Source organism: Plecotus auritus (genome assembly GCF_963455305.1).
Source record: "Plecotus auritus genome assembly, chromosome: 9".
In the NCBI taxonomy this organism is placed as follows: Eukaryota; Metazoa; Chordata; class Mammalia; order Chiroptera; family Vespertilionidae; genus Plecotus; species Plecotus auritus.
The window spans coordinates 92535913-92596860 of NC_137783.1; the positions used below are offsets into that span (position 1 = coordinate 92535913).

A 60948-nucleotide genomic window follows, 5' to 3' on the forward strand; every position below is an offset into this window, starting at 1 on the left:
GGCTCTGAATTGTGTTAATTGACCATTGTACGAAGGAGTCCCCCTCTTGAGAGAAGTGGGCAGGCCAATCATGTTTAGCAGCATAGAGTCTGTACTCCTTCCTCTCCAAGCCCAGCCAAACAATCCCCAATCAGAAAGCCTGTGATTTCTGCTTTAGAAATTCCAGAATCCGTGGGCCCTTAAGCCTTTCTTCCTTCCGTTATCACCAGCTGGATTTTAGTAAGTATCACGGAGCCCACTGAATTTTATGCATCCAGCGGAGAAGAAATGAGCCTCAAGACATTTCAGGACTCATCTTCCCTGAAGAGGAGGCAAGGAATATTCAGACATTTTTTATTATTCAGAGAAGTTTTATTTAGGTGGACACAACAGTGCAGAACCAAAACAGCGTTTCACCTTTATCTATGGACACTACAGCCTTGATTTTAGCTTGTCATCCCTCCTTAAAAGAAGTCAGCACGACCAGAAGGAAGACCTGGGACAATTGACACATGTGGGAATGAATAGAAAATACAAGAGTGATAACCACCCAAACACAGAGCTTTCAAGGTGCTCGTACTGGTTTTAAGGATCGTTTTCTAACCCATGATATGTTCTCATTTCTTTGTGGAGTAGAAGCCATCATTCTTTCCAAATGACACAGCAAAAAGAACATACATATTTTCCTTTAAAAGTTTTGAAGAAATTTAGTCATTAAAAAGAATTTAAATTACACCTGGAAGCACCACTTACAGAATACCATTAAATTGTACTTATGATGCTTTTAAAAAGCCACCTTGTTACAGAGGAGCTAATGGCTTCAGTTTTGTAGGGATATTTGTGACACTGTAGAACTCTACAAGATTTTCCTCTGGTGGGCAGCGGGGAAGCACTCAAGGCACCAGCAGCTTTTATAACTTTCAGGAACTTGAATAACAATTACTGATCAAGCCGCATGCTTTAAGTGGCAAAGCATTTTCACTGCTACAAAGAGAACCCAGAACACAAAACCAGTCACAGATGGACACTTATGATATTCCACAAATAACACATTATCATCTTTAAAGGTTTCACTTCACTTGTGAAAAACAGCCAAAAGGCCAATGATTGCCCAGCAGGAGCTAGTTCATCTCAATGCCCCGAGATGAAACCTCAATTACCGACAACTGCACATTTCAATCAACAGTCCTTTTCATGAGGTTCTTCTGGGAAATTACGGAGACCAGGACCTTTAAAATGTCAGTTGCCCTAATCATTGCAGAGCAGCATTGAACTTGTATTGAACTTGGAAAGTGGTCACGACTAACTTCACAATAAAAAGCTAAGAACGGTCACTACTTATCTGTAGAAACCTATTCATCTGCAGAAATAGTTCCCCCTCTACCAAGAAGCTGAGTGAGCTCCCTTCCCCTCTCCTGCATAGAACCATCTGCCTTTTAAAATCAAATCACAGTTGCCAACAAACGAGGAGTTATCACACTGGTGTGTTTATGGATTCAACAAACATTTGAGAATGCCTATTACACGACAATCATTGTTTTAGGAGCTTCGGGTACAGCAGTGGATAAAAACTCCCACCCTTATGGATTTACTATTTACTCTGGACTGACAATAGCAAAATGAACCAAACATGCATGCATTAAAAAAAAAAAGTGTGCACCTGCCTCTAAGAGCTGAACTAATCCTCCCAGGAACGAGGCCCTACTGCCCTGCAGTCCTACCTTGGCTCATTCTTGGAGAGGAGAGGGTACCCCGTCCACAGGTTTCTTCCACAAATGAAACATGAACGTGCCACAAGACCCACCACACAACTGGAAGTTCCCGGCTTCCTCACAGGACCACTACGAAGCAGGACAAAGCATTTTACAAGTGTTAGTCCACCCTCCTCACATTCCAGTGAGGCTGCCTGGGACCATGATTCGGATCTGGAATAAGTAGCCCCTGGTGGCCAGAGAGAGAACAGTGGTCAATGCCAACTGCCTGACCAATCCAGGCTACCCACGCCAATTCTTGTAACTTTTCCATCTGACTTTAGAAAATGAAGTCAGTTACTCAATAGGTACACTTCACTCAAAAGTGAGCCTTCCGCTGAGGCTCACTGTGGAAACACAAGGACAGTGGGGGTCTCCACGCTGCTGTGTGGTGGCCTTCAGCCATTAAAGCACAGCTTAACCCTGGGTGTGTGGGCTGTGACCCCGGAAGGTTTGTTTAGTGTTTGTGCAGATCTGAAAAGAAGGTATATAGCTTTAAACAAATATTTCCAAGGGAGTTTGTAACCTCCCAGAAGTTTAAGAACTTCTGCATTGGAGAGTCTCTGTCTGTTCCTTGGTAAGATTATACACGCAGCTGGTCACTGCATTCAGAATGAAAGGCCCAGTCCCAGCTGCAACATGGGTGCTACAAGCCTGGGTTAGAGGCTGCCTGGTGGTTTACTAGGCAGACCTGGGTCAGAGACAAGGTCAAGTGCTACTTGGGGGTGGAGGTAGGGGGTGAGGAGTTCATTTAGGAAGTTTGTCTCCTTTTATAGAGCAATGAATGTCTCCTCACCCTCAGGAATCTGACTGCTCAAATCAGTTCACTAAGCCAGTAAGCCAGTAACACACAGTGGATAGATGGGTTAACTTTGCTAGTAACACTTTTTTCCAAGCAAAAATGTATGCCATCCACCTCAGCTTCCTGGTGGCATGACTGTTGTTCTCAGGCAACCAGCCCATGGGCTTGTCCTCCCCACCCCATGCCAGGTCAGGTATGAAAGGTGATTGGAGTGACTGGAGCTCTTTACTGTTCAAAATCACCGTCTATGTCATGGTTTTGTCCAGGCTTCCACCTCGGGATGGGGCGGGGGGGCACACGGCTATAGAGCTTCTGGGAAAAATTGTAACTAGACTCTCAAAACCATCAGCCACAGACACTATGAAAAAGATAAAAATGACAGGTGTTTCCCGGGAGCATAGAGCACCGGCTGTGCATTTTCTGGAAGGGCCTTTATTGCAGCTCCTCTTCTTGCATCTGCCTCTGTCTTCACTGCCTTTTACTAGACTCTGCACTCCTCAAAGATGGGGACCTTTTTCATGCCCACCTAGTCGGTGACTAGTGTCACAGACCCTCTCAGAGCTCCAAGAGTGGGAACGGAGACATGAACAGAAGCCAATTATAACCCTGATGGAAGGATGACACATGGTGGGACTTAGAGAGTTCCTGTCTCCTAAATAATGTATCCACTTTACGGCTTCAAAATACACATCAGGGACAGTCTACAGGAAAGATGAGGCTTTTTGAAAGAAAAGCATAGCATAGAAAAATATATATTTTCAAATTATAAAAAGCAATGAATGTAGAACATACTCAGAACAGAGGATCCAAGATGGCGGCGTAGGTAAACACCTAAACTGCTGCCTCGCACAACAATTTTAAAACTACAACTAAAAGACAAAATGTCTATCACCCAGAACCACGGGAAAGCTGGCTGAGTGGAAGTTCTACAACTAGAAGGAAAGAGAAAACAGCATTGAGAGGTGCATAAGCGCTGAAAAGCTGAGGTACGGAGGCGCGCGAATCGGGCTGGCGCAGGCGACTGGGAGCGCTGCTTTTTTCAACCCGAAGGGAGACAAGCTCCCGATTACTCTGAACTCCAGTTTCTGGGGAGATGCGAGGGACCCAAACTCCTACGGGGAGAAGCTGGTCTGTCTTCCATCGGGTCGGAAAGTGAGGGAGGCTTGCTTACAGGGCTGTGCACAGGAATAATTGTTTACTGAGCTGGAGCGTGGGACGTGGGGACGCGGTCGGAGACGCAGAGACAGCTAACTGGCAGCCATCACTGTTTGCCACGCCCTAGCCTAGTCATGCCCTGAGACCCCGCCCCGCACAATCTACAAACCCACCCAAGCTCCAAGCAGCGGCTTTAGCATATGAATGGCCTGCCCTATCCCAGCTTAACCTAGCAGACTTGCAGCCTGTCAGACAGCTCCAAAACCTCCAAACCCCAAGCAAAGAGGAGAAAACTGTAGCTCTCACTGTAGCTCCTGCTGGGTGGCCTCAGACAGTAGCTGACCTGCACCCCATTAGAGATCCAGAAGCCAGTGTACCTAGTGGTCAGTGTGAGACACCAGATTTCAACTCCTCACATCCATAAGTGACACATTCAAGAGGCAGACTCAGTGAGCACCAAAGCCCAACAGAAACAAGTCCTGCACCATAAGCGTGTCTCCAGCGCAGCAGTTCTTCCATTATAGACACAGCGGGTCCTCACAGCCAATTGGCCTGGAGGTCATTTCCTCCCAGTGTACCAACAGCAATCAAGGCTTAACTATACCAAGACTTTGCACTCAGCCCACAAAGGGGTGTACAAGAGCGTCCACCTCAGGTGATTGGGGAGGCTGAGCTACTGGCCCCTATAGGTCACCTACCACACAAAGCCACCTCATCAACACAAGGAAGCAGCAAAATGCAAAGACAAAAAAACATGTCACAAAAGAAAGAAATGGAGGAAAGCAAACTACTGGATGACATAGAGTTCAGAACCACATTCATAAGGTTACTCAAGAATCTTCTAAAAACCGCCGAGAAACTTGATGAGACCTCCGAGGAGCTTAGTGAGACCTTCAAGGACCTTAATGAGAATGCCAAAAAAATGGAAAAGGACCAGTCAGAAATTAAGCATACACTGTCTAAAATAAAGAATATACAGAAACTCAACTGTAGATCAACATACCCCAAGAATCAAACCAAAGATCTGAAATAGGAAACAAAAAAACACCCAACCAGAAAAACAAAAAGAAAAAAGAATCCAAAAATATGAAGATAATGTAAGGAGCCTCTGGGACAACTTTAAGCGTACCAACATCCGAATTTTTGGGGTGCCAGAAGAAGAGAGAGAGCAAAATACTGAAAACCTATTAGAAGAAATAATGACAGAAAACTTTCCCCACCTGGTGAAAGAAATAGACTTACAAGTTCAGGAAGCACACAGAACCCCGTACAAGAGGAATCCAAAGAGGACCACACCAAGACACATCATAATTAAAATGCCAAGGGCAAAAGACGAAGAGAGAATCTTGAAAGCAGCAAGAGAAAAATGGTTAGTTACCTACAGGAGAGTACCCATATGACTGTCAGCTGATTTCTCGGCAGAAACTATGCAGGCCAGAAGGGAGTGGCAAGAAATATTCAAAGTGATGAACAGCAAGAACCTACAACCAAGATTACTCTTGATTGATCTACAATCAAGATTACCCAGCAAAGCTATCATTCAGAGTTGAAGGTCAGATAAAGAGCTTCACAGACAAGAAAAAGCTAAAGGAGTTCATCACCACCAAACCAGGATCACATGAAATGCTGAAGGGTATTCTTTAAGAAGAGGAAGAAGAAGAAAAAGGTAAAGATAAAAATTATGAACAACAAAATGACATCAAATACATACCTACCAACAAGTGAATCTAAAAATCAAGTGAATAAAAAATCTGAAGAACAGAATGGACTGGTGAATATAATAAAATCAGGGACATAGAAAGGGAGTGGACTGACAATTCTCAGGGGGAAGGGGGTGTGATGGGTGTGTGAAGAGATTGGACAAAAACCTTACACCTATGGATGAAGACAGTGGCGGGGGGTAAAGGCATGGGGTGGGGTGGGGAATCAGGTGGAGGGGAGCTATGGGGGGAAAAAAAGAGGGACACCTGTAATAATCTGAACAATAAAGATTTATTTAAAAAAAAAAAAAAAAGCAATGAATGTAGAGTATGGTGACCGAACATCTCAGAGACAATAACATGAACATGTAGCAAAATTGGTTACTTAGATTTCTGTCATTTCGACTATAATTTAGTGGTAATAAATATCATATAATAAGAATAATTTAAAGCATTGACTGATTATTTATTATTAGCTCTCCATCTCAGAAACCATCACAGAAGCACAAATGAAACCTGCCTGCCTTTGTGAGTATTCTGAAAGACAAAGAGCAGCTTATATAACTTTTGTTCTTCACAAAACTCTCATTATATCAGGTCAACACTGTCCCCAGAGCCACATGTAAACTTCAAGGTTCCTGAGGATTGCTCACGTTAGCAATGTGTTTACTCTCTAAGAATAAAAATGGGGAGGTCGACAGATGCCATTTTTAAAAAGTTTGTATAAAATGTAAACATAGTTAGGATATCTTTACATGGTCAGAATTGGTTAGAGTTTTTATATATTCTTAGCTTGAAAATGTTTACAAAATAATGCTTGGATTTATAATAGGTACCCTTTTTTCACATTTATTCTATAATTCTCCATCAATGTTAGAATGTTCTTCCCAAATGGCCTCAATTCTGACACCATAGGACACTAAATTAAATGTGTAAAAGATGTGCTTAAATAGAAATAAAATACACCGCTAAGCTGTGCTGGCTTCAGGCACACGGTATGGCAGCTATCTTTTATATGTTCTGATCACAGTAGGTAAAATGCCCCTCATTTTAAACATTCTGTCAGTTAATTTGTTTAAGTAGCACCTGTTTCAAATGCTTCTGCTAACAGGGGCTGCGCTGTGAACGCCCCTTGGACAGTGCCTGAATCAACCTGTGTTGAATGTTCGGATTTCCCCGAGGGCCCTTTCAGAAGCCTTCTTTCAGGTACAGAAGTCACAATTCCAGTACAGAAGTCACAATTCCGTACCCTTTAGACTCTGTCTTATAAACTAATTTGTCAGGCAGAGCAGTGCATGGGCGGGTGCCCTCCATACTAGGCTGCAGCTAATAGTGGTTATGTGGTTAGCCAAGGCTCGCAGGTGGCAGTGCAGAGAGGGCCAGGGTGTGCATTTCTCCCAGTTCAGGGCAAGGCCAAGAGCAGGTCCACCTCTGGGTCCACAGCCAGGGAACGCTTTTCTTGCCCAGCAGTCCTGAGGACACGTAGGAGATTCATACTGAGTTGTATTCTGACATGCTTATTATTATTTCACAAAACAAAACAGTCTCCCGAGGTCCGTGCTTTCCCATAGCTCCGAGTCTCATCGCACCATCTGTACAGAAAGGTGTTGCTTTGAGGCACTAAAAGGGCTACCACTCTTACTCTGATTAGTCTTTCCACTTTTCATCTGAGGAGAGCTCACATACTTGCTGTGGCTTACTCATCTCTGCATTGCTTCTCAAAGGAAGTGCACGAACGGCTCTCCCACAGCATTCAGAGGGCCATCATTTTCATTAGGGACTCCTTAAGTCATGTCCCACCATTACCAAGAGCCATTTACTGCGAACCAGATGAAACCTCACAGAAGCGCTGCAGCCAAAATGAATCCCATGTCACAGAAGTCACGGCTCTGAAGTTCCTGAAAACGATCATCAGCAAGAAGAATCCAGGAGTCTCTGTCGAGCATTCCTCTCCCCATTATTTGCTTTAGTTTCACTGTGTGCATTCAAATCTGTCAAAATGGAAATCATATATCTGTGACAGAAGTCACATAGCACAAATTAACTTCTCTGCTGCTATACATCTATCTCATGTTCTTTGCCTTAGCCAATTTCACTGCACAATGAAGTTAGATCGGGGCAACAATTAAACCAATACACTATCATCCCTCCCCCCCAACTCCCTTTTTTTAAAAAAATATTTTTATTGATTTCAGAGAGCCAGGGAGAGGGAGAGAGAAGCATCAATGATGAGAGAGCATCATTGATCGCCTGCCTCCTGCACACCCCTTACTGGGGATCGAGCCTGAAACCTGGACATGTGTCCTGACCACGACCTTTAGGTCGACGATCAAACAACTAATCCATGCTGGCCAGGTCTTTCATTCCCTTTTGAAAGAGATAGAGAATAAAAGACAAAAGGATCAGAGGTACAGGGAGAAAAGCCAGCAAAACAAGACCAAAAAATAAGCAAGAATGACAGTAAGGGGTGATGCTTGAGCAAGAGGAAGAGTATGGAACAGAGAGAAGGAGGAGAAGGAAGCGAGAACAGTCTAGAAAAAGCACAGAAGCTTTCCTTCATTGGAAATCTGGGGCCGCCCCAATTCTTTCCCTTTCTCTCCTTGTACTGAAGGGTTTCACTTAAGATCACACTAGGAAAATGGTTTAATGCAGAAGGGTGGGGTGGCAAAGACTGTCAATCATTCATAAAAGGGAGCTTCAAAGGCTCTCTGTGGGTTCCCTCAGGTGAAAGCTAACCTTACCTTGGAGCTCTGCCGTCTGGTTTTCCTGCTCCTCTCTCATCATCTCAGACTGCTTGCGATTTTTGCCGTCGACGACATCTATCTTGATCATGCCAAGGTTAGTCAGGAGAACCATTGAGTCGATGCCCTGACAGTTGCTTTTAATATTCTCCAGTACCTTAAGACACTTGTATGACTTGAGTTCACTTATATTCTCCTCCAAGAAAAGGTTGTAGAGGCTCAAGTCGTTGTACCCTTTGGACTTAAAATGCAGAACATCAAAAGTGGGCAGGATTTCATATACTTTGAGAACATCTGTCTTCTGCCGGAATGGAACAAACAGCGTGTAGACAACCACGGGAACCAGCAGAACATAAACCGCAAAGTTAATGAAACTGAGCAACTGGAAGATGCCAACTGCGATGAGTTTGCACTGAATCCGATCGGGAACGGTGCTGTCATTTCTCAGAATCCCTGATTTGATGCTGCAGACAAACTCATCTGAGAGGGAGGAGAGGCTAAAGTAATAGCCCAGGTAGATGCATGCTAACAGTATAATGCTGAGTGTTAGCACCCGGCAGCTGATGTACTTGACAATTAAATTATTACAGTTTTTCTTTGTCTTCAAGTACTGTTCCACAATTGGGTACTTGAAGTGGCTTTCAGGTATCTCCCACAAACTAATAAGAAAATAAAAAGCATTTAAATCCTTACCAAGACCATCAAATAGTAAAGACATAAACACATTTAACAATATCACACTAAAAATCTCAAACACCTTCCTTCCCAAACTCCTCTTATAACTTCACTCGTGTACAAGAGAAACAAATCAAGTTTGGAAAAACAAAGAATGAAAAGCAATAACAAAACACCTTTCCCCTTAATATTTTTAAAAAGGTCTACTTAGTTAAATGAGTTACATTTGTAAAATCTTTGAACACCTGTTACCTAGTGAATGTACATGTTTGTTACATAAATTTGATAGTTCTTATTCCTGCTGCTTTTTTTAAACTATAATTTTCTGCTCACTCATATGTGCAGAATAAGGTAAAGAAGAATATTCTGGCCCAGCTATAACACACGTGCTTCCTGTTGGCAAGGGCGGGAGGCAGACCGCTCAGTGGGTGTGGGCCCAGGCTGTGGGCCAACAGACCTGGCTCAGGCCCCATCTCGCCCACTACAGGACAGTGTTTTTATCTGCAAAGGGGGAAATAAATGCTCTTGATGCTCTGAGGATTAAGCGAGATCATGTACTTAGAGAACTCAACATGATGTCTGGGATAGATTAAGTATTTTTTAAATGAGAGCTATTAATACTATTACTATTGTTAATAACAAGAATCAGAGGAAGAATGTAATAAAGGCAAGGCACCGCCTACTCATTCCCTTCTCTCACACCTGCTTTCTAAGCTCAGTGGTCTCATAATCCTCCGTGCTCCCCCATTAAGGTGTAGGTCAAAGCAAGTGAGCCACACCCAGTGCCCTAACCTGTTACCTCTTCCAGTGAAACAGTGATGGTTCACTCAACAAGGAGAGGACTCTTGATGTGAGGACAGATGCTGGGGCATACAGGTGGGGGTGAGATTTAGGGAGAGCGAGTCTTCCCGGCCCTCCCCCTCCCTACTGGCAATGGGAACCCAAAGCCCAGACGGGCAGAAAAAGGGCAGAGAATGTGTGTACGACAAAACCTGACTTGGTACCTGCAGGGGACTAAGTTACCTTTGTCCTACGTTCTCATTAGAACCGGGAACTGTGCAGGTACCATCTCTCAGGTCGAGGTCACGCATGCTCTTTGCGGCTTTAATGGCGCGGTTGTAAACTTTGTCAAGTTCTTCTATGATGAACTTCAAATCTGAGCAAATATGTGGAGCAGCTGCAAAACGCCAGAACAGGGAGGGCAGGTACAGCAGGATGGCGACCAGCAACAGGATGTAGGGGAAAAACTGAAACACAAGAGCACACCATGGGATCAAAGGTCCTCTGAAGCCACCTCACTGCTCGCGTGGCTTCCTCATTCTGAGACAGATGTGAGCGCCCATGCCGCTTGTGGAAATCAGGCTCATTACCTAATAACTGCTTCTTATGGCTAAATTCACCAGGTAAGCTTTGATATTGGTAATTACCTTTCAATAGACTTTAATTGGAAATAATTGGCCATCACAGGGTGACACACGATGTCTCCTCTCTCTAATCACAGAAACAAAAATAAATAAAGTACTCCCATATCCTTTTGAGTAATCCCTCAACAAAACCCCAATCAAAGAAGAGATCAATGTCACAGTGGCCTCTGCTAGGCTCTATTTTAAAAATTGCTGTAGTTTTAAAAGGTCACTAAGAGAGCTCTGCTTTTTTTTTTTTTTCCCTCTCCTCTGGAATCTGGGAGAATGACACAGAAATGCGTAACTTCACTCACAACAAATGAGAAAAATTTTGGCTTCAGTGATTTAGGAGTCATCCCACCAAACCACTGAAACAAGCAGCTAACCATCAGGAAATGAGAAGAAATCTTCCACACCGGGATAGACCTGAGCTCAACCCAACACCCGCAATTTCCAGCTGGACAATCTCAAGTCGGGAGAAGCCGACCACACGGGCAGTAGTGTCAGGAGGAGAAGGGCATCTGGATGGAGATGGTTTTGCAAAACAAACAAGAGGGGGTTCAGAAGTCGGAGACGGCAAAGAGTACCCTGCAACCAGGTCTGTCGGGTGGTCAGGGAAGGCTTAGCCTCAAGAGAAGACGCAGGACGTCCATGAACTACAGTCAGCACCGATCTGAATTTCAGCTCAGCCAGTGGCCTTGGGCAGTGAGGTCATTGAGCCTCTGACCCTGTTTCCACAGCTATAAAATGGTCATGTAATACAGATATTAGGAGAATTAAATAATTTATGAAAAATGCTTAGCATGGCATGTAACAGGCACTAAAACACACCAGCTAAAAGCAACGAAGGGCTCCCTGCTGGGCATGTTATCTTTAGTCCTCACGATGACCCTGGCGAGGCCTTGGTGATGGCTGTGTGCTGCAAGCGGGGAGAGAAGTCCACAGCCGTTTCCTGGCTGCAGAGCACAAGGCTGGTGACAGAGACAGAACATGAAGCCTGGCTTCTGACCCCAAAGGCATGCCTGTCCCACCATAATACACTGCAAATTAGTTTGTTTCTATGGAAAACCTCTTCCTGCTTTTGGATTGCTCCCTTCCCATAGTTCCTCGGAGTCAGATCAGGAAGAGGCCCGAGCTGACACAAAACCTCCACTCTACACCTCTCTGGGAGCAGCATTAGCAAGGGTACAAAGAGTTCTCGAATAGCCTCTGTTACCATCTATGTTTCCATGGTACACCTGTCAAGACTAAGAAACCGTCATTGGCACATTACTAGGAACTAAATTACAGATTTTACTTAAATTACTCCAGTGTTCTCATGACTGTCTTCTTTTTGTTCCCAGAGCCATTTTGGGGCATCCATTACATCGAGTTGTCACGTCTCCCTAGTCGTCTTGGTTCCGTGACAACTCCTGAATCTTTCCTTGTTTTCCATGGAGAATAATATTTATAAGTGCATAAAATACTTCAAACAATTTTGCATGTGCTTCTTTTTTATTGATTTTAGAGAGGGAGAGGGAGAGGGAGAGAGATAGAAACATCAATGATGAGAGAGAAACATCAATTGGCTGCCTCCCGCATGCCCCCTACTGGGGATCAAGCCTGTGATCAAGGCATATGTCCTGACTAGAAATGGAACAGAGACCTCCTGGTTTATGGGTCAACACTCAACCACTGAGCCACACCGGCCAGGCTTGCATGTGATTCTTTATTAACACATTCACAGAATCTAACAGATGGTCTCACAGCAGTAACTCTAAGTCATGAGGGGGAGACAGTGTTCCTAGTTATCTGTCATTTCTGTGGGTGAAAAGTCCTGAGTACCACTCATACCACTATGGATTGTGGCACGCACACTTTAATGTTGTTAGAAGTCCATAAAAAATAAAGCTGGCGTGTGTTTCCTATCCCAGTTACAAACTCCCTGATGCCATCACAGACCCCAGGTTAGGGATCCCTGCCACAGAGGAAAGAGAGAAATCGCACGAATGGCTCTGAGCTTTGCCAAGCCCTCTCACCAACACAGCCGCTTCGTCTAGGGCCGTGGTCGGCAAACTGCGGCTCGCGAGCCACATGCGGCTCGCGAGCCCCTTGAGTGTGGCTTTTCCACAAAATACCACGGCCTGGGCAAGTCTATTTTGAAGAAGTGGCGTTAGAAGAAGTTTAAAAAATTTGGCTCTCAAAAGAAATTTCAATCATTGTACTGTTGATATTTGGCTCTGTTGACTAATGAGTTTGCTGACCACTGGCCTAGGGGGTTCTGGCCTGGGACGGGCCTTCTCAAGATTATTAACCCAATTTGCACAGGGCTGCTGCACACTGACACCACAGGCAGTGGTTAGCTGAACTGGGGCTGCATAATTCGGGGTTGGCTGCATTGAGAAAGCAGCAGTGTTCCTTCAATCCTTGCCCACTCTGAAGGGTGCCAATTAGCATAAAAAATGTAACTGTGCAACAGTTTGTGGTATTTCCACAACCAGGCATTCTTCTTCTTCTTCTTTTTTTATAATATATTTTATTGATTTTTTACAGAGCGGAAGGGAGAGGAATAGAGAGGTAGAAACATTGATGAGAAACATTGATCAGCTGCCCCCTGCACACCTCCTACTGGGGATGTGCCCGCAACCAAGGTACATGCCCTTGACCAGAATCGAACCTGGGACCTTTCAGTCTGCAGGCCAATGTTCTATCCACTGAGCCAAACTGGTCAGGGCCAGGCATTCTTCTTGAGACTCACAGAGGGAACTATTTCTAACTCAGGGATGTGAAATCTTTTTATAGAACACTTTTCCTGTCAAAGCTATGTGAATAATAGCATTTTACCTCAAACTGTTCTGAATTAAAAAGTGACTGTTTTACATGCTGTTGCAATTTTTCTAACATGTCCACTTGGTGTAATAATTAGTACCAATTCGCCATTCGGCCTGGCTTATTATCATTAGGAAAATGAATGTTTAAAGGTATTATGTGCTGGGTGTTTGATTTCTCCCCAAAATATCCTTGTACCTTGACCACCCCTTAGAAACGTGGTTGAATGCCATCATTCCTTGGTGTTCTCCAGTTAAATCTTATTTCCCACCATCAAAAATAAAAAGGCAACTTTCAGTGAATCTGTAACAAAGTGGTATTAAACTCAATTCAACTATAATACAAATTGAAAAAAGCATTCACTTACAGCCTTGGTTCTCGAACATCTCCCACCTTGAACAATTTGGCTCTCACCTTGACAAGCCTTTCATGCTGACACCTGTATGATCAGTCGTGTCTCTCAGGTGACAAACAAAGGAGCGAATGTGCGAGTATGAGTCAGTTTACTGCTAAACCTCACGTTGTTAACATCTCGGGAAATTGTTCTGTGAATATTTTTGTGATTTTTTTTGCTTTTGTTGCTGTTTATTATTATTTTCAATTTTTACTGTACATTTCATTTTTTTTGTTAAATTTTCATTTAGATTTCATGTCCTTTTTGTTTTTAAAGTATTTATTTATTTTTAAAAATAATTCTTTATTGTTGAAAGTATTACATATGTCTCCTTTTTTCCCCCATTGGCCCCTTCCAGACTGCCCCATCCCCGCCCCAAGACCATACTGCCCCATTGTCTGTGTCCATGGGCCATGCATAAGTGCATACACAGTCCTTGGTTGATTACCTCCCACCCGCTCACCTTCCCCCATCTCCCATCCAAGATTCCACATTCTGTTCCATGCTTCGAGTCTCTGGATCCACTCCCTTCATCAGTTTATTTTGTTACTTAGATTCCACATATGAATGAGATCATGTGATAGTTGTCTTTCTCTGACTTATTTCACTTAGCATGATACTCTCCAGGTCCCTCCATCCTGTCTCAAAGGGTAAGAGATTCTTATTTATGACTGCTGCAGAGTATTCCATGGTTTAAATGTACCACAGCTTTTTTATCCACTCATCTACTGATGGGCACTTAGGCTGTTTTCAGATCTTAGCTATTGTAAATTATGCTGCTATGAACATAAAGGTGCATACATTCTTTCTGATTTGTATTTCAGCTTTCTTATGATATATTCCTAGAAGTGGGATCACTGGGTCAAATGGCAGTTCCATATTTAATTTTTTGAGGAAACTCCATACTGTTTTCCACAATGGCTGCACCAGTCTGCATTCCCACCAGCAGTGTACGAGGGTTCCCTTTTTCGAATGTCCTTGCCAGCACTTGCCATTTCTTGATTTGTTGATGGTAGCCACTCTGACAGGTGTGAGGTGATACCTCACTGTCATTTTAATTTGCATCTCTCTGCTGATCAGTGACTTTGAGCATTTTTTCACATGTCTCTTGGTCATCTGTTAAAGTGTTTATTTATAAACAGTATATTAGACATGTACTGTATATAAGAAAGGTTAAAACAGGGAGTCATTGGGGGTCTGGAACAGATTTATTAAATTTATGTTACTTCTAATGGGAGAAAATGATTTGGTTTTCAAACAGTCTTCTGGAACAAATTAAGTTCAAGAACCGAGGTTCCACTAGATAGTCTTTACAATCCTTTCACCCAAATAAGGAGCACGGGAAACTGCTGAGTTTTATGACTGCATCTGCTGGACGGGAACAGCTCTGTCCACAGCACCGTCTCCACCCAATTAGGTCTGAGATGCTCAGCACCTCTCACAGCTGTGAAGGCAGTGTTTCTGCACTATGTCCAAGGGGCACCGAGTTCTTCCAATGATGATAAAGCTTCTCAAAGCAGCCCAGGAACAAGTAGTTGGCACACTTTTCAGTCTACCTGCCTTGAAAAATTGTGTTTTGCCCAGCCAGCGTGGTTCAGTGTTTGAGTGTCGACCTATGAATCAGGAGGTCAGGGTTCGATTCTCGGTCAGGAATTGCAGGCTCGATCCCGTGTGGGGCATGTAGAAGGCAGCCGATCAATGATTCTTTCTCATCACTGATGTTTCCATCGCTCTCTCTCCATCTCCCTTCCTCTCTAAAATCAATAAAAACATTAAAAAATTGTGGTTTTTTCCTATAAGGGGCTATCATGAGACCAACAGAACCTCCAGGTAGGAGGAGGCATGGAGGGATCCAGTATAACCTCGCTCCACGTTCAGATCCCCTCCGCCTCATAAGGCGAAGAACTGTCCAGTTAGGACTGAACAACTCCTCCCTGAAACGTATGTGATCATGTCTATGGGATTAAATCAGATGGGAAAATTCATTCAAAAACATCTCCTGGGCACCTGCCAGGGGCTAGGCAGTGGGCTGAAAATGTACAACAAGTATGTCAAACTCGCAGCCGGCACGCCTCGGTTTATTTAACCAATCAAAACATAAAAGCGATGGCCGCAAGATATGTAGGTACTAAGTACTGAGGGAACAGAAATGTTCTTGGGGAGGTCAAGGAAGGCTCTGTAAAGGAGGTAACACCTGAGCTATGCTTTAAAGCAGCGGTTGCCAACCTTTCGGACCTCACGGACCACCAGTGGTCCACGGACCACTGGTTGGCGACCGCTGCTTTAAAATACAGTGAGGCAAATACAAACAAACAAACAAAAACAACCCCCATCCCCCCTCCCTCCACACACACAAAAGATAAAGCATTACTATATTATATTAAGACTCGGCTCGCCCTAACCGGTTTGGCTCAGTGGATAGAGTGTTGGCCTGTGGACTGAAGGGTCCCGGATTTGATTCCAGTCAAGGGCATGTGCCTTGGTTGCAGGCACATCCCCAGTGGGGAGTGTGCAGGAGTCAGCTGATCGATGTTTCTAACTCTCTATCCCTCTCCCTTATGAAATATATTAAAAAAAATAAGACTCAGCTCAAATTTCACCTTCTCTGTGGCCCTTCAGACATCCTCTTTCCTCTATTGGAATCCTTTCTCCCTGCCTGCTTGGTGAATTCTCTCCCATCCCAGGCACCAAATGTAGTGAGTGAGCCCACACTGAGGAGCTGTCAGAGCTGAGGCTGGAAGTGTATACTAGGTCGAATGGCATTCTCCAAAACTCATGTCCACCTGGAACCTCAGAATGTGACACTGTCTGGAAATACAGTCTTTGCAGAGGTAATTAGTTAAGCTGAGGGCATAATTAATTAGGGTGGGCCCTAACCTGGTGACTGGTGGCCCTCTAAGAAGGCCACATGAAGACTGACACACCGGGAGAAGCTATGTGAGGACGGGGGCAGAGATTGGAGTGATGGTGCAACTCTGAGCCACGGCGGACTGCTGACAACCACTAGAAACTAGAAGCGAGGCACAGATTTTTCCCTGTGAGCCCTCAAGAAGGAACCAACCCTGCTGACACTGATAAGGGCAGAAGTAGAATGTTAGGGAACTAGCTAGAATTGTAAGAAATATTAATCACGCTCTGTTAACCATGATTGTTTTATTCTGATTAAAGAAGGCACATTCTAACCTGGCTGGCAGCCGCACTCTGGACCTGGGAGCTGACCTGGAAATGCAGCCCTTCATCCCCTTTTGGAGCTGCCTATTATCATGGAAAGATGAACAACTTGGCTGCAGAAACCAGAATTACCAGCCCTTTGAAGACCCCAGGCTTTGCATATCACTAAGCCCTTTGAAGACCCCAGTCCTTTTGCATGTCTGTAAACTGCCCATTTGCCCACTTCCTTTTGTACTTCTATCAATATAAGCAGCCGGCTTATGGTGGGGTGCAGAGCAGATTTTTTGTGGATGACCTGCTGCTCTCCCACGCTGCCGGCAGTATTGGGATAAATGCTCATATAGGATTCAACCCTGTCTCGGCTTAATTGGCTCAAGTAACAGGCAGCACAGACCCTTTGTTTGTCTGGTTATAACACCTTGATTTCTAACTTCTGGCCTCCAGAGCTATGAGAGAAGAAATTTCTGAAGCTACCACATTTGTGCTAATCTTTTATGGCAGTCTTTAGGAACTCACAAAAGGGTAGGCAGGGAATGAATTATGAAGCCCTCGGCTTCCTCCCATACACACAATGGGAAATCACCGGTGGATGGCGTGATAAAAATTGATTGTAGAAAGACTATTCCAGCCAGCAGTGGAGACTGGAGAGCACTGGAGAGGAGAGAGACACGGCAGGAGGTTCCTGCAGCGGAGGAGGAGATTGATAAGCGCTGAGAGTGATAAGCACTGAACTGAGGCTGAGGCAGCAGCAGTGGGGAGAAGGGAAGGTGGGTCTAAGAGCTACATGCAGGGGGAAACATACATTTCAGTGCCCACTTGGTGGTGAGGGATGAAAAGGGGAAGAAGTGAGGCTAATTCTGGGTTTCTAGCTTATCCAAGGGCGTGGTGGGGGTACCATTAGTTAAAATGGAGAAACAAGAAGGAACAGATTCACAGTAGAAAAGGGTGAGAAGGGAAGCAGACCCTACGATAAGAAGTTCTGAATGTGAGATACCTGTAGTCAGGAACATCCTGTTAGACACACATCGTAGATAACTGAAAATAAAAGGAGAAGGTCTGGCTGGCCTTCTGACTCGGGACTTTGTAGCATGTAGATGGTTGAAGCCAAGAGCTTGGCTGAGATCATCCGAGGAGAATGTGTAGGAGGAGGAGGAGATAAGAGGAGGACCAGGGAGAGATGCGAGGGCCTGCCATTTAAGGGTCGAGAAACAAGAGAATTGAAGAGATGTGAAGGAATTGTCAGAAAGCAGGAAGCAGATAAACCAAGAACAAATTGTACTGAGGAGGTGAAATAAAAAGATGTGCAAAAGACATTTGTTTTTGATGTTTAGACAGTACCCCACTTAAAAGAAATCCCAAATATGGATGTCAAGAGTGAGGGGTCACCCAAAAAGGCTAGTGCATTCCATGAGCAGCTGACAGAGGACAGAGAAGAAGGTGGTAGGGCATTCCACTCTGCAATCAAGGGAAGACACCCAAGGCTCTGTGCTGGGTGTGAGGACCTAACATAAGGAGAAACATGGAAGAGAGATGGTAAGCACAGCATTGGTGTGTGGAAGAAGGAAAAGACTCCTGTCAACAGGATTAGAACCCAGTTAATGGAAGCAAGGAAAAACCTTCCTTAAGCACTGTATGAAAATGGAATGGCCCTGGCTGGGTGGCTCAGTTGGTTGGAATATTGTCTCATACACCAAAAGGTTGCAGGTTTGATTCCCGGTCAGAGCACATACAGAGGTTGTGGGTTCGGGCTCTGTTTGAGGTGCCTACAGTAGGCAACAGATCAATGTTTCTCACATGGATGTTTCTGTCTCTTTCTCTCTCCCTTCCTCTCTCTCTGAAGTTAGTGAAAACATATCCTCACCCGTGGATTAAAAAAAAGAAAATGAAACAAATTGTCCTGTGAAGCAGGGAGTTCCCTTTCCACGGATCCACTGGATGGGCTTTAAGCTCTAGATCAGGGGTGGACAAACTTTTTCCTGCAAAGGGCCAGACAGTAAATGTTTGTGAGCCATACAGCTTCTGTGGCAACTATTCAACTCTGTCACAGTGTGAAAGCTGACACAGGCAATGAGCAATTGAATGAACATGACTGTGTCCCAATAAAACTATGTGTAGAAACAGGTGATGGGTTGCATGTGGCTGGAGCATGGATGTGATCATTTGCCAAGTCCTGCTCTGTCTGCATACTTGCTTCCCGAGAGTGATCCCCAGACCAGCAATCTCAATATTGCCTGGGAACTTGTTAGAAATGCAGAATGTAGGCCCCATCAGACCTACTGAATGTGAGTCTATATTTCATCGAAGACCTCCATTTATAGGCCTATGCACAGAGAGGTGATTCACATGCACACAGAGTTTGGGAAACATGGGTGTAGATGAGTGGTATCTACATTGGAATCCAAGCTGGGCCAACAGCACCAGGAATCTCCCCAAAATGGATAAAAACCATACTCTTGGCCTTGACCCCTCCCTCGCCCTCCAGGTTCCAATCCAGTGGTCTGGATGGGGCTCAGGAGCCTATATTTTCACACAGATAATGCTAAGGTTTGAAACCTCTGGTCTGGCAGCCTCAGAGGACCCCTCTAAGGTTCTGTAAAGCCACTTAAGAGAACTAAAAAGAGCCCTAACCGGTTTGGCTCAGTGGACAGAGCATCGGCCTGCGGACTGAAGGATCCCAGGTTCGATTCCGGTCAAGGGCATGTACCTTGGTTGCAGGCACATCCCCAGTAGGGGGCGTGCAGGAGGCAGCTGATCGATGTTTCTCTCTCATTGATGTTTCTAACTCTCTATCCCTCTCCCTTCTTCTCTGTAAAAAATCAATAAAATATATTTTTTAAAAAAGAGAACTAAAAAGATTTGATAAATCTGTTAATTTTACTTTCTTGTTCTTGTTTTCCCTTCTATTTTTCAGTTAAAAAAAAAAATCCCTGCTTTCCTGTTTCAGAAAGAAATCTTGCCTAACAGTTGCCTAGGTTATGAACTTGATAAAGAACGCAACACCCCAAAAAGCCAGTTATCAAAAAGTCCTCCGGCGCCACCTGCTGGTGTCCTTGAGTGCACGCACATTTGCACAAGACTTCCCTCAGGGAGTACCCGAGGCCACCAGCAAGAGATGGGAGAGAAAGGGAGAAGGGAAAGGAAAGGAGAAATGAAAGAAGCAGGTGGGGGAGAATTACAGTATTAATTATTCCACTGCCATAAACTCTACGCTGATAATAAGCACATTGAAATATTACATGGAGTAACTTCTTTGGGGGGAGTTTGGGTCTCCTGGTTTTAACCCTGGCATCAGAACTGAACTGAGAAGTGTCCACATCAACTCTGTGCCTCTCACCCAGTCAGATGCTCCTAGAGAGCTACGCCTGCTTCTGAACAGGACGTACGAGCTCCCCATTCCTCTCCTTCCTCCGTGTGTCCTTCCCTCCATGGATGTGTGCTGCACACCCACCATGAGTTACACTGTCCTAGCTGTACACCAACGAACAAGACCCGAGCATGGTATCTGCTTGTATGGAACCGAGTCCTAGAAATAAACCATCACTTAAGTAGAATTAAGTAACTGCCATATCCCAGGGTGATCCCAGGGAATGTACAACCAGGCAACACAAACCACAATGGGGTACAGCTGGTGTTCTGCTTAGCCAGCACCCCATTCTTAGGCTCTGTGTCTTAAGCAGGGTATGTGGCATTTCCTGGAGGCTTCACATTGACCCCGCTGGCTCTGGAAGCGGTTTGAATTGGCAACAACCCTCAGTCTAGGGGTTCAGAGGAAGCTTCTAGGTGGAAATGACATTGAAGCCACGACCAGAACAATACATTAGGAGTTCGCCAGATCTGGGGGCGGGGGAGGGTGGCCAGGGGAAGAGTCTTCGAGCAGGCTGTGTCTGAACAGAAACCAGGGACCTGAGGGAAGTCAGGTTCCCTGGAGCACACGGGGCGGTGAGGCTGCATCGAGAAGTGAGGCTGGGTGGTTCACAGGGACCAGAGGGAGAATGAACACAGACAAAATGGTTTGCTTTTTCAAAGTGATAGAGACATTTCGTAGGGACTTGAAGGGCTGTTATTGTTGTTATTTTTAGGGAGATGACAGACAGGCAAAAAAAGAGCACCCGTGATTATGTGGAAATGGCGGGAATGAATGCAGCAAGGTGAGGGATGACGGCCGGCCACCCTAGAGAGGTGGACGGAGGGATGAAGGACTTAAGGACTATAGAAAGCAGAACTGATGGGACTCGGGGACTGACAGGATGTGGGCGGGAGTAAAAAGAGTCAAAATGGCTCTCAGATTTCCGGCTGAGGTCACAGGGTGGGTGGTGTGACCATAACTAAACTACAGGTCCAGTGGGGACAGGAGGGAAGGTGAGTTCAGCCTTGAACTAGTGTTGGAGGCACATGCCAGACCTTCAAGTGTTCAAGTTCAGGACACACTGGGAGTGTGGACTGGAGCTGAGGAGAGCAGGCTGGTCAGAGATAAAGACCTGGTGTTGGTGGCATATGGAAATTGAAACAAAGGAGATGATGTGATCCAGGGAAAGGGTGAAGTGGGAGAAAAGAAAGTATCCTAGGACAGAGCCCAGAGGAACCCCAACTTCTCAGGGATGGGCAAAAGAGAAAGAGTCTGCCAGGGAGACTCTGCCCTAAGGCTCAAGTATGGTCCACAGAATTGGATGCCAGAGCGAAGCCAAGGAGGATGAACCCTTATGAGTGAGAATTAATTTAGCAACAGGGAGGTCATTGGTGATCTGGGCAAGATCAGTTTGGTGGAAAGAAATGTGCTGAAGTGTTGATGGGAAGAGAACATGCAGAAAAAAAGAGAAAAATGGGGGCTGAGTTCCTTCAAACAGAGATTGGGGAGATCCAAAACACAAGTGGGGCACAAAGGGGTTCGGCCTTTGGTCAGGAGAAGGGGCCCCTTCCATTTATCAAAAGGGAAGGAAAAGGCTGGTGCTGCCACCGGGACACCTGGTAGGTCTGATGGCAGAAGCTGAGCATGTTTTCATGTCTGAGCTTCCATTTTCTTTGAAAGTGGTGGGGGAGGAGAGGGGGATGATGTAGCTGGGTGTCAAGTACATCTTGGGAGCCAGGATTCTACATGAAGGAAGTGCGGCAAGGGTAAGGAGGAAAAATATGGGAAGAGGACACACAGCTTCGTGCCCAGTCTGAACTAAGGATCTCCCAGTCAACAATGGGCTCTGCTGCTGGACAGCATTCTGCAGGAAAGACTCTCTTTGTGTCCAGCTGGGAACTTCCACCCACAGGTTAGAGTGCAGACTTCTGAAGCCACACACGTGTGAGAAACATCTGAAATCTGAAGGAGGCCATGGGACCTTGCTCTCCCACTATCTGGCCATGGGACCTTGGACAAGTCATCAACTGCCATGGTCCTCTGGGTCCCCTCTGTGAAGTGAGAGCCTGGATGAGGTGACCCCAGTCATCCTCACAGACACGAGTTCATTGAATGTGGGCAGGGCTAAATAAAACCAATGGGAAAAGTTTTCTGAGCTTGAAAAAGAAGCCAGCAATCCCACGTCTAGGTATCTACTCAAAAGAACTGAAAGTAGGGACAACATACCGATAAAGGCCTTCTTACAGGACATCAGTCTTTCATTTGCACAACACACTCTTCTCATTTTCCCCATGATCCCCAGCTCTCTCCCTCCTACCAACGCCTCCTACTCCACCACCTCCAAAGCTGGAGCACCCCTCAGACCTCTTCCCTGTTACACTCACTCCCTAGCCAACCCCATCCAGTCCCACAGCTTTAAATCCCATCTATCCTCTGACAACTGCTATACAGGGTGGGGCAAAGGTAGGTTCACAGTTGTGAGCACATGAAACAGTTTATTCTTGTATTATCATTTTTTAACTAGAGGCCCGATGCATGAATATTCGTGCAAGAATAGGCCTTCCTTCCCCTGGCTGCTGGCACCGGTTTCCCTCAGGCACCCAGGACCTGGGCTGCTTTGCTCCGGCTGCTGCCAGGCACCCGGGACCCAGGCTGCTTTGCTGCAGCCACTGCTGCCACCCACTGAGGGCGTGCTCCGAGCCATGCTGAGCCACTCAGAGTATGTCTCCACCCCTGGTGTGTGTGTGTCCCTGGGGTGGGGGCGTCCACTGGGGTGGGGGCGTGCCCAGGGGCGTGCTCTGAGCTGCGCCCCAGGGCCCAGCTCGGAGCACGCCCCCCACCCCTGGTGTGTGCATGTCTGCTGGGGTTGGGGCAGCACACAGTCCCCTCCCACCCATCTGCATGTGCAGCTCCTCCTGAGTGGTCATGATGCCTGGCTAATTTGCATATTACCTGTTTAGATAGATAGATAGATAGATAGATAGATAGATAGATAGATAGATTATTGTATTAGTTTCCAAACAAACAAGTGTAAACCTACTACCTTTGCCCCACCCTATATTTATGCCTCCACCCACCTCTGGATCTCCAGAACCACAGCCCACCACATACCTGGGCCATCGAGGATCTGTGATTTCAGGCCATCGAGGATCTGTGATTTCATGTGTTCAAGCAGAATTATTTGGTTTTCCTTCTAAACCTTCTCCTTCCTCAGACTTCTTCAGTGTAGCAAATGGTCACCTTTACCCAGAACCTAACACCTTGGTCATGTCATGTCCTTGACTCTAATCTTCCCTTCTTCTTCCCAGTCCAATCAGGACATCTTGTTGGCTCCACCTTCTGTGATGCCCCAGCTCTGTCTTCTTCCCACCAGCCCTGCTGCTATCAACCACCTGAGCCCAGGGGACAAGCTCCGCTGCCCGTGAGCCAGATCCAGCCACAACCAATCATGCACATGTCATCCACCTTGGCAGAGCCAAGTAACTGCAATAGTGACCACACCTGGCAATGATGAAAAAATGTGCCCTCTGACCCTTCAGGGCAAAGTTTGCTTACCCCTAGTCTAAGCATCTGATCACCGTTGACAATCCTTCAGTGTAATCCTCTAACTGGCAATAAAACACCACCTGCTGCTCTTTGAGTGTTTGTTCTTTGCCTTCTCAGAAATAATGACGTCCCTTCCTCTCCATTTTCTGAACAAAACCCTGTGCCTACCAAATGGCGCTCTCCCTGCCTCTATTCTCTCCAGCAAACCTTCACTGAGGATTAACTCCTGGAAACACCATGCTCACCCTGCTCAAGGACCTGCAATGGCTCCCATTGTCCCCCACCATGTAGTCTGTACACGTATGTAGTTTTCAAAGATTCTCTATAACCCAGCCTGACCCTCCAAAGTTGATCAAGGCCCCACTGCTCCCCAATAGAATAAACCAATGCCTTCCCCTCTCCCAGAAGGTGCCATGTGCCTTCTCCAGGCAGTGCCTGCCATCCTTTTCTTTCTCTGCCTTCTTATTTCTATCATCATTTTATTAAGTTCAAACTCTCTCACACTGAAATAAAACAAAACTTCCTAGACCCCAAACCCTCTATTTACCATCGCGTTTGTTGCTTTCCTTTCTAGGACAGAGATTTTTCTAAAAATAAAAACAGATCTGAAGAAACTGTCTATTACTGTCATCTTTCCTCACCTCCCATTCACCCACTGCCATCCGGTGCCCACTTCTCCACTAAAATCACTCCTGTTGGGATGACTAATAATTTCACCAAATCCAGTAAATTCTGTTCCACCTTTAGTGCACTGTTCTCTCAGCAGCATTCAACCACACTCTCCTTTTTTCATCTAGCTTTCTGTTTATTCCTTCTCAGTATCTTCTTCACATGTTTGTTTTCCCCACTAAACAGCGAGTTCCTAGAGGAAGGGACCATGTCATGTGTGGTTCTCTGATAGCAAATATACTAGAATGTATATGGCAGGCCCTCAACCAATGTTAGCAAACATCAACTCCCTGCCACTTACTGTTTTCAGTTTGAGAACTTCCATTTCCCTGGGAAATTCTCCATATTATCTTGATTCTTTAAACATTATATTAATGATTATTTTTAAGTGTGTGTCTGATAACTACTATTATCTGGAACTCCTGAGGGTCTGTTTCTAGTTCTGGTTTTTCTCTTGACTTTCTTACACCCTGCTTATTTTTAATTGAGTGTTGAACATTACATGTGAAAAACTGGTGCAAGAATCTGAGGCTCTGGATGAAGGGACCCCTCCTCCAGAGAGATTGTTTTATTTCTGCTTCTGGTTGGCAGGTAGGCTGGAGAGACACTGACAATCCCGTATCTCACTCATTCCACTGGTATTGAAATGATTCACACCAGGGCTCTAGTCCCTCTGAGGGCTGGTTTAATTTTGGATTATCACTTCTCTTCAGCAATGGCCTTTCAAGCCTTGGGTGTTGAACAGTGTCCTTCCAACTAAGGCAGGTCCCAATTTCAATTTTTGTCTCCAGCTCTATGAACCTGGCAAGAGCCCTGCTCAGATCCCAAGCCAAACTTCCATCCAAACAATCTAGACCGCCACTGCCAGAAGAGAGCTCCTTAATCCTCACTCATACTCAAAACCTAAGGCTTGCCTACCACACTGCTCTGTAAGATCTCCCCTCCTACCTGCAGGAGCAATGGGAGCCCAGAGACCTGATTCTAATCTCAGCCAGCAACTCATCCTGTGACTCCTAGGCTTGACCTTTCCAGGGGCCCTTATCCTTCTGTGTAAAATGCAGTTGGATTAAAATCTTTGGCTTTCTTCCTGCTCTAAAAGTTTTGCAATCTCTAACCTATCTGACATAAGGACAATCCCAGGCTATACATTCCTCTTCTGCGGATCCATCATTGCCCAGCTCAGTAACTGATTACAACTTTCTATTCTCATAAGAGCATTATAACAAATGGATAAAACTACAACAGCAAGGATTTAGATTTGCAAGCAAAGTTGTTCAATTTCTGGAACTGTGCCCTTTCATACTGAAGAGCCTTATTATTTCTTGCCCTGGCTATAAAGTCATGCAAAATGGATGAGAACCCAACGAACGCTAAGGCTGAAAAGTCAAAGAGAAAAGCCCAACCCCAAAGAAGAGAGTCACTGTAGGGCGTCACTGTGCCTAACGGCACGCAATCAATAAACATGAGGGGAACAGGCCTGAGTCATAGCCAAGGACTTCAATTACTCTTTTTATACAAGAAGGACGCTGATTGTGTTTAGCAACAGGCCAAGGCGGGAAAGAGTCAAACAAACTTCATCCTTTGCCTTTTCAGAAGCTAACCTACCACACTTTCCTCAGTGGAGGAAAAGACACACAAACATTCTTTCTGTGTTCACCCTGGACAAAAGAACCAGTGGTTGAAGATAATGACAGGCTGAAACAAAGCCCTACTTACATAAATGCAGAGAAGACCTACTGGGGCCTCTTCACTCTGCCCAGCCTCTTTGCTCTCCCCCTCCCCCACCTCTACCACAGAGCACCTGGCCTGTACCTCTTCCTTATAGAACACAGGCATCTCCTATGCAGTGTCTCCCCTTCCTTGCAGTGTCTGCGTCCATCAGAAAGCAAAGGAATCTACTCCAAAAGCTGTGCTGCAGCCCAAACGCCCAGAGTCTCAGTGCTCATTCACGTGCTGGTTAGAAGCAAATGAACTCTCTGCTGGTCCCACAGCTATGTTTGGGTCCTCTCTGCCACTATCTAACAATGCTCATTCAGGCATTCAAAATGTACTGAGAGCCCACTACGGGCCAGACACTCAGGTGGGCATTAAGAATAGAAAGGTGATGAGCATACATGAGGTGCCTGCCGTTATGGAGCTAAAATGCAAAAAGTGCCTCAGTTTCCCCATCTGCTAAATGAAGGTGCTGGACCAAGTTCCTCTGAGGCTCCTTTTGATTTTAAGTGCTACAGTTGTACAATTGGAGTTAAGCCCTGGTTGGCCGTATGTATCTGTGTGGCAAGGGATGGCACAGTTCTGGGCCTCAGTTTCCACATCTCTAAAGCAAACAGGTGACATGTGAAAAAGTCCCCATTACCTTGTGCAGGCACAGTGAGAGGTTTCCAGAGTCGCCCTGCAAGGAGTCCATCTGCTGAAGGGCAGCCCAACAGTAAGAATCCACGAAGGCAGCCTGACGCCAGGAGAAAGAACTTGGGGAGAAACAGCTTATCTGTGTACCTAAGAAACAAAATCAGATCATTCCAGGTGAATGGAGGTGCAGGGTCTGGACCCCTCCCACCCTGCCCACCTCTCCCTCCTGCCTCCGGTTTTCCAGTGTGAGCTAAGTCGGAGAGCACCATGCAGGTGTAAGGGCAGAGCTGAACCAAATGTCCACGTGTGTGGTAAAGCTGAGTATTTGAGAGTTTTGTGGGCCAACACTGGTCATGACAGCAGCTTGCGCTCAGGTGGGGAAAAACTCTTGAAAGAAGTAAAACCACCATAAAAAGAAAAAGCGAACAGGAAAAGAACCAGAGCCAAAAATGTTCGGAGGAAACCTGCATAGAGTTGGTTCCCTTTGGGGTGAGGAATGAGAGAAAGGAGGGGGAGTATAGGGTGGAGGTGGGGCAGGGAGGAGGAAAGTCAGTGCAGACAAGTAGACTAGAAAGGAAGGCCTCTTGGAACAAAGAAACAAAGAACTTTTAGCCTGAGGAAGGAAAGGCTGATGGAACATTTGGCAATATTTTGCCTGATGACAAATCAGCAGTTTTCCATCTCCTCTAACAAAACAGGCGCAGGCTGAAACTGCAGCCCAAGTGTTTACATTTGGAAGGCAGATGCTCTGGAAGGCAAGCCTCCAGGCAGGGAGATGGGTGCTGGATGGGGAATCTGGAGAGCTGGGTCCTGCTTGCTGTTACCTTGCTTTTCTGGGAGCTCGGAACTCAGTCTTCTCTGCAAACTGGGACTACATCACTCTGCAAATGCTACCACTACTTACTACCTGAAGATGCTTCATGCTCCCCGAGGGCCCCTGACTCACACAGGCCATGTGGGAAATTGGCCGAGACTTTTGGGGTGTAGGGCTGAGGTTGTGTCCCCCCTTCTTGACTGCAGGCAGAGCACCTGGCACTGAGCCTCTCCTGGCAGTGCCTAGCCCAGCCATGCTTCCCCGTCCCATCAGCACATGTAGGAGCCTGGGTGTGTCACAGGCACAGGGACCAGTTGCTGAGGCCAAGAGCAGGCACACTTTCCGTCCATGTCCTGTGTATCATGAGAGGAAGTGTTAGACGCGTGGGCTCTGATGTTAGCTGAACTGAAACCTAACTCTGCCACTCACAGCTGCGTGACCTCGGGTCACCTAACCTCCCAAAGCCAAGGATCTCCAAAAGGACGATGGCATTAATGTCTACCTTTTTAGTATAGTGCCTGGTTCCCAGCAGTTGCTTAATAAGCATTATACTCTTCTATACGAAGTAACTAGTATATTCTGTTACAGTTTTAAACGTGGGGGCATGCCCACCTTTCTCTCTTCCCTCCCTACAGAGAGGGGACAGGGATGGTAATGATAACGAATTTTTGGACTGGATCCCGGATTCTTTGTCCGCCAGAATCAAAGAATGAATCCACGGACAGAAAGTGGTATCGCAAAGGTGGAGATTTATTGAAGAATAAGTACAGACTCCCACATGGGGAGAGGGAAAGAGTTCCACAGAATGGACTCCCAAGTAGGGAGGGGGAAAAGGGTCCCACTGTGTTCCTTTTCCCTATGGCTTATAAAGGCTGCAGATCCTGGTGCCTTGATATCCCCTCTGATTGGTCACTATTCCCTTGGACTGGTTACTATAGTAACTCCTGGGCTCAAAGGTCAAACCTCACATGGAACATGTGAGGTTCTCCCCAACATCCTTCCTTATTGTTTTCCTATTCCCTTCGGGCTTTCTTCCTCTCCTTCTGGATGAAGGGCTTCCTTCTCTTTATTTTGTAAATATAGACCTTTTGCTGTTCCCAGCTCCCTCATTCTATGGAAATGTACCTTCTGCTGCTCTACAGCCCTATGCTTCCTCCATGGTCCCCTTAATTTCCAAAATTTCTAAAATTTCCTAAACCTGTCCTATTTCACCCCTAAAATTCCTGTTTCAGTAAGAAGACACTAAACTGAATTTCCCTACTCCCCAGGACACAAAAAGCCTCGAGGGGTCACCTTTCCCTGGGGAGAGGGTGGCCTTTATAGCTGTGACAGGAGAGGGCAGTGATGGGGATGTTGTCCAGAGAGTAGATTCTTGTGGTGGCGGAAGGCGCAATGGGCAAGGTCCTGACATCCCTTCTTCATTGGTGCCTTTATGTCCACAGGCATCTAGAAAGGACCTCTCAGGAAGAGCCCCTGGAGATCATTGTGGAAAGTCAGTTGCCACTAGAACATGCATATAATACCTGCTAGGAATGGCTTACATATGAGTTGGGGGTAGGTAAGGTATTTCAAGGTCCCTTCCAATGCTCTCATCCCATTAAACTTGAGTTCTTACATTTTACAGTAACAGAGCAGTCAGAACAGCACAGGACCTTGGGGCTAACATCACACTGCTCTCCCATCAGCAGGACTTTGTCAAATGCTTCCCATGTGGTCCCACCCACCAAGACATCCTGAGCATGATGACAGAGGCATAGAGGGATAGGCAGGCTCAGGTTACACATGGGTGGGTCCTGGCAAGTCGCCTGCTTGGCAACATATGTCCAAATATTTTTTCATGAAAATGGACAATGCTGTTAGGATTTCATGAGAACCTGTCTGGCCCATGTGTTCCTTAGGTATTGTGCTCTTAGTACATGTAGCCAACATGTAGTAATATTCTTTCTATTGGAAAATGTGCTTCAAGTTCTATCTTGGGACCTCAGGGGCCTACCACCAAGGCAGTGGTATAAACTGCTGGAGCATAAATAACTAAACTTTTTATTTCAAAGCTTTTACAAAAGAGCAAGAAAGGAAATATAACTGAGTCACAAGAGACAGAGATGAGGATGTGCTGGGCTCACAAGTAAATGTCCTTCATCTGGAATAGAAGGTCAGAGGAAAAGATAGCGAGCAACCAATATTCATAGGACACCAAGCAGCTCTTAAATCATTACCTCATTTAAACCTCACAACCAAGTTGAAAAAGGGAGAAAGAGGGAGATGGATAAAGAGATAGAGATAAAGAGATCCATGTTATTTTCATTTTATCCTGGAGGAAACCAAAACTCAAAGTAGTTGAGTAATCCCCACCCAAGCTAGAAAATGGTAGCACCAGAATTTGAAACTGTGTCCAACTCGCATTCTCTTAGAACACTCCAATAAGGCCATGCTGAAGGAGGTCCTAGGAGCCAGGGCTCAGCTGGAGTTGGGATGGTTTGAACAAATAGTTCCCCCAAGTGACCAGAACAGGCAGAGCTTCCTGGGAAGGGTCGAGGACAAACCTGGGGAACCAGACCAAGCCCCAGGTATTGGGTATTCCCAGGCCAGAAATGGGAAACAAAGGAAGTCAAGAGCCAGGCAGTTGCAGAAGCCAAACTGGGAGTGAAGAACAGGAGTCAAGGAAGGGGCAAACAAGAGGGTGTGGGGGAACGAGCATGTGCTGAGTGCTGCAGCCCCATACCTTCACCCAGGGCATGACAGCTCAGCCTGGCTTAAAGGCACCCATGTCAGGGTGCTCAGCTGTTGCCATGGGGCTAGGATGCTTGGGTCCTGGACCATCCTGATCCATCTCCAAATGTACTCCCACATCCTTTATCCCACTTTTCAAAATAATATCGAAAGGTGCACAGGTGTTTTATATTTTGCCTAGTAACCTTCCCATAAGGAAAGCTTCCAGTTTCCCCCTGGATTATTCATCCTAAAGCTCAGTTCTAATCCTGACATTCCCTTGGCTAAACTTTTTTCACAGGTTCTCCTTTGCAAAGCGTATAAATCCAAAGGAATGCTCCAATCCAACCCAATTATTGCTGCAGCTTGCACAGGCCTCATTCATTCCTAACTCTGAGCCTTTCCTCACAGTATTCCCTCTGCCTGGGGCCCTCTCTCCAATACTTGTTTGTTAAGTCAATGCCCCTCCACATCCACCTCCATGGCTCATCTTTCAAAACCCACCTCAGATGGTCACCTTCACCATGAAGCTTCTTCCCCAATGAGTTCCCAAAGCTCTTTAAAGCCATTAGAGACATGCAGATAATCACCTTCAACCATGCTGTATAAACATGCAGTTATGTGTCATCTCTTCTAGTAAGATCTCAACTCTTGGCTGGTAGGGTTGACAGAGAATCTCTCTCCCCCCCCCCCCCCCCCCCGCTCCCCCTTATCATATAAACAACACCTATCTGGTATTTTAAACATTTTAAAGTACTAATATAAAGACTGTCTCAATGTTCAAGTATCCCTGTTTGATAGCCAAGAAAACAGCTCCCTGACCCACAGTGATCCGAGGGCCCAAAGGCCCGAGCCCCACACTCTGCCTCCACCCTGCTGTGTGTTGGCTGAATGAGCACTGATTCCTAGCGGGGAGCTTTAGTGAGATATGCACTGCCCTCACAACTGTAGAGAAAGCATGCAGCGAGTCTCAGGTTTATACTGGGAACAGAGAACACCACTTTCCCCTGGCTGAGAGTGCAGAGGGAGCTGTGGGCTTTACCCTCATGTGTCTGGCCAGATATTATGAAAGACCACAAGGAGGAAACATGTGTTCATGGGCACTGTGGAAGCAGCGACAACAGCTGCTAAGTAAGTAACCCAGCCACAGACATCCTCCCTGCCCCTCTTCTTGGACTCGGCTTGGAGCCCAGGGCGCCCAGGCGAGCGAGGGTCACACCTTCTCCCTGAGTGGCAGCCCAGGCAGCTTACACCTGTAGCAGCTGGTGGAGAACCCGTGGGTGCACAGGACCAGAGCCAGAAAGGGCAAGCCTGTCCAGTGGTTTCTCAATGGCACTCACACAGCTTGTGCAAGGCCCTCTCTGTTCCCAGTCCAACCTCGAAAAGAGGGACTTTGGCCTAGTTAGCTATGGTCCCGCTCTCTTGAACAGGCTTTCATTTCACTCTTACGCATCACTAACCCCTATCTGAGGGGCTGTAAGTTCTGAGCAAGCCCCCTGTGTCCCCTGACAAACACCCACTCCCAGGGTGTTGAGAATGTTCCCGGTATTTGCTTCTGCATTTATATGCTACATACAACTGTGAGGTGGCACAGGACTCAGGCCTCTTGAAGAATTAAGAAAACTCATCAAAACCACAAGTTTAACAAAAAATAAAAACACGAATAGAAGGATCTAGTTAACTGGCTGGGAGAACTTTAGAGGACCTTTCAAATAGAAGAGATTTGAAGCTGAAATAACCGATACATTGGAAAGAGTGAAGAGGCAGTAGAAGGCAAGCACAGGGAACTATCCCTTGTGTGTACTTTTAGCCCCATTTTAAAGATGAGAAAAGTGAGACACTAAGATCACATGGCTAGTAGGTTGTAGAGCTGGTTATCAACCTGGGTGTCTGTCTTCACCTTCCAGACACAAGAAAGAGGAGACATAGAGCACAGGTTGTTGACAAAGGTTGAGTCAGAGATGGTAGAAAGAGAAAGGAGGAGACAGGAGAGTTTCTTTGAAGGGGACAATAGATCCTGGGGTTGCTGTTCTGAGGTACAAAGTAAAAATAGAGTATAATAATGTGATATCAATTATAATCATTACTATCTATATAACTTCTTAAAATGTACAAAATATTTTTATTTCGCAAAACAAAAATTCGTTTTAAATTCAAAGTAATATAAATTATATTTACACACCACACACACACACACACACACACACACACACACATATATTTATTTATTTAGATCATAATACAACCTAGAAAGAACCGAACTCAAAAATTCTGGCTCATTTTAAGGTTGCCAAAAAAAACCTGAATACTATTACAAACTCTCAAATTCAATGAGAATAATCATGTGAACAGGACCATGAATGTGCAGAACAGAGAAAGAGATGGGTAGTGGTCAGATCTTAAACACAGAACAGTGCACTCCCAGGACAAAACAGGCCTGGATCTGTTTAAAGTACCTTTGACCCCAACATGATAAAACCGGATGACCCAAAGGGTCTGCCCCAAAGGACCCTACCTTGCCAGATACTCCTAGCTTCCAGCTATCATAAACTGCAGCAAAATTCTAAGAATCTCAGAATATCTTCTCTTTCTTAAGAAAGAGCCAAGGCTGCCTAACCAATTTGGCTCAGTGGATAGAGCTTCGGCCTGCGGACTGAAAGGTCCCAGGTTCGATTCCGGTCAAGGGCATGTACCTTAGTTGAGGGCACATCCCCAGTGGGAGGTGTGCAGGAGGCAGCTGATCGATGTTTCTCTCTCATCAGTGTTTCTAACTCTCTATCCCTCTCCCTTCCTCTCTGTAAAAAATCAATAAAATATATATTTTTTAAAAAGCCAAGGAACACCTTTCTATTTACTAGATGGATGCTGTCTGATTCATGAATCGTTCAATAAAGCCAATAAGATCTTTACATTGGAAAGAAAAAAGAGCCAAATTTCTCCCCTTTCACCTCCCCATCATACTTCCACCCAGACCAGCTTTTAAACACAAGCAACTAAATATATTCTGGAAGTTCCAAACTGTCCATCACTGCCTTTGTTTTTGCAGGAACTGACCCCAAGGCACACATGAGTTTTAAACCGGCACAAAAATATAAGTACTCTCTGTAGCCCAAACAAAACTGAATTGAAATGATAGTCTTCTTTTCCTTTAAACCAAAGTGACTCACCAGATCTCTTGTGTCCACATCTAAGCCTGACTTTTAAAGAGAAGCCAACCAGGGCTAACATCTGCTCCTTTGCTAAGATGGACATCTTCAAATGTAAACTTCTAAACAAGTTCCAAGAAGTCCCCAGACACTTCGCTACCCACCCCACATTGTACAGAACAATACACAACTGCTCAGCATTTCAGAACTGTCTTCCCCTCTGGGTCTAACACACTAGATAAAGGCCCCCTCAGTGCACACTGCTCTCACTAATGAGGAGGGAATATTAGCCTGCACTGACCGACCACCTGGTCCAGGATGTGTGACCACAGGGAACATGCAACCAAGCTGGTGAGCCTCAGATGGAACCTACAAGACTCCTTTAATTAAATCAAGAAGGATGGCATAAACAATATAATATTATATAGCTTGCTAAGTGCAAGAGGGGAAAGCGAAAAGGAAGTTGGACTGAGACGACAGCCCCAAGGAACCACGAAGCCGGATTATTCCAAGAAGGAGAGACGAGAGAACTCAGGAGCGGTTTCTTTCCTGTGGTGGAGAGCCCAGTCCCTTAGCATGCCCAGGAGTCTAACCCACACAAAAGAAGAACTTGTATAAACCCAATGTAAAACCTAACCAGTTGCCCAGTGAATAAAATTTTCATAGCTTGGGTACCAGAGGAGGAAAGGCATATAAAACCTCAATGTTCTACTAAACATGCAAAAAATTACTCGGTGAATCTAAATATTATTTTATTTTAAAAAATGTTGTCCTCTGAGATGAACTAACTCAAACATACAGAAAATAATATAACAGATACCTAGGAGTTTAAAACAATATGGACATTTTGCTGTAGTTACCTCATTTCTTTTTTAAAACATGTTATTTGGATTTTTTTCCAACCTACAAAAATGTTACAAGAATACTACAATGCTATGCAACCATAAAAAAGAGGAAATCTGCCATTTGCGTAAACACAGATGGACGAGGAGGGCATTATGGTAAGTGAAACAAGGCAGACAGAGGAAAACTAACAGTGCATGATCTCACTTATATGTTTTAGCTAATAAAACAGAACTCTTAGAAACAGGGAACAGATTGGTGGCTGCCAGAGGTGGGAGGTGGAGGGTGAAGGAATGATTGAAGGTGGTCAAAAGTCACAAACTTCCAGTTCTAAGAAAAGTAAGTCGTGGGGATGTAAGGTACAGCATGGTGACTGTAAGTTAACAACAATAGGTTGTATATTTGAAAGCTACTAAGAGAGTAGATCTTAAAAGTTCTCATCACACACACAAAAATTATAACCATACTAGAGGCCCGGTGCACAAAATTCGGGGGGAGGAGGGGTCCCCTCAGCCCAGCCTGCATCCTCTCCAATCCGGGATTCCTCTCACAATCCTGGACCGCTGGCTCCTAATCACTCACCTGCCTGCCTGCCTGGTCGCCCCTAACTGCCACCCCCTGCCGACCTGATTGCCCCTCACTGCCTCTGCATGCTGGCCTGATTGCCCATAACTGCCCCCCGCCTCCCGCTGGCCTGGTTGCCCCCAACTGCCCCCTCACTGTCAGCCTGGTCGCTCCTAACTGCCCCCCCAGCCTGGTTGCCCCCAACTACCCCCCTCTGAGGCCTGGTCACCCCCAACTGCCACCCCCGCCGGCCTAGTCACCCCTCACTGCCCCCCCTGCCAGCCTAATCGCCCCCAACTGCCCCCCCTGCCGGCCTGGTTGCCCCCAACTGCACCCCCCCAGCCGGCCTGGTCGCCCCCAACTGCCCCCCTGCTGGCCTGGTTGCCCCCAACTGCACCCCCCCACCGGCCTGGTCGCCCCCAATTGCCCCCCTTGCTGGCCTGGTCGCCCCCAACAGCCCCCCCTGCTGGCCTGGTCACCCCCAACTGCCCCCCCCTTTCCAGCCTGGTCGCCCCTCATGGCCCCCCCGCCAATCTGGTCACCCCATGCAGCCTGCTGTTCAGTCGTTTGGTCATCCCTCACTAACGCCCCCTGCCAGCCTGGTCGCCCCAGGCAGCCTGCTGATCAGTCATTTGGTCGTCCCTCACTAACCCTCCTGCTGGCCTGGTCGCCCCACGCAGCCTGCTTGTTCAGTTGTTTGGTTGTCCTTCAGGCTGGTCCTTGCCTGCACCTCGGGCCGGCCCTGTGTGGCTGGGCAGCTGCCATATCCGAGGCTTGCCTGCGCCTTGGGCTGGCCCTGGGCGGCTGGGGGGCTGAGGGGACTGGGGAACTCCGGAGGCAGGCGCGCGGAGAGGCCAGACCCGCCTGGGGGCGGGCCCAGCTGTGTCACACGCCTGCCACCCCAGTGGGGCTGAGGGGACTCGGTGCCACCATCTTTGAGGGCGTGGCAGTCAATCAGCATATTCCTTCCTTATTGGCTGTGGGTGCCGCCATCTTTGTGAGTGCATGACGGTCAATTAGCATATTTCCTCTTTATTAGATAGGATAAGGTGATGGATGTTAACTAAAGTTATAGTGGCAATCATTTCACAATTAATACATATGTCAAATCATTATGCTCTACACCTTAAACTTACACAATGTTATATGTCAATTGTATCTCAATAAAACGGAAAAAATAAATAAAAGTTGTAAACCTGCATAAAACACAGTATCTTTAAAAAAGACTATTTCAATAAAATGCCATACACTCTGGAATTTAGATTCAACCACTATCAACCTTCTGCCACGTGTCCTCTCTCTATGCATATGCGTATGTACTATACGCATTCTTTTCTTTTTATGAACCACTTGAGAGTAAGTTGCAAAGATCATAACCCTTAACTCTCAGAGTGTGTATGTATTTCTAAGAACAAGACATTCTCTTCTATAACCCAATGCAATCACAAAATTAGAGAAATCTGATACAATATTGCAATCTATATTCAGATTTCCCCCACTATCTTTTGAAGCAACTATTTTTCCCCCTTCCAACCAGAATCCAAGCCTGTGCCATCCTCCACAGTTCGGTGCCATGTCTCTTTGGTCCCCTTATTCTGGACGGGTTCCAGCTTTTCTGTCATTCTCCACGGGCCCCATGCTGGTGTCGGTCTGATTGTCTCTCTATGCTCCAGTCCAGGTTCCACACTTCTACAGGAATCCCAGGGGAGGGTGTGGGTCCTCCACAGGACACCTGGAGCCCCCATCGCCAAGACTGGTGATGTCACCTATGATGACCACTTGGTTACGGTGCTGCCTGCCAGGTCTCTGCTGTAAAATGCGCCTTTTCCCTGTGAAATAAGTGGTCTACGGGGAGACCCTCTGAGACTGTGTAACTATTCTGTCCCCCAACAAACTCTCACTCAGCAGGGAATCAAATACTTCAACTGTGGTTACAAAATGAAGATTTTTCCAACTTTATCCTTCCCTCTACATTTATTAGTTGCCATCCTATATAATGAAAGCCTAATATGCAAATCGACCGAACGGCGGAATGACCGGTCGCTATGATGTGCACTGACCACCAGGGGGCAGACACTCAATTCAAGAGCTGCCCCCAAACCACAGGCCCCAGGCCAGCCAAGGCGGGTGCCAGTGGGGGCTCCCTACCCGATTGCCTCACCGGTTACCCCATAGAGGGAGGCAACCAGCAGCAGTGATGGGGAGGCGGGGGGGAGGGGGGGCGGCAAGCAGGCGGTGCTAGGCCGGCCAAGGCCAGTGCCAGTGGGAGTCCCCCAATCACCCCATAGATCGGCCCTGATCACCTGCCAGGCCTAGAGACCCTACCCATGTATGCACCGGGCCTCTAGTCCTATTTAATAAAGAGGGAATATGCTAATAGACCCTCACGCCATCACAAAGTTGGCGGTGCCCACAGCCAAAAAGAAGGGAATATGCTAATTGACTGCCCCGCTCTCAAAGAGGGTGGTGCCCACGGCCACTAAGGAGAGAATATGCTAATTGACTGCCATGCCCTCAAAGATGGTGGTGCCCACAGCAACAAGATGGCAGCGCCCATCCCCTCATCCCTGCCGGGGTGGCAGGCGTGCGGCAAGTCTGGGCCTGCCCCCCGGTGGGCCTGGCCGTTCCGTGTACCTGCCTCCAGAGTCCCCCAGTCCCCTCAGCCCCCCTGCCACAAGGGCCGGCCTGAGGCGGAGGCAAGCCTCGGATGGCGGCTGCCCAGCTGATGCCCAAGGTGCAGGCAAACCTCAGATATCCGCTGCCCAGCTGCCCAGGGCCTAGCCCGAGGTGCAGGCAAGCCTCGGATGGCATTGCCCAGCCGCCCAGGGCCGCCCGAGGCTCAGATAACCAGGGCCGGCCGAGGTGTAATGGGGTGTTGCCTTCCCCTGATCACCAGGTTGCCTCCTGCCCCTAAGGGCTCCCAGACTGTGAGAGGGGGCAGGCCAGGCTGAGGGACCCCCCACCCCCGCCAGTGCATGAATTTTCATGCACCGGGCCTCTAGTTTTACTATAAGGCGAAACTTCCCTTCCCCTGCAATTGTTTTTTAGTATCAATATGGACTCTTGGTCTCTTGTTTATCATTTTCAATATGTTATAATCCATTGCTATTGTGCATCTAGATGCTCATACTGTGTCAAAGTACCTCCTGTGTCCTTCTGATAGGCCCTTCTCATCCATACTTCCTGGCACAAGATGTTCTGGGCTTCTCTTGTAGTCTCCCTGCCCCAGCCCTACCATTCGCCATTTCTCCAAGGAGCCCTCAGTTCCTTTTAGTGGGTAATAAAAGTTTAAAACCAAGATGCTAGATGCACTCATGACTACGGCTCCCAGGCCCTTTTAGAAGACACAGCTAGGAAATCGGTGTATGTGTATGTGTGTTTATACTGAAATTTTAATTCCAATCCAACACTACTGGGTCCTTGCTGTTCCTATTCCATGTTTGTATCATCCTTCTTTTACAGTGAGAACCCCAGCTCCCAACTGTATCATAGTTACTCACTTGCTCAATCCTAAAATCCACACAAAATAATTTCAGAATTTTAAAAGCAAAGACATCTTCTGATTTTCACTTTAAAAGGTTTACATTGGCTTCTTCTCTGAGGAAACAGCAAATGGCAGATAGCACGGTGCTGTGGAAGGGCGCCTGGCCCCTGGTCCCAGAATGGGAGGCCGCAGCAGCTTCCATGGAGAATTTAGCAGCACACAGGGCTGAAGTCGAGGCTGGGGTTGGGGCCAGGGCCGAGGCCGCAGAGCTCGCAGAGGCAAGGTTGAGCTCAAGGAGTGGACCCCTGTCACCAAGCTAGGCTGCCTGGTCAAGGCATGAAGATCGAGTCCCTAGAGGAGATCTACCCCTTCTCCCTGCCCATCAAGGAATCTGAGGTCACTGACCTTTTTCCTGGCACCCCTCAAGGACAAGGTTTTGAAGATTATGCTGGTGCAAAAGCAGACATACGCTGGCAAGAGGGTGCTGGCAAGAGGACCTGGTTCAAGGCATTTGTTACCACTGGATACAATGGACATGTTGTCTGGGTGTTAAGTGCTCAAAGGGAGCAGCCACTGCCATCTGTGGGGCCACCATCCTGGCCAAGCTCTCTACTGTCCTATGCAGCGAGGCTACATAGATCAACAAGATCAACAAGCCCCACACCATCCCTTGCAAGGTGACCAGCTGCTGTGGCTCTGTGCTCGTGCACCTCATCCCCACCATAGGGGACTGGCATCGTCTCAGCCCCTGTGCCCAAGGTGCTGCTGCTGATGGCTGGTATCCAGGACTGCTACACCTGGGCCAGAGGCAATACTGCCACCCTAGGCAACTTTGTCAAGGCCACCTTTGATGCCTTCAAGGCCTCCAGTCATCTCACCTGTGACCTCTGGAAAGAGACCGTGTTCACCAAGTCTCCCTCTCAGGAATTCACTGACCATCTCGTAAAGACCCCACCAGAGGTTCTGCGCAGAGGACCCAGGCTCCGGCTGTGGCCACCACATAATTTTATACCAGAGAAAGAAATAAAGTGGATTTAGCCTGTTAATAAAATAAAATAAATAAGAGGTTCATATTGGATGTTATGTCAATAACCGGCCCTTTGGGTTAAGAATAGAAGCAGAGACCAGTTAGGAACCTTTTGTACTTGTCTAGGTGAGGGATAGTGTGAAGAAACAGTCACAGCACATATCTGTCTGAGGTTTCTTCCATCACCTCTAGGTCCTAGCTGGGTCCAGGCCAAAGACTCTGGTTCCATGAAATGAAGATTAATGCAAAAGGTCAGATGTAAGGTAGAAAGGAAATCAACACAAATTACTATAATGCTATTTATGTGGGTTATTTTTTTTTTATGTAGTGTTCTGGAGAATCACTAAAATTAACAAAATTTATGGATATTATAGGATTAGGGCCTATCACTCAAAATCTCTGAAGATTTTTATTAATTAAAAAATTTTAATGTGGACATTATTACAGGTGTCCCCTCCCCCTTCTGCAGATTTTGAACCTAGAACACTAACCAAACAGCAACAATCCTGATGAAAATATCCTAGTGGGATAAAGGGGTATGGTAAGTTGGAGCTGCTGTGTAAGGCACACAAACAATAAAAAATAAAAAAATGCACAAAGATCAGAGAGCACTTCCGAAACAGGGCACGTGACCAAACAGAGACAAGAGGAAGAGCCTGGGGTGAAGGGGCACTGTGTGCCTGCCACACTCCTCTGCAGCTTGCTTCATCCAGATCCTCTAACTTGGTGACACAAATCATTCACATGCTGGGGGAAAAAAAGGCATACGAGCATCTGTGACTCCCACATTATCCTGGTATTCCCCTATGTCAGGGGTGGAGAACCTCTTTTCTGCCAAGGGCCATTTAGATATTTATAACATAATTTGTGAGCCATACAACATTATCAACTTAAAAATTAGCCTGCTATATTTGGTCAAACATTTAATGAACTCATCCCTAATGCCTTGGCAGGGCCTGACCAAATGATTTCACGGGTCTTATACGGCCCCAGGGCCAGACATTCCCCATCCCTACCCTATGTGCTGATAACAGAAGCTACTTCCCATCACCGAATCACCTGCTGAAGGAGAACACATGTCATTTACTAACTACTAAGACTGGATAGGAATTAGTTAGATGCTTTCACTCAATCCACTAAAAGAACCCGTGCACTAGTCATCATATTTAGCCCCATTTGTCAGATGAGGAAATAGAGGTTCAGAGAGATTAACTTCCAAAGTCGGACAGATAACATTTTGTATAGGTGCGATACAATATCACGAGTGTGGCCCTACTCTTTCCCCAATGTGATGATTCCCTGGGAATGAGTGACCAGTGCATGGGGCAGGGTGGAGTGGAGAAGGACAGGCACTGTGGAATGCAAGGCCTGTCAGTAACACATGAAGCAGCAGGAGAGGACCAGCCTCAATCTCCACAGAAGCCTGGTCCTGAGCTCTAGACCCAAAGTTCACGTTCATACAAGTGTCATCAAAAACCACAGAGCCAACAAGAGCAGCCCCATGTGGTCCATGGCTGGTGTGTGAAGGCCTAACCCAGAGCACCCAGTGCTGCTTTGTGTGGAGGAAGAGAGACTGTTGGCAGGGTGGCCGGGACTGCAGGCATGGAGTTAATTCACCCAGTAGGGGCGGAGGCTGGACCCATGAAGAAAAGGACCAGAAAGAATAAATTACATCATCAAAAATGTCACAGCAGGAATCTGACATGTGAGAGCCGGGAAACAGGTCCTTGTGGCAACTCCAGACTGGTCCCACTTCCACCACTGGTCTTAGTTTCTGCATTGAAAGAGGGCAGGGGGAAGCTGGGCACCATCCCAAAATGAACATGAGATATTGGATGTTGCCCCAGGCAAAGGGGGAGGGAGACAGCTTAAGAAAAAAAAATTAAAGGAACAGATCATCTAATGCCCAGAGGCAACTTAATAGACATGTTTAAGTATAAAAATGCTTAGAAAAAATTACTGTCCAGGTGATCTTCGCTGACACAGAAGCTTAATCTGTGTGAAAAAATATATAAAAATCCAGTTAGATATGGGGAAGGAATTTTAGCCTAATGGAAAAAAATTAGGTAAATCTATAAACAGAGGCTCTGGAATTTTTATTCCTGAATATTGTTTTTAAAAGAACCCATTATAGCCAATAGGCATTGAGTTTTCCCTTTCACTTGCTAGCAAGTTACTTAGCCTCTTTGAACCTAATTTTCTCATTTGTAAAACTTCACAGAATTCCTATAAGGATTAAAAGAAATGTTGGCCACAGTGTCAGCACACAGTAAGAACTCAATCAGAGGGAGGATCCAAGATGGCAGCGTAGGTAAACACCTAAACTGCTGCCTCACACAACAATTTCAAAACTACAACTAAAAGACAAAACATCTATCACCCAGAACCATGGGAAAGCTGGCTGAGTGGAAGTTCTACAACTAGAAGGAAAGAGAAAAGAGCATTGAGACATGCACAAGTGCTGAAAAGCTGAGGTACGGAGGCGCACGATCCGGGCTGGCGGCAGGCGTTGCTTTTTTCAACCCGAAGGGAGACAAGCCCCCGATTACTCTGAACTCTAGTTTCTGGGGAGACGCGGGGGACCCAAACTCCTACGGGGAGAAGCTGGACTGTCTGCCATCGGGTTGGAAAGTGAGGGTGGCTTGCTTGCAGAGCTGCGTGCAGGAATAATTGTTTACTGCGCTGGGGCGTGGGATGTGGTCGGAGATGCAGAGCCGGCTAACTGGTAGCCATCGCTGTTTGCCACACCCTAGCCTAGTGACACCCTGAGACCCCACCCTGCACAACCTACAAACCCGCCCAAGCTCTAAGCAGCAGCTTTAGCATATGAATGGCCTGCCCTATCGCAGCAGCTTAACCTAGCAAACTTGCAGCCCAGGTCAGACAGCTCCAAAACCTCCAAACCCCAAGCAAAGAGGAGAAAACTGTAGTTCTCGCTGTAGCTCCTGCTGGATGGCCTCAGACAGTAGCTGACCTGCACCCCATTGGAGATGAAGCCAGTGTACCTAGTGGTCAGTGTGAGACACCAGATTTCAACTCCTCACATCCATAAGTGACACATTCAAGAGGCAGACTCAGTGAGCACCAAAGCCCCACAGAAACAAGTCCTGCACCATAAGCGTGTCTCCAGCGCAGCAGTTCTTCCATTATAGACACAGCGGGTCCTCACAGCCAATTGGCCTGGAGGTCAATTCCTCCCAGTGCACCAACAGCAATCAAGGCTTAACTACACCAAGACTTTGCACTCAGCCCACAAAGGGGTGTACAAGAGCGTCCACCTCAGGTGATTGGGGAGGCTGAGCTACTGGCCCCTATAGGTCACCTACCACACAAAGCCACTCCATCAACACAGGGAAGCAGCCAAAATGCAGAGACAAAGAAACATGTCACGAATGAAAAAAATGGAGGAAAGCAAACTACTGGATGACATAGAGTTCAGAACCACATTTATAAGGTTACTCAAGAATCTTCTAAAAACCTCTGAGGAACTTAGTGAGACCTTTAAGGATCTGAATGAGAATGCCAAAAAAAAATGGAAAAGGACCAGTCAGAAATTAAGCATACACTGTCTAAAATAAAGAATATACAGAAACTCAACTGTAGATCAACGTACCCCAAGAATCAAACCAAAGATCTGAAATATGAGGAAACAAAAAGCACCCAACCAGAAAAACAAAAAGAAAAAAGAATCCAAAAATATGAAGATAGTGTAAGGAGCCTCTGGGACAACTTTAAGCGTACCAACATCCGAATTTTTGGGGTGCCAGATGAAGAGAGAGAGCAAAATATTGAAAACCTATTAGAAGAAATAATGACAGAAAACTTTCCCTACCTGGTGAAAGAAATAGACTTACAAGTTCAGGAAGCACACAGAACCCCATACAAGAGGAATCCAAAGAGGACCACACCAAGACACATCATAATTAAAATGCCAAGGGCAAAAGACAAAGAGAGAATCTTGAAAGCAGCAAGAGAAAAACGGTTAGTTACCTACAAGGGAGTACCCATATAACTGTCAGCTGATTTCTCGGCAGAAACTATGCAGGCCAGAAGGGAGTGGCAAGAAATATTCAAAGTGATGAACAGCAAGAACCTACAACCAAGATTACTCTACCCAGCAAAGCTATCATTCAGAATTGAAGGTCAGATAAAGAGCTTCACAGACAAGAAAAAGCTAAAGGAGTTCATCACCACCAAACCAGGATCACATGAAATGCTGAAGGGTATTCTTTAAGAAGAGGAAGAAGAAGAAAAAGGTAAAGATAAAAATTATGAACAACAAAATGACATCAAATACATACCTACCAACAAGTGAATCTAAAAACCAATAAAAAATCTGAAGAACAGAATGGACTGGTGAATATAATAGAATCAGGGACATAGAAAGGGGGTGGACTGACAATTCTCAGGGGGAAGGGGGTGTGAGGGGTGCGGGAAGAGATTGGACAAAAATCTTACACCTATGGATGAAGACAGTGGCAGGGGGGTAAGGGCATGGGGTGGGGTGGGGAATCAGGTGGAGGGGAGCTATGGGGGAAAAAAAAAGAGGAACACCTGTAATAATCTGAACAATAAAGATTTATTTTAAAAAAACTCAATCAGTGGTAGCTATTATTTTTTTATTAATTAATGAATTAAAAAACTTTTTTTATTGATTTCAGAGAGGAAGGGAGAGAGAGAGAGGGATAGAAACATCAATGAAGAGAGAGAATCATCGATCGACTGCCTCCTGCATGCCCCCTACTGGGGAACAAGCCTGCAACCGGGGCATGTGCCCTTGACAGGAATCGAACCCGGGACCCTTCAGTCTGCAGGCCAACGCTCTATCCACTGAGCCAAACCAGCGAGGACAGTGGTAGCTATTATTTTTATTTCTATGTGACAGATACCATGATGAGCATTGGAGGTACAAAGATATAGGGTTCCTTTGTCAAATCCTGTATTATTTTCTTTCTTTTTAAAAAATTCTCACCTGATGATATGTTTCCATTGATGTTAGAGAAAGAAGGGAGGGAAAAAGGGAGAGAGGGAGAAAGAGAGAGAGAGAGAGAGAGAAACATCAATGTGAAAAAGAAACATCTACTCGTTGCCGCCCCCACACAACCCAACTGGGAATCAAACCTGCAACTTGGGTATGTACCCTGACTGGGAATTGAACCTATGACCTTTCGGTGTAAGGACGACAATCCAACCAACTGAGCCACATGAGACAGGGCTCCCGTATTATTTTCTTAGTGCACTTATAATTATTCCAATTTCACCTGCACTTACTGGTTTACTTGTCTTATCTTCTACAACTCTTGAACATATAGCGGGCCTTGGATAACTAGGATCTTAGATTCAGTGGGGCCACAGCCTGAAACTACTTTGTTAAGTCCTTTTGTATCATCTCTCCCTCAAAGATGCCTTTTGTGACCAAAAAGGGGCCACATGCTAAAGCCGACAAACTCAGGAGAGGCCTGAACGGTGGGTGTTACAAACACAGAGACTGAAGTAACCACATAGGATGGTCTCAACATAAAAATTCCCAACTAAATGCCAGAAATGGCAGGTAGTCACGACATAGGCCAGTATCTTCCTTGACAAATGTCAATCTTTATCTTAATTGAGCATGTCTACCTATTGTCTTTTTGCATTTAAGATAATATTCCTTTGAAATGTCAGAGTAATCTCCTTCTCCAGATCCCAAAGGCACAGTCTCCCCACGAGAGCGGGAGACCACAAAACCCTTCCTTGTTATCTTACTGCCCAAATACCATCTCTGTACTGTAAATATTAATCATTAACTATCCCGTACTCACCAGTATCAAAGAAGTATGTTTTTGCATTTTACTTTTTATCCAGTCTCAGAGATTTTCCCTCTTTGCTTTCTCTCGTTTCCCTAATACTAGTATATCACCAATGGATTTCATGTATCCCCCCTTACCTCTCCTCCTTTGATTAAAATGTATAAAATAAGCTGTAAAACTGCCATTCTCGGGAGCATTTTCTCATTCAATTGAGATTTTGCCTCTCAGCAACTGTCATCATTTTGGCTCAAATAAACTCTTATAAGACTTTTTCTTAGGCTGGACGTTCTTTCTTTGACACTTTCAACAGCTAGTTTTTGTAGTTCCTGCAACAAAGAAACCTATTTTGTAAGAGGAGGCCTTGAGCATCTAAATTCAGTACTGAATCAATGATGAGTGACTCCAACAAAATGAAAAGAACTTCAAATGACTGTTACCATTATTTAGACTGGTCATGCAAACACAAAGAAATTCTAAAGAGACCATCAGGGTTTCACGTGACAAATGCAAAACCTCAAAAAAGAGGCATCCACGTTCATCAGAGATGGTATTTAAGGCCACAGGGCCACTGTGCCAGCAGCTTAGCAGAAGGACCCAAGGACCCTGCCTTCCCAAGAACTCTGTTTTTTTGTCTCTATTATGGTACCAAAAAAGCAGAGATGTCCTCCCTAACGCATTCAGAACTCAGTGTGTTGAACTCAACCCCAACAGCATTCACTGGGTACCTCCTATGTACATGGTACCTCGCGGGAAATGGGGGATTCAAGAGAAAGAAGGCAGGGTCCCTGTCCTCCGAGAGCTTACAGTCCAGGGGAAGCCAAGAAATGAATCACTAATGTTATGGACAAAAAAATTATCTGGGGGGTAATGGCTGAGCCATGGTGGATGTTCATACTCAAAGGGAGGAAAAAACCCAGGATGGGCAAACAGAACAAATAAAGGCTTGGAACTTTAGAGTGACAGCACGTTATGAAGGGAGCAGACTTCGTGCCTGGAACAGAGTCCAGCTAGGGATCAGATAAAGGACACCCTGGGACAACATGCTGGGAAGTCCAGACTGGATTCTATAATAATACCAAGGACAGCCTGGCAGGGCAGGGCGGGGGGGTGGGGGGGTGGTTGGGGAGCTGCAGTTTAATGTCAGACTGCAATGCTGAACTGGGGGCCGGGCTGGCCATGACTCTAACAGACCAGGCACCCCCTCCAGGGTGGGGTGAGAAGGCAGAGCACAGGGGACCTTCAGGGCAGTGAAAATACTCTGATACCATAATGATGGATACATGTCATTATACTTTTCTCCAAACCCACAGAATGTAGGACTCTGGCGGGGGATGTTGATCATGGAGAAGGCATGCATGTGTGGGGGCAAGGATTACATGGCAAATCTATGTAGCTTCCCCTCAATTTTGCTATGAACCTAAAACTGCTCTAAAAAAGTCTTACACACACACACACACACACACACACACACACAGAGTAGCTGTTAATGTTGGTCCTAAGGAGTGGGGCGGGCGGGGGAGGCATTAGGAAGGACTGCCTAAGTGCAGAGGTAAGTAGCAACATTTCCCTCAGGTCCAACCCCTCCGCTGTTCACCTCCAGGGCCCAGGTCAGCCCCCCAGAGCAGCTTTGCTCAGCCCCTCAACAGACAGGGCTTCCTGCTCTGCCATGTGATGAGAGCCAACTGTGACACCCACCCAGGACGTGGCTCCCACACTGGACCTGGCTCATTCCCGCCAGACACAGCCTTTTTCCTCAGTGTCCACTGTGCCAGGCCAGGCTTCAGCAGGGTCCATGGAGCCCCAGGGCAGAGCTGCTGAATGTGACCAGCTCGGGTCCTTCCCAAGTCAGCCCGAGCATTCTGGGACAGACGGGAAGTATTTCATCAAAGTTTATCAGGAGCTGTTGTGGGGATGCATCAGGCATGATGCATCAGGCATCCCCACAACAGCTCCTGATAAACTTTGATGAAATACTTGCCCCATATGAAGTACCATGGTGGAGACCAAGATATATATGACAGTCCTGTCCTCAAAGTGTACAGTTAGTAAGCCTGAAATTAACTGCAATAACCCCTAACTAATCTCCCCACATCTCCAATCCATTGTCCAAGTATCTGGGGTGAGATTTTAAAATGCCTATCTGATTATGTCACTTATAGCCAAAAGCCCTCTGCTCTGGATAAATTCTAAAATCCAAATCCCACAGGGCCCTCCATGATCGGATCCCTGCCCATCTGTCCAATCTCTGTATACCAAACATGTCAAACTCAAAGGCTAACACAGGCTAAATCAGCCGTGGGCAAACTACGGCCCGCGGGCCGGATCCGGCCCGTTCAGCTGTTCTATCCAGCCCGCGGAGCTGAAAGAGTGGAGGGTTCTCTTGCTCTCCCCTCCGCTCCTTTACTTTGAATTTATATTAGTTCACACAAACACTCCATCCATGCTTTTGTTCCGGCCCTCCGGTCCAGTTTAAGAACCCATTGTGGCCCTCGAGTCAAAAAGTTTGCCCACCCCTGGGCTAAATACACGAGGCATGCGGCCCGCGGGCCACAAGTTTGACATACTTGCTTTATACCATTCACTCTTCCCCCTGTCCAACAGGTTCCAGTAACACCAATCCTGTTCTATTTCTCCAAGAAACCACATCCGAGGCTTCACGAATGCTAATGGATAACTCGGCCCAAGTGTTGCTTCCTCAGAAAGCCACCCCAGCGCCTCTGACTAGACAAGCCTCCCTGCCATGGTGCTTGTTCCAAAGCACTTACAGACAGAACTCTGCAATATTGGGAATCCATCTCTCCTGCCAGGGTGCAAGCTCCCAGGACCATGTCCGCCTTCCTCACTGATGGGGCCTGGTGCACAGCATAGCGCTCACTGAGCAAGTGCCAAATGAATGAGAACAGGAGTGAATGGAGACCAAAGGTGAACAAGAGTAATCACAGTAAGATGGGGCATGAAGCGTTCTACCAGAATGCAGGGTACTGGAGAGCATCTAATAACTAATTTTAGTCCAGTGTCCGCATGTTACAAGGGATGAAACTGATTCTAAGGTGAGATGCCTTCTGGTCACACATGCTCCACACAGCTGTTCCACACTATTAATAGTGCATTAGAGTGTTCCTTTAATTCTTCCAAGTGCATCGTTTTTCTGTTCTGGTTTTCATTTCAATGTGTGCAACAAAGAAAACACACTAATAACATGAAAGATTAGGGTGTTTAGAGACTTAAAAGGAATAAAGCCTTAAGAAGAGTGTCAAGACCACCAGCCCCTGGACGCTCCTCCCTCTAAGGGGCACTGGGAGAGGAAGGGAGGCAAGTCACAGTCACTATCACCCAGACTCAACCTGGCTGAGCCTCCAAGTGCCCATGGGAAGAACTCCTGAATCTGAGTGAGGCTGGAGAGAAGCCTGAGGTCTCTGTCACAGCTTGGGTGGCTGCTCACAATATTCCTTCAGACTGTGGAAGCTCAGTGCATGCTAGTTTCAGAGTCACCAACATGTATTGGCTACGGACCATGTGTCAGGTCCATTTCCATATATTATCCCACTTAATAGGTATCATTACCTGTTTGCAAAAGAAAACCTAGTGCTGTCAGAGAGGAGAGGTGAAACTCAGCAAGCCCGGGTAGAGATGAGCAAGAACTCTCTGAAAAGTAAACTTTCCACTGGAGCAACCATGCTTTTTGAAAGCTTTGACAACCCTTACATTCCATCATGAGATGTGAAGCAGATGTTAACATTTATTTATTTATTTATCTATTTATTTAATATATATTTTTATTGATTTCAGAGAGGGAGGGAGAAGGAGAAAGAGAAACATAAATGATAAGAGAATCATTGATCGGCTGCCTCCTGAACACCCAACACGGGATGGAGCCCACAACCTGGGCATATACCCTGACCAGGAATCGAACCATGACCTCATGGTTCATAGGTCGACACTCAACCACTGAGACACACTGGTCGGGCCACATGGTAACATTTATTTATTTATTATTTGTTTGTTTTAATAAATCTTTATTGTTCAGATTATTACAGTTGTTCCTCTTTTTTTCCCCCCATAGCTCCCCTCCACCCGGTTCCCCCTCCCCCGCACCCTCTGCCCTTACCCGCCCCCCACTGTCCTCATCCATAGGTATGCGATTTTTGTCCAGTCTCTTCCCGAACCCCCCTCACCCCTTTCCCCCAGAGGATTGTCAGTCCACTCACTCCCTTTCTATGTCCCTGGTTCTATTATATTCACCAGTTTATTCTGTTCATCAGATTTTTTATTCACTTGATTTTTAGATTCACTTGTTGATAGATATGTATTTGTTGTTCATAATTTTTATCTTTACCTTTTTCTTCTTCTTCCTCTTCTTAAAGAATACCTTTCAACATTTCATATAATACTGGTTTGGTGGTGATGAACTCCTTTAGCTTTTTCTTGTCTGTGAAGCTCTTTATCTGATCTTCAATTCTGAATGATAGCTTTGCTGGGTAGAGTAATCTTGGTTGTAGGTTCTTGCTGTTCATCACTTTGAATATTTCTTGCCACTCCCATCTGGCCTGCATAGTTTCTGTTGAGAAATCAGCTGACAATTGTATGGGTGCTCCCTTGTAGGTAACTAACTGTTTTTCTCTTGCTGCTTTTAATACTTTCTCTTTGTCTTTTGCTCTTGGCATTTTAATAATGATGTGTCTTGGTGTGGTCCTCTTTGGATTCCTTTTGTTTGGGGTTCTGTGTGCTTCCTGGACTTGTAAGTCTATTTCTTTCACCAGGTGGAGGAAGTTTTCTGTTATTATTTCTTCAAATAGGTTTCCAGTATCTTGCTCTCTCTCTTCTTCTGGCACCCCCATAATTCGGATGTTGGTACACTTGAAGTTGTCCCCGAGGCTCCTTACACTATCTTCATATTTTGGGATTCTTTTTTCTTTTTGCTTTTCCATTTGGGCGTTTTTTGCTTCTTTGTATTTCAAATCTTTGACTTGATTCTTGCGATCCTCTAGTCTGCTGTTGGATCTCTGTATATTATTCTTTATTTCAGTCAGTGTATGCTTAATTTCTAGTTGGTCCTTTTTCATATCCTCAAGGGTCTCGCTAAATTTATCGGCCTCTTCTAGAAAATTCTTGAAAAACCTTATAACCATGATTTTGAACTCTATATCGAGTCGTTTGCTTTCCTCCATTTCTTTCATTTGTGATCTGTTTGTCTCCGCATTTTGGCTGCTTTCCTGTGTTGACAGAGTGGCATTGTGTGCTAGGTGTCCTATAGGGCCCAGTGGCTCAGCCTCCCCAGTTACCTGAGGTGGACACTCTTGGTGCACCCCTTTGTGGGCTCTGTGCACAGTCTTGTTGTAGTTAAGCCTTGATTGTTGTTGGTATCACTGGGAGGAATTGACCTCCAGGCCAACTGGCTGTGAGGATCAGCTGTGTCTACAATGGGAGAACTTCTGTGCTGGAGACACCCTTAGGAGGCAAGACTTGCTTCAGTGGGGCTTTGGTGCTCACTGAGTCTGCCCCCTGAGTGTGTCCCTTATGGATCTGAGGGGTTGTAATCTGGATGGTCCCACTCTGACCACTGGGAACACTGGCTCTTGGATCTCCAAGGAGGTGCTAATTTAGCCTCTGCCTGAGGCCACCCAGCAGGGGCTATGGAGAAATCTGCAGATTCCTCTTCTTTGTTTGGGGTTTGGAGGTGCCCAGATGAGGCCCAGCTGTGAAGCAATGCAAGCTGCTGTGGGGCCTTGGGCCTTCTTTTGGATGTTCTGGGGCTCTCTGACTCAGCTGCAGTTTGTTAGGTAATTTTAGATTTCAAAGGACCAGGCCATTCATATGCAAAAACCTCTGCGCACAACTTGGGTGGGGCGGGGTCTCAGGGTGGAGCCAACAGCAATGGCTAACCGTTGGCCCTGCCCTAAGAGGCCCCCGAGTCTCAGTGTCCCTCAGTAATCGCTGCAAGTACCTCTGAGAGAAAGCCGCCCTTGAGTTCCGCCCGATGCCAGACAGTCCAGTTTCTCCTCATATGAGTCTGAGTCCCCAGAGTCTCGCCTGGAACTGGAGTTCAGAGCAATCGGGAGCTTGTGTCTCCTTCCGGATTGAAAAAGGCAGCCACGTACTCAGTTGTCAGCACGCACGCGCCTCCATACCTCTGCACTTTACTTCCGCAGCTCCTCTGAGTCTCAGTGTGCTTTTCTCTTTCTTTCTAGTTGTAGAATTTCCACTCAGCCAGCTTTCCTGTGGTTCTGGATGATGTCCGTTTTGTCTTTTAGTTGTAGTTTTGAAATTGTTGTGCGAGGCAGCAGTTTAGGTGTTTACCTATGCCGCCATCTTGGTTTCTCCGAGTCCACATGGTAACATTTTTTTTTTTAAATATATTTTATTGATTTTTTACAGAGAGGAAGGAAGAGGGATAGATAGTCAGAAACATCGATGGAGAGAAACATCGATCAGCTGCCTCTTGCACACCTCCTACTGGGGATGTGCCCGCAACCAAGTTACATGCCCTTGACCGGAATCGAACCTGGGACCTTTCAGTCCGCAGGCTGACGCTCTATCCACTGAGCCAAACCGGTTTTGGCCACATGGTAACATTTTTAAAAAGGTTTTTTAAAAGGTATCTTTACATTTCTTAATAAATTGTATTTGCTAGTTGACTCAATTTAAATAGGAAACAGAGGGCTCTGAATGAAACAACTTTTTTTAACCTTTAGGTTTTTAAAAAAAGGTGGAACGAGGTAATTAAGATACACTTGGGCAGGGGTATATTTCATAAATTAATGGTAACCAGCTAAGACCTAACAGTCTCTCTGGGATCAAACAGCCCAGACCAAGGCACTAGTAAGTAGCCTGGAGAGAATGAGCAGTCCCCAGAACAGCACTGTGTTACCGCAGGAGCCCAGAACTGTGTCATGTGAAATCCCAGTGCAGACATATAAACTGAAACAGTGAGATGCCATTCCCATCATAAAAATGATGCTGACTGTTGACAGCAGTGTGAACTGGTATTCCGGAGGGCAATGAGAAGCACCTTTTAAACTGAAATGGGCACACCTGTTGACCCTCTAACTGTAAACTCCACCCTCAAGTTTGACCCCAGAGTAATGGCTCTCAAAGTGTGCTCTGGAACCTGGGACCCTTTTAGGAGGTTCATAACCTTAAACCTATTTCCACAATAACACTGGGTTGTTATTTGCCTTCTTAGCCTCATTCTCTCGTTAGTGCATACAGTGGAGTTTCCAGAGGCTGCTGACATGGGTTATTGCCACAAAATGAATGAGAAGCAAATAGCAGAAGGCAGTGGTCTTTTATTAAGCTAAACAAGGAGATCTGTGAAATTGGAAAACAATACCACTCTTCTTACTAAGTCTTATTTTTGAAGTTATTTTTTCATAAAAATATATATGTTAATATGTAAGAGGGCTTATTTCAAATGAATGAAAAAAATTAAATATTTTTCAGTTTTAATTTCTAACATGATTGATACCTGCAGATAGAGCACACAAACAAAAGCTCTTTGGAATCTTCAATAAAATTTAAGAATGTTCCATGGTCCTGAGAACAAAAAGTTTGAGACCCACTACATTCTGAATGAGGAAGTATGTCCGGGGATGCTCACTGAACCATGTTTGCAGTGAGAAGTGGCATGAACCTGCATGTCCTTTAGCGGAATGGTTAAATTCTCCATAGTCAGACTCTGGAAGATGATGCCACATCTCAACGAAATGAGGCAGATTTATACACACTGACATGAAAATATCTCCAGGACATATTACAGTAAATGAACAAATTGCATATTTTTAATGCATGGCAGAATACTTGTTAAAAATTTAATAATGGTAAACGCTAATAAAATAAAATTTTTCCTTAGGAACATAGAGCAATGTAAAAGGAAACACACACACACACACACACACACACACACACACACACACACACACACAGACACACACACACAGTAGTTACCTCTGAGGAAGAGACCAAAATTGGGGTGTGTCAAAAAAAAAAAAAAAAAAGCAGGGCTTTAATTTAATTTCTTCTTACTGTCTGATCTTGACCACAAAGGCACAGACATTTGTCAAATTAAAAGGATCTGGGAAATTCGTTCTGCTGCCCTCAGTAACCCCAGGGCACAGAGTTGTGCCCACCTTGCTTCACCAGGTCCAATGCTCCCAAACTGCTCCCCTTCTCCACTCGGCCCACACTCTTCCTGCCTCAGTCAGGGGTTTGAAAAGAGAGTGGTCCAAGGACGCAATCTGCAGGGAATGATGGAGTTGGCATGGTTTTTTGAAAGGATGTCACTAATCCAAATCAAGCTTCTGCAAAGGTTCTGAGACACATGTTTGGTTTTTGCTGCAGATGGGAATTCCAACTATTTTGAAATAATAGATTATTTTCCACAGCCTCATTTTCTTTTCTTCCTTTTTTCTTGAGATGGTGACAGAAAAAGGGAGAAGGAAATCATTAAATACTAGAGGCCCAGTGCATGAATTCATGCACGGGTGGGGTCCCTTGGCCTGGCTGGTGATCAAGGCCTATCGGGAGGCTGGTGGGCAGGGGGGAGAGACCCCAGGAGGTTGGCCAGCGGCCCCCCACCCTCCCCCCCAATCGGGGCCTATTGGGGGGGGGCGGCCAGCAAGGGGGAGGGGCTGCGGGAGCACACTGACTACCAGGGGGCAGCTCCTGCATTGAACATCTGTTCCCTGGTGGTCAGTGCGCATCATAGCAACTGGCTGACCGGTCATTCAGTCGTAACAGTCACTTAGGCTTTTACATATATAGATGGTTCTTATAATTCACTTTTAAGGTATTTTTATGTGTATTTTTAAAAATTTATTTCAGAGAGAGGGAGGAAGAAAGTGATAGAAGAAACATCAATGATGAGAGAGAATCATTGATTGGCTGCCTCCTGCATGCCCGACTGGGAATCGAACTGTGACCTCCTGTGACCTCATGCTCAAACACTAAACCACACCAGCCAGGCTCATTGGGTCTTTTAAAGTCAGGTAACAGTATATACTGAAACAGAACAAATGCTATTGGGTAAGTTCTAATATATTTTTTAATTGATCTCATCATTACTAAATGTTTGCTATTATCTGTCAATTCATATTCCTTGCTCTATTAATCACACCTTATAGATAATCCCCAAATGCTGACACTCCTGATAATTCTTTTCATTTACACCCTCTACTGAATGTCTATTGTGTATCAATTTTCTGCTAAAAGCTATGGACAGAGCAGTGAGCCCAATAGAAGACAGGTGTCCCTAATGAAAGTACAGTCTGGTGGGGAAACACTATTCAACAAATCTACACTAATAAAAGAGAAAGATGCAAATTGACCGAATCTTCACGACGCCCATCAGCCAATCAGGAGTATGCAAATTAACCCAACAAAGATGGCGGGTTAATTTGCATATGCAGGCCTCAAGCAGCCGGGGGCAAGGCGGGATGCAGGTGTTCCACACCGCCCCAGCCACTCCAGGTTTCTGGGCAGCGTGGGAAGGTGGAAAGGCGGCTCCAGGCCGGAGCGAAGGTGGTGCCGGCAGCCAGAGGAAGGAAGGCCCATTCTTGCACGAATCTTCATGCATCGGGCCTCTAGTAATAGAAATGATTACCTAACTGCAACTTCAGTGTCAGGAAGGAAATTTACAATGTGCTCTGGGAACACATCAGGGAATCCACTGAAAGTTGCGATTTTACTTTCTTAAAACCAGGAACACATCAAAACGCCTCCTCCAATCTTCTGATAGAGTGGCCTTTAGCAGGAGTGAGAGGTGGGGGGTATACAAGGCAGCATTTTTTCCTACTTACTTGAAATAGGGACTCAGGAATGCAAACTATCCTGGAAGATGATTTTATCCTTCGGGGAAATGATACTGCTCTCTCTCTTTCCCTTTCAATGTTGGGAGGAGGGAACATTTACAAAGATTTACACACACACACACACACACACACACACACACAAGCTTCATTTGTAATAGTAGACATTTTGAAAGAACCTACATGTACTTCACTAGGGGAGTTCTTAGAAGAATTATGATAAGAATATACTAGGCTACAGAATATGCTGCCTGACTATTAAAAAATAGTGAGGTGACACTTATGCACTGACACAGAATGCTATCCAAAATATTAAGTGAGAAAATGCAAGCCACTCATATTAAGTGAGAAAATGCAAGTACTACTCAATTTGCTTTAAAAAACGTGTACAGGTTTTATTAATGCAGACAAAGGGGACATTAAGGCTGCACAGGTCTCTACACAGTAGTCATCTCTAGCATGTGAGGAAGGATGTTTATGACTCCTTTGGCATGAGACTATATTTAGTACCTACATATTTTGTAAAAATATCTAGGTACTATCTGTACAATAAAAATACAACAAAAAAAGTTAACAAAGAGATCCACACGCACATTAGCAGCCTCTCAGGACAGCAGGCGTCTTTCTGGAAGGGGCCAGGAGGCTCTCTGCGCTCTTTGGCTTTAAGTATGAATTGAGAGTGTGCTGTTACAGGGGCTATGCTCTGAGACACTAAATATTAGCCCATTCTTATAGGTACTCTGAAAAGAATCAACCAGCTTTGCCGTCCAGTACATGCTGAAAAGAAGCCTAAACATATTCACAAAGATGTGCCTAAATTCGGGCACAACAGAGCAGATGACTTAAGGCATCTGGCGGCTGACTCACTTGGAGAAAGCTCAAGGGAAATTGTAACCAAACACGTAGGATCTGAAGCAGCTGCCACTATATCTGTCCTTTGGCTCTCTGAGGCTGGCCCAGTGCCTGCCTATAATGACAGCAGCAGGACATAGCTAACCCAAAGGGACCAAATCCCTCTGTCCAGAACTGTGGCTGCCCACTGGGAAGGCAGCAGGAAGAGACACCTCCCTGGCCAGACTGGACTCCCTTTCCCAGGGGTGCACTGGCTGCCTTCACTACTCAACCACAAGCATCCCTTTCCTAGGGTCTCCTAACACACCAGGTTAGGGCCCCAGGGAATCATAGCGGCCCTGAGAAGGCCTGCACTACAAACCTTCTCAAAAGTCCCCAAGAGCATGAACCCCGTTCAGAGTCTGGTCTACTGAAAGGTAGCCGCACACTCAGGGAATTCGTTTCTCCAATAGTTTGGATAAATACTGCTAGAATTTCAGAGCTTGGAGGTCACACAGTCGAGTTATGCTTGTGCTAGAGGCCCAGTGCACAGGTTTGTGCACCGGTGGGGTTGCTCACACCGGTGTACGATCGGGGCTGGGGAGGGACTGCAGGAGGGCTCCAGGGCGTGTCCAGCCTGCCTGGTCCAGTCCAGATCAGCTGGACCCCAGCAGCAAGCTAACCTACTGGTCAGAGCATCTGCCCCCTGGAGATCAGTGCGCATTATAGCGACTGGTCAAACAGTTGGTCAAACAAACGGTTGGACACTTAGCATATTAGGCTTTTATTATATAGGACTAGAGGCCCGGTGCATGGAAATTCAGCCCAGCTTACCCCTCTCACAGTCCAGGAGCCCTCAGGGGCGGGAGGCAACCCGGCGATCAGGGGAAGGTGATGCCCCCATCACACCTCTGCTGCTGCCACTGCCAGCAGCACAAGCCTCAGCCGGCCCTGGTTACCTGAGCCTCGGCGGCCCTGGGTGGCTGGGCAGCTGTCATCTGAGGCTTGCCTGTGCCTTGGGCGTCAGCTGGGCAGCCGCCATCTGAGGCTTGCCTGCGCCTCGGGCCGGCCCTGGGCGGCTGGGGGGCTGAGGGTGGGTCCAGCCACACCGTGCGCCTGCCGCCACCCCGGCTGGGCTGAAAGGACTGGGGGACTCTGGTGGGGCTGAGGGGACTGGTGCCGCCATCTTGTGGCTATGGGCACCGCCATCTTTGTGACAGTGTGATGGTCAATTTGCATATTCCCTCTTTATTAGATAGGAGATTCTACAGAGTTGACACCCAGCTATTTCCTAAATCTCCCCCACCCCAGGGTGAAGCATGCTGCCCCTCTAGAGGCATCTGGGGACAGCTGTGTTAGAAATGAGGATCCTTCTGTGGCACAGAACTGTCTCCCTGCAGCCTCCACCCTAGGCCTGTGGGAGCTGCTGTGGAGGCGGAGGGGACAGAATCTCCATGGAGTGGACTCACCTGCAGCCACCATGCGGGCACCCAGCAGAGCCTAAAGACCCGCTTGCTGCTCTGCCCATTGATCTCTAAGGCCTGGGCAGGTTCTGTCCTTCTTTTCTGAAAGGAACCCAGTGAACTGAACTAGTGAGAAAATTGGCCAAAGGCTGAGAAGAAGCCTTTATATTTGACACCCAGTATGTTTTATCATATGAGGCTATTCCAGCCATAGGCAAACTACGGCCCGCGGGCCGGATCCGGCCCGTTCGGCTGTTCTATCCGGCCCGTGGAGCCGAAAGAGCGGAGGGGTCTCTTGCTCTCCCCTCCGCTCCTTTACTTTGAATTTATATTAGTTCACACAAACACTCCATCCATGCTTTTGTTCCGGCCCTCCGGTCCAGTTTAAGAACCCATTGTGGCCCTCGAGTCAAAAAGTTTGCCCACCCCTGGGCTATTCTCTCTCTAACCTTTAACAGTCCCCTCTCCCCACTGGCCAGCTTCAAGGACCAAAAGAAGACAAATGAAGTACCTTGTAGGTGAGGCAGCCACAGGAACAGGTTATAATGCAATGCACAATGCACGACAATGAAAGGCTACCCCAGGCACCAGAGAGGCAGGGTGCACCTCTCATGAGAGGGAGGATGAAACCAGGTTTAAAGTTTGCAGGCCTATTTCACACTATGGGTCAGTGCTCATTCCCCAAAGTGGTGGGCAGGAGCATCTGCCTCATTTAAACTACTCCTCTCTCTTGTTGTTGTTGTTCTCCTTTATTGCTTTGTTTGTTTTTGTACGAAAGCTTAGTGTGCACAAAACAAAATGCTACGTGACGTGACCCCACTGTACCAACTCCAGGTGCTAATTTATATTCCTCTCTCTTCTCTCCTGAGCCTTTCTTCTGGCTTTATCTGGTGTGTACTGGTCCTGATGACTTCATCCCACATGCCTGTCCTGCCCTTGAAGGTCCTAAAGCATTTGAGAAGACATGGGAGTCTGCTCGGCAGCTCTTTAGCCAAGTCCCGGCCAACCTTCACCTGCCTGGTGCTTGGAGCTCTCCACTCCCTTGTCACTGAATCACACACAACTGGCTGATGTTACCTGTCAGCATGTCTGTTCTAGTGGTAAACTGGATGGTAAACTCCTGCAGGGCGAGGAGAGGACCATGCCTCAAACTCCTTTCATGTCCCCTCAACACCTAGCATTGCTATGCACACAGCCTAAGGCCACGCACTTGCTGCGTAAACCCACTCCCAATGCCAATTAAATGCCTCTCACACAACCCATCAATGTGGATGAGTCTATAGCATTACTGGTGCAGGTACCCTAGATGCCCCTCTAATATGTGGCCAGGATGGTAACCAACTCCTCCCTCCTGGCATCGGGTACCCAAGACTGTTGCTCCTCCATGACAGGGACCATGACTCATTTACACCTGGGTCCTCGGTGCCCAGCACTGGGTCCAGCCCACAGCTGGTGTACTCATACTCCAGGAGCATTTGCTGCAGGGAGAGACTATCTCCAGGACCCATGCTAGTCAGTGGTTTTCCTTCGTGCTGGAAGCCTCAGCAGCCGGCATCTGGAAAGTGGAAGGGAAGGAACCCGCGGCTATGCCTACCCAGAGACAGGAAAAACGGCACACTTATTTTTCCACAGCGAATTTGGCAACTTCCTGAGTTGAACAACTTAGTGCCCAAATCAAACGCATCGCAACCCTTTTCTAACCAACTCTTCCCTCAATTCACTATTTCCTTCAACAAAAACACTACTCTCCCCTCACCCAGGCCTGCAGCCTTTCCAAAACTCTGACCTGTCTCTGCCCTTCGTGGCCTATTAAAAATGAGGTACTCAAGCGCTGCTTGATGCTCCTCCATCTCTCAGAAATCACCCCTTCCCATCTTTTTCCTTCTACTCTTGGCCCCGATGCATGCACAAGACCTCAACTGATGCCCCATCTTGTGGCACCCAGCCTCCCTGACTCCACTCTCCCCTCCTTCACAGACCCTATATGCTACCATTGGGCTATTATTTATTTAAGTGCTGTTTTCAACGGGTTCATCCTTTGCTCAAATAAGAACTTCTTACTTTTTAAACCATCAAGTATTTACACCTCTGTTCTAAGTGATTCAGGCCCCCATCACTCTCCTATTCCAGGAACCCTGACTAATTCTCCTGCCTCAGCTAGGACTTTCCCCCTTCCAGGAACATGTAACATTTTTTGCCATCTCAGCATCTTGGCAAAGCTCTCACCTCTGCTTATCCAAATCCCACCCACACTCCAAGGCTCAGGCCCAACCTCTCACATAGGTCCAGCTCCACCAGCCTCTGCGCCCCCACCAACTGTCTCCAGCTGTCTGTCACACGTGCTTTCCTGTTGACTCAAACCCTCTCCTGTGCTGAAAGTCAGAAGAGCTGAGGTGGAAGATTGTACACTTTTTAGCCACCTGATCCTGCCCAAACCACCAGATTTTCGAATCTCACAGAACTGTTATTATGATCAAGTGAGAATTTACATGAAGGGGACTCATTCATCTCATTGATAATAAGAACATCTACGTGGAGGATGTTAGTATCTGTCTATTACCTGCCAACTACAGGTATGTCCTATCATTCACAATCCTGCAGCCCCAAAGTTTCAGTAAGTATCAATTAAAATAAAATAACAAAGGGATAAAATAACTTTTCACGGAGCACTTGTCTCCACATCCAACGTTTAGCCACGCAGGAACTTCTCTGGCACAAAATCTTAGATGACAACACGAATGTGTGTAGGGGACAAGAGGGGAGACAGTTGTTCTGGTGGCAAGGGCGCTGGTCATAAGAGTGGAGATGAACACGAAGCCACAGTCGTGATCAGCAGGGCGCAGGAGACACAACTGAGGAGTAAGGATGCGAGCAGAGTCCACCGGGGCACAAATGAAGTCCCCGTGGACAAAGAATGCTTCAGACCATAAAATCGGGGCTACCTTTCTGCCCAACGTTCACGCAGCTCAGCAGGGAGCATTGCCAGGGGCACCAGGTAGAATCACTTCTCAGGGCCCGGCACCTCCCAGAATGCCCGCTCCGCCAGGCCCACCGCCCGCTCCGCCCGCCACGCCCCTCCGGCCCCGGGCCCTACCGATGGAGATTTCCTGCGCGTAGGCCAGCGAGATGAGCAGCAGGGGCAGCCCCACGGCGATGTACGTGACCATCTTGTCCACGGCCAGCTCCAGCCGCAGCCCCTTGAACTTGGGCTCCGAGGGCTCCTTCAGCAAGAAGTCCGAGAACACGTACTCGGTGGCCAGGTGGGCGATGGCCATGGCCGCGGCGCGCGGGGAGCCCGTCAGACCCCAGAGGGCAGGCCCAGGAACTGTTGGTGTTGGGAGGGCAGCGCGGCGCCTTCACTCCGGCCCCGGCCCCGGCCCCGCCGAGGCTTTCGCTTTCCTTTTGCCGCCTCGCCGGTGGCTCCCACACCAGCCTTTGTGCCTCGGCGCGCGCGGTTGCCAGAGCCTCTGCTGGGAGCACGAGCTCTGCGCGCTCCGCCGCCGCCGACGCGCAGACCCGCCCACACGCGCTCTGCCCGCGCAGGTCTCCGCAACGCGCGCGCTGCCCGGGCTCCGCGCTTCTCCGCAGCCCGGAGGCGCGAGAATCAACCAGGGGACAGAGCGCTTCGCTCTAGCCCGGGCCCTGGATCCACTCCGCCTGGCGGCTGAAGCTGCTTCCAAGCCGGTCCGCGCGCTCAGCCCTCTCGGCTGCGCTTTTCCGGAACCAGGAGGCAGACGGAGGACCCAGGGGCGTGGAGTTTCCGGAAACCGCGGTGACGCGGAGCGGAGGGGCACGGCAGCATCCCGCGACCCGGGCATCTACATCCCCAAAGAGATCTTCCCACCATAGAAGGACCTCAGTCTGATCATCCTCGCGCTCCTCCCATCCTCCTACTCCCACTTCTAGGCACCCGGAAGTTTTGAAAACATTTCTGAAAAGCAGCCCCTTACGCGGTGGACAGAATGGCCCACTTTTACCTCCCACCC

At 46.7% G+C, this 60948-nt stretch overlaps 1 protein-coding gene and 1 pseudogene across 2 annotated transcripts; one reads left to right on the forward strand and one right to left on the reverse strand.

Moving 5' to 3' along the window:
• Window positions 1–5661: 5661 nt before the first annotated feature.
• Window positions 5662–60461, reverse strand: PANX1 (pannexin 1). Its single transcript, XM_080688400.1, has 5 exons — window positions 60057–60461; window positions 26497–26636; window positions 9827–10050; window positions 8129–8787; window positions 5662–7378 (listed from the first exon to the last, which is right to left on the reverse strand). The coding sequence occupies exons 1-5, from the start codon at window positions 60235–60237 to the stop codon at window positions 7299–7301; spliced, it is 1284 nt and encodes a 427-aa protein (XP_080544526.1). The 5' UTR covers window positions 60238–60461; the 3' UTR covers window positions 5662–7298.
• LOC308257740 (small ribosomal subunit protein uS5-like) lies at window positions 28696–39053 on the forward strand (annotated as a pseudogene). Its single transcript has 3 exons — window positions 28696–28795; window positions 29715–29870; window positions 38286–39053. The product of its transcript is annotated as a small ribosomal subunit protein uS5-like (transcript).
• Window positions 60462–60948: the final 487 nt, after the last annotated feature.

Excerpts from the sequence above, each read along its gene's own strand:
- PANX1 (XM_080688400.1), bottom strand. The coding sequence starts at position 60,237 with ATGGCCATCGCCCACCTGGCCACCGAGTACGTGTTCTCGGACTTCTTG. Across the intron at positions 8,788-9,826 it reads AATGAGAACGTAGGACAAAG|TTTGTGGGAGATACCTGAAA; the intron begins GTAACTTAGTCC and ends TTTTCTTATTAG. Across the intron at positions 7,379-8,128 it reads CCAGACGGCAGAGCTCCAAG|ATTTGAATGCACACAGTGAA; the intron begins GTAAGGTTAGCT and ends CCATTTTGACAG.